Raw genomic sequence first — 72,089 nt, forward strand, 5'->3', positions numbered from 1 at the left:
TTCCATCATTTCCACATTCTTTAGTTCACACATTCACGCAGAATCTCTGATGATTTTTTTGTATACTTGATTCCGAATTTTTTCCCCAGTAAAACTCTCTTTCCTAACCAGTTCTTAATTTTTTAAACCTTTGCAAAGTAAAGGGTGATTAGTACATTTCAGGTGCAAGTCCTGATAGCAATCAACAATTGCATCGGCCGCAAATGTTAATTTATTTCTTATCAGGTGTATATCATTCCCATATTTGTCAAAAGCTTTACATATTTCACCTTGACACCTTTCAGATAGATCGATTGCAAGTTTGTTTTGAATCTGAGTCCTTAACAATATTCCGTTTCAAGATCTCACATAACCTGATATTTTTCTTTATGAAAAGCCGGTGATTTTTTGAAATGTACCGTGTATCAAGCTGGTGCGTTGGTTTAGTTTTTGTAACGTCTTCATCATGTAAAGCAGTTGCTGCCTGATATGCGCCACTGTCTGGATCGGTTGTGTGATACTCGACTTCCATGTCATTCGACTCCTTCAGCTCTTGAAGTAACTCTTTGGCCCATGTTTTTTCATCCCCAATACTTTTTTCAAATGGGATTGTGGCAGAACAGTCCTTACCTAAACATTGGTGCTCATCTGGTGATTTGAGATGTTTACCTTTTGAGCTATGTTTATTGAGCACAACTAATTCAATAATGTCATGCTGCTGTGTGACATTTTCTGCCAAGCTGTATATAACTTGAGTGGCAGGTTGAAAATGTGTTTTTCCCACTCCGGAGTTCAAATTGTTGTTGTACATCCCATCGGATTGTGCATTTATGACGTTTGGATTTGACTTCCCATTCTGTTGTTGCATATCTTTAATTCTTTAGCGCCTCATTTTCATATCATTCTAATTTATTTCTTCTATTTCAGGGAGTATTTTATTACACGCATCCTGGATACCTCGAGCTGATGGTGGTGGCAGATTTGTACTTAAGCAGAGTCGGATGTAACCTGCTGCAGCCATTGGTGTTGTACTCAGCCAAACAGCAAGTCCAATGTTAACTTCGGCTGGTCTCCTGTCTGGTCTGTTTGTAGCAATTTCTTCGTATAATGAAAAATGTTTTGAATGATATGTGCAATGTGTACATTTCATTTGTTCTCTACAGCCTAATCCTCTTATTTTTTTCTTTTTTCATATCCAAGTGGAGAAATCCATTACACACTGGGGATATACTGGTGTAACGTGTAACCGGGCGGGGACGTTTAGATATTTTTATCCTCGGGTTCGTACCAGTTTCCTGGGATTTGAAAAGCAATTCAAAAGTTCAAAAGTGAATGAAAAGTTTACACTATCACTATCAAATATGAAACAAATACTATACTACATAAAACGAATTTCAACACCTATCAACCTAACCCGAACCTGTTGAATTAAAACTGTTTAAAACCCTTTCAGTCCAAAACTGTTTAAAACCAACTGTTTGAAACTATAGTCTGGAACCTAAATGTATAGAACTGGTTTGAAACCTAAATGTATAAAACTGGTCTGGAACCTAAATGTTTGGAACCTGTCTGGAACCTAAATGATTGAAACTGGTCAGACGGTTTGGAACTATTGTCTGAAACCTAAATGTTTGGAACCTGTCTGGAACCTAAATGTTTGAAACGGGTCAGACGGTTTGGAACTATTGTCTGAAACCTAATGTTTGGAACCTGTCTGGAACCTAAATATTTGGAACCTGTCTGGAACCTAAATGTTTAAAAACGGGACTAAACCTTAATAAAACGAATGTATGGAAACTATTCAAACTGTTGTAAACTTTGTACGTATGAAACTTTATTGAAATATGTTTATAAAACTGTTGGAACAGGGTAGCACTAAGGTATGGTTTAACAGCAAACACTCACTGCAATAGTGAGAGATGTGGAACGCAAAACCTTAGCACTAACCCTGTTTATACAACTTCTACCGATTCGAAACTATTTATATCTTCTCAACAGGTTTCAAACACTCCACTTTGTTTGAATACTCCTGCTACTCGTCTTTAAATATTAACGGTCCTACCTTTTTAATCTTGTTCTTCCGACGTCTCCGATAAGAATGACAATTTACACTGGATAGCTAACCACTATTTATACTTCTAACGCGGACCTCGAAGAGAGCACCCTAGTAACAACTGTACAGGTAAGCGTCTGATAGCAAGCAAGGATAAAGGGATGATTTTAGATACAGTTTTCAACGATGAACGGATGATATGGGAAACTAATAGAGATATCGGAAAATATATAACTGTAGAACTATTATAACCTTCTTAAACTGCAAATTCGTAACACTACCCACGCCTCCGATTTCATGCGTCCTCGCATGAGTTTTACAATTTTATACTGACTTAATACAAAACACAATCAAAACTGTTCTCGTTAAAACTAGCTGACACCATACCAAGGTTCTACTTTAAACCTCAATGTATCCACTCATTCCGCAGAATATCTCTCCCAGCAACTGTTTGTACACCGAGGGTTATACCATGATAACCAACTAATGGCTTTCCTACAACAATCTGTTGACAAACGTCAGACCTAGGGGTACCTTAGCCTACTCACAGTTCCGGGGTTCCTGTCAGCCTCTTTCGACTTGCATGTTCTTTCTGTTTTGTTTGTTAACTTTCTATTTTGAAAATATCCTACTTCAATTCACATTTGTACAAGCAACTGAATACTGAACTTAGATTAAACTTTGACCACATAAAACCATTTCAAATATTCTAGTTTGAATACCACTTCAAAAGTTGTGTTGCCAAAAACCGGTTTTTTGCCTCACAACAGGCCACTTATGGACCACTCAATAAGAGTTGTTGTAAAGGGTTCTTTAACGTGCACAAGACGTGATACTTCCTGAACACGGGACCTCGGATTTAACGTCCCCATCCGACGGACGGACATATACATTTATAAACAACAGCAATAAAAAAAACATGTTTTATGATACAGTTTTAATATATATGATGCTTCCTGCATCAATAAACAGATATCAATTTCTCAAACCATCCAAACTGTCTCATGCTCCTCAACCTTTTCTATCTGGTGACCGTTCTCAACATATTTTGTTACAATCTTCACCATTTTCCTTTCTTTGGCTACATTTGTTTGTGTGGCCTGTTCTTTTGTAACACACTTCTGTGTTTTCTGATGTGTCATTTCTCCACTCGCTTCTTTATCAACATTGTCTACACGTATGCAGAACTGAGACTTTCTTTTTGCTGGTGCCGAGACTGGTAATGGGGCACACCTTTTCCTTACTGTAGGGTCACTCTGTTGATCCTCTTGTGTATGAACCTTCTTTTCTTCTTTCTTTTGTGATGTGTCTTCTTCATAAATATCTTTAACTGATCTGTCTGTAACTTCACCAATATAGCCTGCTTTTCGTTCAGAATCCTGCTCATCGCTATCTGAATCATCTGAAGTATCTAATACTGCACTGCTACTGTTATCTGAAATATCATCTATCAGGTTCCCTGGATAATACTGATCCAGATCATCTTGTGAAACATTAGCTTTCTTTTCTATAACTTTGTAACTCCTTTTCCCAGTCTCTACACCGTGAATGTTTTTCATGTGCCTTTTCATATATTCATGCCTTTTAAAGATGGTTCCACAATCTTCACATCTTATTTCCGATTTTTCTTTTACACAGAGAAGTAAATGGGTTTTCAAATCCTCCTCGCTGCCAAACTCCTTTTGACAGAGGATACAAGGCGACACCAAACTAACTTCTTTTGTCTTCCTTGCTGTAACTTTAGTAAGCGGCATTTTGTACTGAAACAAGAATGAAACTTAATTGTTAATCTAACAGTACATAAACATATTTAGTTGCATATGGTTACTATTTATATATTTTTTTTTAATTTTTTTCTTTTATACATATAAACATATCAATAAAAACTTTTATCTAACACTATGTACAACAAAATCATTAAATCTAGCTGGAGGTCTTGTATTTCGTTTTGGTCGACACGACTCCTGTACCAACTCCTCAACCTCCTCAACATTTTCAACTTCAATTATGTCTGGTTCATGTGCCTCACTTGCATCGCATGAATCCTCTCCTCTCATTGATTGTGCAACCTTTTTCCTAAGTCTATCACAATGAACTATTTGTGATTGATTATTCCTACCACAGTCCACTTGGTATAAAACTTCAGACACTTTTCGTAAGATCTGAAAGGGCCCTCTCCAGAAAGAAGTAAATTTAGGTGTACAACCTTTCTTCTTTTGTGGAAAGTAGACATATATCTTATCATCTTTTTCAAACCGTTCCCATGACGTCCGGCGGTCGTGATAGGTCTTTTGTCTGACTGCCGCACCGTCGGAGTGTTTGCGCACTAAGGCATGTGCGTCCTCTAGTCTTTCGCGAAGTTCCCATACCCATATGTTTGAAGGGGTTGGTTTTATAGCTGGTGGCATGCAATATATCAAGTCTAATGGAGTTACAGTTTCCCTACCTAACATGAGCATGTTTGGGCTCATCCCAGTTGTCTCATGCTCTGTTGATCGGTAGGCCATCATTACGTACGGGAGCTGTTTGTCCCAGTCCCTATGATTGTCTGATACATAAGCGCTGAGCATGTTTTCTAATGTTTGGTTGAACCGTTCTACCATACCATCCGACTGGGGATGATATGGAGTGGTTCGAGTCTTTGTAATTCCTAAATGTCTGCACATTTCTTGAAACAATTTACTTTCATACTGCCTCCCTTGATCAGAGTGTATGTAATGGGGAACTCCAAATCTAGTAACAACCTCTTCAACAATGATTTTTGCAACAGTTTGTGCTTCCATGTTGGGCATTGGAAAAGCTTCCGTCCATTTTGTAAAATAGTCTGAGACAACTAGTATATACTTATTGCCATTTTCTGTTTCGGGAAGCTCGCCCAAAATGTCTGTTGCAATTCTTTGCATTGGAACACCCGTTTTGACTAACTGCATTGGAGCCTGCTTCTTTTTAATTGGATGTTTTCGCTTCCAACATATTTCACATCCAGCAATGTATCGTCTTACGTCATTTTGCATGTCTGGCCAATAAAAATATTGTCTAATTTTACTAAGAGTCTTTCTAACTCCCAAGTGACCAGATGTTTTAGTGTCATGACAAAAATGTAACACCTTCCGTCTTTGTTTTAGGGGTACAATAGCTTGTAAATAGGAAATGTAACATTCATACATTGTCCATTTCCTACATAGTAAACCATCATTGAGTGTTAATTTACTCAGTTGACTGTACAGATACTGAACAGCGTAGCTCTTGCCTGATACTTCTTCAAAACTTGGTTTTCTGTCAGTTTCAAGCCAAGTCTTAATTTCTTGTATATCAGAATCAGCACGTTGTGCATCTTTCATGCTTAAATTGTCTTCAACATCACCGTGTGATATTTGATTTCCTGATATAAGGCATATGACATTAGCATCGTCGTCTTGATTTTCACAATGTGTACATTGTTTGCATGGCAAACGACTCAAAGGGTCTGCATTGTTATGTTTACGACCAGCTCTGTGTTGTATCTCCATATCAAAGGAAAATAACACCTCAAGCCATCTTGCCATCTGCCCTTCAGGATTCTTAAAGTTAATGAGCCATTTCAAAGAGCTATGGTCCGTTCGTATTGTGAATTTCCTGCCAAGCAGATAATGTTTGAAGTACTGTGTAAAGCAAACAGCTGCCAACAGTTCTTTTCTTGTAACGCAGTATCTCCTCTCACTTTTTGTGAGACTTCTGCTTGCAAAAGCAATAACTCTTTCGTGTCCATTTTGTATTTGCGAAAGAACTGCTCCAATACTGTATGCGCTTGCATCAGTATCTAGAATGAAAGGTTGCTTGAAATCTGGATGTGCCAACACTGGTGCACTAGTCAAGAACCGTTTCAATTTGTCAAACGAACATTGACATTCATCTGTCCAAGCAAATGTCTTACCCTTTTGTATAAGGCTGTGTAAAGGTTTTGCTATGCTACCAAAGTTTTCTATAAACCGGCGGTAGTAGCTGCAAAAACCTATGAATGATCTCAACTCTGTAACAGTTGTTGGTTCTGGCCAGTTTTTGACAACCTCAATTTTCTTTGGGTCAGTTGAGATACCGTTTTCTGCAACAATGTGACCTAAGTATTCTACCTGTTTTGCAAACAGTTTACATTTTCTTGGTTTGAGTATTAGATTTGCAGTTGTGAGTCTTTCAAAAACTGAACTAAGGTTTGTTAACATTTCATCAAAGGTTTTTCCGAAAATAATTACATCGTCTAAATATATTAAACAAACCTCCCATTGCAAACCTGCTAGTACGGTTTCCATCAATCGTTCAAAAGTGGCTGGGGCGTTGCAAAGTCCAAACGGCATCACTTGGAACTGAAATAGTCCTTTCCGTGTCGCAAAAGCGGTTTTAGGACGGTCATTACCCTCGACTTCTACTTGCCAGTATCCAGAACACATATCAATAGTACTGAACCACTTTGCTCCGGACAACTGATTCAATGAATCATCAATCCTGGGAAGAGGATATGCATCTTTGGTGGGAACTTTATTTAATCTACGATAGTCAACACAGAAGGGTGTCGATCCATCCTTTTTCTGAACAAGTACCACCCCTGATGCCCAAGGACTTGTTGACGGTTCTATCACATTTTTATCTAGCATATCATTTATAGCCTGATCATACTCCCCCTGAAGATGATATGGAACTCTTCTGGGAGGTTCTCTTGTGGACTTAGCATTTTGAACCTCAATACTATGTTTCACAATATTTGTCCTTCCGAAGTCTGCGTCATGTTTGGCAAATATGTGTGAAAACTTTTGTAAAAGTTTTCTAACTTTTGCAGCCTCGAACTTAGTTAAATCCTGTGCCGTTTCATTGTATAAATCTGTTAAATGTGAAGGGACAGGGGTTTCTGATGTTTGATTTAAATCAAAATTAGGTTCTGAAAATTTGTCAACCGGACTTACTTTAGCAATGATCGTTCCGCCGTACAAAGTTTGAATCTGTGAAGACAAATTCATAAGTCGAAGCGGAATGTTTTTACTTTTTGCAACAAGAGCCCTACCTACTATTGCTTTATCAGTTCTTTTATAGTCATCGGCAGGTTCAACAATCCCTACTTCAAATGAGTCAGGAACGTCATCAGTTATAGCTCCATTCACAACAATCTCACTTCTAGGGGGAATATTCACAGTTTCTGATACTGCAACTCTATAACAGCCTATGTGACCTTGGACATAAAATCTTACTTCGTGTCCCTTGATAGTTAGAGTCCCCTTAGATATATTTATGTTAGCTTCTTGTGTCCTCAAGAAGTCTAACCCTAGTATACAGTCTACATTAATGTCAGCAACTATGGCCGTGTTTGTACATTTGAACTTGTCAGTTTCAATTTCAAGTTCAGTTTTGCCTGACACATGCAAGGAATCTCCATTAGCTGTAATTATATCCCTTTCAGTTGGAATTATACGTGGCATATTTGACATTTTCTGAAACATTTTAGTGGAGATAACTGTAACTGTGGCCCCGGTATCTATTAACAAGTCTGTGACAATTCCGTTTACTTTTGCTTTCAAGAACATACCTGCATCAGGAGATAGTTTATGGACCCCCACTTTTCCCGGTGTCAAATCTAAATTTTCATAGTTTTGGTTAGTATACCTTGTTTTAGGTTTGGTCTGATACCTAGGTTGCTGATAATTATATTGAAAGTTTGGATAAGTAGGACAGTCAAAAGCTCTGTGGCCTACCTCATCACAAGCATAGCACCTAAATGGAAAGGGCTGCGGGGCACCACCCTGCTTCCTACCTTTATTGTTTTGTTTCAAGTCTCTCATTTCTTTTTGCAACTCTATTAATGTCTCTGACATTGTTTTCAAAAGCTGACTTGTCATGTTGTCAGCACTGTGTCTATTTTCAGACGCAGTTCTTAAATATCCCTGACCTTCAATCCTTTTGCTTTCAGCTTTGTTAAAAGCCTCAAGCTCAACTGCATGTCTGATAGCGTCATTTAAATCAGTAGGTCTTGCCTGCTTTATTCGGAGCCTCATATCCGAATCTATTAACGAGTCTATGAACTGTTCTTTTGCCAAAGTTTCCCGCACTTCGTTTGGTGCAGTTGCATATGCAAGGTTAGTTAACCTTCTTATGTCTTGGCCCAACTCAGGCAACGTCTCTACAGCTCTCTGGTGTCTCTCTCTGAGCTGAGTTCTGTACAGCTCCGTTTGGTTAGACGGAGAAAAACGCTCTTCTAATGCCTTAACCAATTCTTTGAAATCTTGTCTAGACTCCTGGGTTAAGTTTCCCAAAACACCTTGAGCCTGACCCCTGAGAGAAACGGCCAAATACAGACCTTTCTCTTTGTCTGTCCAGTTATTAATTTGGGAACAGGCATCAAAATGTGACCTAAAGTCAAGCCAAGGACCTTTCCCATCATAGGTAGCAGTTTTAACTATGTTTTTATTTTTGTATCCATCAGAAGCATAGGATTGTTTATCTTCACAAAACTCGGTATCACGAGTTAAACCAGTTTTACTTGCTCTTTTTGTGACAAATTTGTCATTAATTGGGAATTGTAATTGTTCAGTAAAATGTTTCGAAGACTGTTTTTCTGCAGCAGGTGTTGATGTTTCAAACCTGACTGAAGATCTAGGTCGGGCTCCTAAACCGCCTCCATTTACACTACTACTTACATTTTTTTCATAAATCGGAGAGTTTGTTTGTTTTGACAATTGTTCGGAACGCCTGACTGAACCTATCCCCGAATCACTATGTCTAAACACTGTTCGGGGTGTATTAACATGGGAAATTGATCTGTCTTTAACATGCCGATATTTTTCTAATTCGGCAGTTAAAATATCTATTTCCTGACTTAACTGTTCCTCAGTTAAACTTATGTCAGGATCATATAAAACACTATCTTTCCTATTTGAATTCATGATAACATACAATTTATATATATATATACAAAATACGCTTGAGAAATGCTAGACAAATCCCACCGCTAAGCCACCATTTGTAACGTGTAACCGGGCGGGGACATTTAGATATTTTTATCCTCGGGTTCGTACCAGTTTCCTGGGATTTGAAAAGCAATTCAAAAGTTCAAAAGTGAATGAAAAGTTTACACTATCACTATCAAATATGAAACAAATACTATACTACATAAAACGAATTTCAACACCTATCAACCTAACCCGAACCTGTTGAATTAAAACTGTTTAAAACCCTTTCAGTCCAAAACTGTTTAAAACCAACTGTTTGAAACTATAGTCTGGAACCTAAATGTATAGAACTGGTTTGAAACCTAAATGTATAAAACTGGTCTGGAACCTAAATGTTTGGAACCTGTCTGGAACCTAAATGATTGAAACTGGTCAGACGGTTTGGAACTATTGTCTGAAACCTAAATGTTTGGAACCTGTCTGGAACCTAAATGTTTGAAACGGGTCAGACGGTTTGGAACTATTGTCTGAAACCTAAATGTTTGGAACCTGTCTGGAACCTAAATATTTGGAACCTGTCTGGAACCTAAATGTTTAAAAACGGGACTAAACCTTAATAAAACGAATGTATGGAAACTATTCAAACTGTTGTAAACTTTGTACGTATGAAACTTTATTGAAATATGTTTATAAAACTGTTGGAACAGGGTAGCACTAAGGTATGGTTTAACAGCAAACACTCACTGCAATAGTGAGAGATGTGGAACGCAAAACCTTAGCACTAACCCTGTTTATACAACTTCTACCGAACCGAAACTATTTATATCTTCTCAACAGGTTTCAAACACTCCACTTTGTTTGAATACTCCTGCTACTCGTCTTTGAATATTAACGGTCCTACCTTTTTAATCTTCTTCTTCCGACGTCTCCGATAAGAATGACAATTTACACTGGATAGCTAACCACTATTTATACTTCTAACGCGGACCTCGAAGAGAGCACCCTAGTAACAACTGTACAGGTAAGCGTCTGATAGCAACCAAGGATAAAGGGATGATTTTAGATACAGTTTTCAACGATGAACGGATGATATGGGAAACTAATAGAGATATCGGAAAATATATAACTGTAGAACTATTATAACCTTCTTAAACTGCAAATTCGTAACACTGGCATGTTCCTAAAAGCTGTATTCCACATAACTGCATTTTGGTTAATATGGACATACCGGTTTGATCTGCTTTCTCTTTCCCAGGTGGCACTTGTTCTTTTTTCTCTTGTGTCCCTGAAAGTGAGAATAGGTCGCCGTTGTACTTAACAGCATTTCCAAAATGTATTGTGAGAACATTTTCCATATAGATGTGAATTACCTCCCTTATATCATCTTTTTAATTGTGCTCTTGTATTACTTTTACTATCTTGATAAATGAATTTTGCCTACTTTTGTGTAAATCTAATGATGGTTTTATATTTTTAATGTATTTGTCACCTGATATATATTTTCTTTCAAATGATATCTTGTATTCAAACAGAATTGAATGTTTTAATAGACAGTTAGAAGTTTATATCTCTTTACTTACATAAAGAAAGGATATTTAATTGACATTTATTCATAACTTGTTAATTTATAATTTCAAGAGATATTTTGAATAATAATTTATTCTTACTTTGTTGTTTAAATAGGAGTCTGGACAGATTTTTCCTGATTTTGTTTTGGTTCCCTTTTGCGGAGAGAATAGTCCGAAGAAGACCTATCATCTTTGCCAACAGTTTTCAGGCGGCCAACTCCAGATTTCTTTGAGTTTGCATTTTTATAGTGAGTATTGGTTCCATTTCGTAAAACTTTTCCAGTCAATGTTTCCTCAGAACTTTTCTGGTCTTAATTATATGGATTGTGTCCTATATTGAAGGAATATGTATTTCCTTTTTTGAATTTTGTCACAGGCATAGCAAAAAAATATACACTTGCAGAATAATTTAACTTGACTTTCTAAATAAATTGAAATAGTGATTTTATTGTGAAACAGCAAAAAATATCTAAATATAAATATTGTCATCACTGGGAGGCTGACTCAGAGATATAGGCACCCAATCTATTATTAGTTTGATTAAATTTTCATCCAGCACCAAGCATCACCTTCAAGGACAGTATGTGTAATGTAATGTCAGGACTGATGTAAACAAACACTGTCATGGAATGCAGGTTATCTCAGTACACACTTTTTTAATGAAGTTGTCTTTTGAAAACTTGTAACCTTTTGTGACATGAAAACTGTCAAAAATAGATGAAACAATGCTATTTTCAGTATGAAGCATAACTTTTTAAATTTTTTGCTGTGTGCTTTATGCAATTATTTCTTTATACATGTATGTATTTTATATAAGCACTGACATGTTTGTATCTTATGATATATTGAAATATGGATTGAATGTCAGAGTGAAGTTGTCAGAATGGTTCTTAAAGTTGATGAGTGGAAAAATCTCAGTAAATTTTGTATATTCCGTCAAATTGGGGTTACTCCCCTTTTCATGTAATTTCTCAGGAAATATGACAAACACTAAATTCAGATTGGCTTTATTTTGTTACATTCATGTATTCGTACTAAAAAAACACGACTTATATTATTCGAACAGAATTGGAATCGGTATAGGTTACAAGGAAGTAAATACAGTTCTGTGCGCCACCTGGTTTTTACATCCAACATAAAGCCAAGAAGTAAATATATATATTTTTTTATGAATATTTATGATATTTAAAGAAATGACTTTGGTGGAAGAAAGGTATGTATTTATGCAACATAGTATATGCATTTGAATAATTTTATTGAACCAGCAATAATTTTATTGAACCAGCAATAATTTTATTGAACCAGCAATAATTTTCTTAACCTATCTGTTGTAGAGGTGATCGTCCAAATTTTGACACAAAAATTAAGTTCTAGCCAGACGGTAGTTGTTAAGAACCAAAATTTAAAGTAAAAAAAGCTGCGGCACCATATGTTGTTTTTTGGTACTGAACAACACCCAAAGGTATGATCATCTGTGATTCAAAAGACAATGCTAGGGTAAGTGAATGAGAGGTGGAAATGTTAACGTTGTCGGTAATGCACAAAAATTACATTTTAATCTAAAGGTTGATTTCCAAATTTTTAAGTTAAGTTCCTTTTTTCTAAAAATCCGTTTTTATATTTACCTTTTTGTTGATGAATCTGAAAGAGAAACATAAAGGACAAATTTTGGCAAAAGCAGAAATTGAAATTGTTTTATAAATCTGATAAATCACACAATAAAAAGGGTTGTATAGTAAGAACTGGTGCAACTTATGCATCTGGCTATGGTTATACTAATGTTAAATGGCCATCTGGCGAGGACAGTAGAGAGAAAATCCATAGATTTGCATACATGGTTCAATTTAAGAAAACAAGAGATGAAATTCTAAAATCTAAAGGTCCTGAGGAGTTGGAATGCAGTCATTTATGCAGCAATAAATGTTGTATTAATGTACATCATCTCGTATTTGAAAAACGTGATGTCAATCAAGAGCGCACACACTGTCAGAATCAGGCCATTTGTTGTAAATCACATCAACCCTTTTGCACTGTATAAAGGTTATTATAGTTGTATTTGAATTGTTTTTGCTGACTTGCTATAGGGGTGGTTCTCATATTTGGCCTTCTCTTTTGGGGGCGGCAAAAGCATAAGTTTTTGGTACTCTATTTCCTCATGGTGTCTTTCATATAGGTCGAATAATATTGCCCGCCTTTCTGAACGTGAAACACAGGCATCGATTGTTTTCTTATAATTTTTTAACATATTTGTTGTTTTCTAAACTTGTTCTACAGCTTGGTGAACTTTACTGTTATGGAACAGCCAAGTTTGTCACATAGGGCAAACATTGAGTTAGCCGTCCCTACATTGACAGAGTGTGCTGCAGAATGTCCCCTTCCAGAGGTGTTCCTTGAAAAGGTGACATTTTTAGGTGTAGATGTTCGTAAAGCGCGATTAAAGGCTTCAACTTTCTGTGTGTTGGAATTTAGTTTAGTTTTTTTCCATCATTGCTGGGCACATTCTGTAGTTCACACATTCACGCAGAATCTCTGATGATTTTTTTGTATGCTTGGTTCCGAATGTTTGCCCAGTAAAGCTATCTTTCCTAACCAGTTGTTATTTCTTAAACCTTTGCAAAGTAAAGAGTGCTTAGCACATTTCAGGTGCCAGTCCTGATAGCAATCAACAATTGCATCGGCCGCAAATGTTAATTTATTTCTTATCAGGTGTATATCATTCCCATATTTGTCAAAAGCTTTACATATTTCACCGTGTCACCTTTCAGATAGATCGATTGCAAGTTTGTTTTGAATCTGAGTCCTTAATTCAACAGTATTCCCTTTCAAGATCTCACATAACCTGCTATTTTTCTTTATGAAAAGCCGGTGAATTTTTGAAATGTGCCGTGTATCAAGCTGGTGCGTTGGTTTAGTTTTTGTTACACCTTCATCATGTAAAGCAGTTGCTGCCTGATATGCATCACTGTCTGGATCGGTTGTGAGATACTCGACTTCCATGTCATTCGATTCCTTCAGCTCTTGAAGTAACTCTTTGGCCCATGTTTTTTCATCCCCAATACTTTTTTTCAAATGGGATTGTGGCAGAACAGTCCTTACCCAAACATTGGTGCTCAACTGATGGTTTGAGATGTTTACCTTTTGAGCAAAATTTATTGTGCACACCTAATCCAATACTGTCATGCTGCTGTGTGACATTTTCTGCCAAGCTGTATATAACTTGAGTGGCAGGTTGAAAAGGTGTTTTTTCCCGCTCTGGAATACAAATTGTTGGGTCTTCAAAATGTTCGACTAAATATCTTTCTAAAGTACTGACTACTATTCTTTCTACAGTTAAAGATGGGCTTCCAAAATATTGTGCATCCCATCGGATCGTGAATGTATGACATTTGGATTTGACTTCCCATTCTGTTGTTGCATATCTTTAAATCTTTCACGCCTCAATTTCATATCATTCTTATTTATTTCTTCTATTTCAGGGAGTATTTTATTACACGCATCCTGGATACCTCTAGCTAATGGTGGCAGATTTGTACTTAAGCAGAGTCGGATGTAACCTGCTGCAGCCATTTGTGTTTTACGCAGTCCAACAGCAAGTCCAACGTTAACTTTGGCTGGTCTCCTGTCTGGTTTGTTGGTAGCAATTTCTTCGTACAATGAACAACTATTTTGACTGAGATGTGCAATGTGTACATTTCATTTGTTCTCTACAGCCTAATCCTCTTATTTTTTTTATTTTTTCATATCCCAGTGGAGAAATCCATTACACACTGGGGATATACTGGCATGTTCCTTGAAAGCTGTATTCCACATTACTGCATTTTGTTTAATATGGACATACCGGTTTGATCTGCTTTCTCTTTCCAAGGTGGCACTTGTTCTTTTTTCTCTTGTATCCCTGAAAGTGAGAATAGGTCGTCGTTGTAGTTAACAGCATTGCCAAAATGTATTGTGAGTATATTTTCCATATAAATGTGAATTACCTCCCTTATATCATCTTTTTAATTGTGCTCTTGTATTACTTTTACTATCTTGAAAAATGAATTTTGCCTACTTTTGTGTAAATCTAATGATGATTTTATCTTTTTAATGTATTTGTCACCTGATATATATTTTCTTTCAATTGATATCTTGTTTTCAAACAGAATTGAATGTTTTAATAGACAGTCAGAAGTTTATATCTCTTTACTTACATAAAGCAAGAATATTTAATTGACATTTATTCATTACTTGTTAATTTATAATTTAAAGAGATATTTTGAATAATAATTTATTCTTACTTTGTTGTTTTAATAGGAGTCTGGACAGATTTTTCCTGATTTTGTTTTGGTTCCCTTTTGCGGAGAGAATAGACCGAGGAAGACCTATCATCTTTGCCAACAGTTTTCAGGCGGCCAACTCAAGATTTCTTTGAGTTTGCATTTTTATAGTGAGTATTGGTTCCATTTCTTAAAATTTTTCTAATCAATGTTTCCTCAGAACTTTTCTGGTCTTTATTATATGGATTGTGTCCTATATTGAAGGAATATTTATTTCCTTTTTTTTGAATTTTGTCGCAGGCATAGCAAAAAAATTTACACTTGCAGAACAATTTAACTTGACTTTCTAAATAAATTGAAATAGTGATTTTATTGTGAAACACCAAAAAATATCTAAATATAAATTTTGTCATCACTGGGAGGCTGACTCAGAGATATAGGCACCCAATCTATCATTAGCCTAAATTTTCTTCTAGCACCAGCATCACCTTGAAGTACAATATGTGTAATGTAATGTCAGGACTGATGTAAACAAACACTGTCATGGAATGCAGGTTATCTCAGTTCACATTTTATTTTTAGTGAAGTTGTCTTTTTTAACTTTAATATACCTTTTATGACATAAAAACTGTCAAAAATAGATGAAACAATGCTATTTTCAGTATGAAGCATAACTTTTTAAATTTTTTGCTGTGTGCTTTATGCAATTATTTCTTTATATGTATTTTATTTAAGCACTGACATAAATGTATCTTATGATATATTGAAATATGGTTTGAAAGTCAGAATGAAGTTGTCAGAATGGTTTTTATAGTTGATGAGTGGAAAAATCTCAGCAAATTGTGCATATTCCGTCAAATTGGGGTACTTCCCTTTTCATGTTATTTCTGAAAAAATATGACAAACACTAAATTCAGATTGGCTTGATTTTGTTACATTCATGTATCCGTACAAAAAAAACACGACTTATATTATTCGAACAGAATTGGAATCGGTATAGGTTACAAGGAAGTAAATACAGTTCTGTGCGCCACCTGGTTTTTACATCCAACATAAAGCCAAGAAGTAAATATAATTTTTTTTTATGAATATGTATGATATTTAAAGAAATGACTTTGTTGGAAGAAAGGTATGTATTTATGCAACATTATGTATGCATTTAAATAATTTTATTGAATCAGCAATAATTTTCTTAACTTATCTGTTGTAGAGGTGAACGTCCCAATTTTTGACATAAAAATTAGGTTCAAGCCAGACGGTAGTTGTTAAGAACCAAAATGTAAAGTAAAAAAAGCTGCGGCACCATATGGTTTTTTGGTATTGAACAACACTCAAAGGTATGATACTATGTGATTCAAAAGACAAATTCCCCCTTAATGCTAGGGTAAGTGAGTGAGAGGCGGAAATGTTAACATTGTCGGCAATGCAATTAATTACTTCATTTTAACCATCAGAGACCTAAAGAATTTAAAGTCGTTACAAAGAAAGAATTTATGAAGCTAGTTTAAATAACAATTTTGACAATACTTCCTTGAAGTTATCTGTTTTACAGTACATGAAAATCTACTGTTACAGTTATATTTGCTGTTTGTATTTTCACTAGGTACGATTCCATATGCACGTATTTGACATTATGCACTGAAAAGTGTGATAACTATATATTAGGTATTTTAGCATATTTCATATCAACAAAATTGTCCAAGTATTATTTTGACCGAAGCGCACAGTTTTTGAACGGGAATAACAATTGCTACTACATGATATAATTGAGAATGTCTATATGCAAAAGCGTTTACTAAATGAATTTCTACACAGGTTTTCCTAATGTTTTAGTTTTCAATGCAATATGCATAATATTTTAAACTAAAGTGAAATGATATTCTATCGGAAAGGATATAAATAAGCAGTATCATACAAACTACAATATAGAAAACACTTATCTAAGGATTGTGAAAAAAATCATTTGATAAAGAAGAAACGGTTCCTACTTAAATATAGAAAAGAGAATATATTGCAGAAAGATCTCAGTTTGTTTATTTCAAAGATGTTTACAAAATGATTAATAGTGCTTGCCTTTTCTTTAACATGTTTAAGAAAAATGCTGTTGTCTGCTCTATGGTCGGGTTGTTGTCTCTTTGGCACATTCCCCATTTCCATTCTCAATTTTATTAAGAGCTTGCATTGGTTTTAAAACTTTTTTTTTGCAGACAGGTTTTTTGTCAGCATTGTTCTTTTTGTCAACCTTTAGGCCCTATGATTATTTGCTGATGCATTTCATAACCACATACCGTAATTTACGAACAGATATACGATTCGACTGTTAGCAAAACCTATTTAGTTATTTTCCTTTGACCGAAATCACAATTGTTATGGCCGACATATTATTGATTTTTTCATTTATGTTTGAACAAGTTTGAAGTAACCAAAGCATAAATATGGTTCCTAATTTAATCGAATTAAGGATACATAAAATTGAGAATGGAAATGGGGAATGTGCCAAAGAGACAACAACCCGACCATAGAAAAAAAAAACAACAGCAGAAGGTCACCAACAGGTCTTCAATGTAGCGAGAAATTCCCGCACCCGGAGGCGTCCTTCAGCTGGCCCCTTAACAAATATATACTAGTTCAGTGATAATGAACGCCATACTAATTTCCAAATTGTACACAAGAAACTAAAATTAAAATAATACAAGACTAACAAAGGCCAGAGGCTCCTGACTTGGGACAGGCGCAAAAATGCGGCGGGGTTAAACTTGTTTGTGAGATCTCAACCCTCCCCCTATACCTCTAGCCAATGTAGAAAAGTAAACGCATAACAATACGCACATTAAAATTCAGTTCAAGAGAAGTCCGAGTCTGATGTCAGAAGATGTAACCAAAGAAAATAAACAAAATGACAATAATACATAAATAACAACAGACTACTAGCAGTTAACTGACATGCTAGCTCCAGACTTCAATTAAACTGACTAAAAGATTATGATTTCATCATATGAACATCAGGCACAATCCTTCCCGTTAGGGGTTTAGTATCATACCATCATAACATATATGAGAAGAACATAACCCGTGTCATGCCAACAACTGGTTTTTAAAAAAATGTGTTTAGTTCCGATGCAAAGACCCTATAAGTTAATCAATATTAACGCCAAAATATGTAATCTTTAATGACCTGACAACAGTATCGTAACTATATCCCTTCTTAATAAGTCTATTCAAAGGTTTTGTTAGTTTTTGAGATGAATACTGATACTTTTGTGCTTTATAAAGAATATTTCCATAAAAAATTGAATGTGAAATACCTGGACGTATAAGAAGTCTGCATGTTGAGCTATATTTACGAATGATGTCCTTATACCGATGATAAAATTTAGTAAATGTTTTGACTAGTTTGTGATATCGAAAACACTGGTGTAATAATTTTTCAGTAATACATAAATTTCTCTCGTTAAAATCTAAAACATTGTTACATACACGAGCGAATCGTACAAGTTGAGATATATAAACACCGTAAGATGGTGACAAGGGAACCTCACCATCTAAAAATGGATAATTAACGATAGGAAATGAAAAATCATCTCTTTTATCATAAATTTTAGTATTCAGCTTTCCGTTAGTAATATAGATATCAAGATCGAGGAAAGGGCAGTGGTCATTGTTAGTATTGGCTTTATTTAAAGTAAGTTCAACAGGATAAAATTCTTTAATATACATACTGAAGTCGTCATTATTGAGAGCCAAAATATCATCCAAATATCTTAAAGTATTATTAAATTTGTTTATCAGATGTTGTTTCGATGGGTCTTTGCTTATTTTTGTCACAAATTGTAACTCATAGCAATACAAAAATAGGTCCGCAATAAGTGGTGCACAGTTAGTCCCCATTGGACTTTGTTCCTCTACGAATCTTCAAATGTAGACAATTAAAAATGAAACCAAGATATCCTTTATTTATAATTTTACGATGAAACGAACATAACGTAAATAGCTGTTTGTGAATATTTTCATCTAGGGTTCTTCGGTTGTTTGAGACTTGAGATTGGGTATGATACTTCGACAGCTTTCTTACTGTTGTTTCTTTTAAATGAATATTTAAAATAAAAAGAATAGCTGATACAGGATCATACAGATTGGAATACAACTACAACGAACTGTCACCTCTCAGATAAGTAATAACTGAACAATTGATTAGTAAAAAGTAAAAAAAAAGAGTAAGGTGATTCGTCAATTTCATCGCTGAAGTTCAAGAACTGATCCCTTTTTTCAATTAAAAAGAAACAAATAAAATTGAAAAAGATGATGTTAGACTATTTAGTAGCTTGTTTTTACCTGTGAACATCAGCCACATATACTGAATAAATAAAGGCAACATTAGTATACCGATGTTCAAAACTCATTAATCCATGGACAAAAAACCATATCGGGTAACAAACTAGAACTGAGGGAAACGCATTAAATATAAGAGGAGAACAACGACACAACATTAAAATGTAACACACTCAGAAACGGACTAAGCATTAGACAAAATCCTATTTCCTCAAATAACAAATATAACATCAAAACCAAATACATGAATTTGGGATAGATAAGTACCGTGACACGTCTTATAGTAATGTGAATTAACACTAAAAAATAAGAGAAAACAAACGACAGAACGTAAACACCACGTTAACATGTAACACACATAGAAACGAACTATAATATAACAATGGCCATATTCCTAACTTGGTTCAAGACATTTTTAAAGGAAAAAATGGTGGGTTGAACTTGGCTTTGTGGCATGCCAAACCTCCCTCTTTTATGGCCATGTGGAATATAACATTAAAATGACAACACAACATTACAGGACTACAATATAAATAAATAGGAGAACACAATTGACAAAGAAACACACGAATAATAGCTAACAAAAGGCAACAAGTTTAAAATTTTAATACGTCAGAAGTGCATTTTGTTCACACAAGACTTACTAGTGACTCCCAGATACAAAAGTTTGAAAGCCGAAACAAGTACAAAATAGAACAGCATGGAGGACCGAAAGTTCAAAAAACTTTTGCCAAAATCGGCCAGGGTTTTCTGTTAGGTACCAGAACATCACTATTATTTAGAATAATTTATACTTTTGCAAACAGTAAATTTTATAAAATGACTATACAAAAGATGAACATGATAAAACTGAAGTATTAACTAATTACAGGAAACAACCAAAATACATTACATAACCCGACAAAATGCAACACAAAAACTAGGCACATCCGAATAAGTTAAAACCTAAACGCCAAGTGTCGTCATATTTGAAATTGTAAAAAATGACAAAAGAATGACGTCACATTTTAATTTGTAAAACAGATCATCAAAAAATGAAAAATGACGTCTCATTTGAATGAATAAGATAGAAATAGGATTGATTTAAGACTATATTTGAACTAAATACTGATATTACATTTAATAACAATGCACATTTCAATACTTATTACTAGCAAACTAAGGTAGCAATTAACTATATTATATAGCAATGTCCGGTTTGTTTTGAATCTAACTTTAAGTGTAAAACACCGTACAGATTACGTTGAACAAAATCAAATCAAATAAATGAAGGCGGGGATTTTCTTTACCATAACACATGAATATAATAGAAAAGACGTCAACACATTTGACAAAATCCGATGAGAATTACAAATATAACATTAAACATTTAAACTAAATACATGAATTTGGTATAGATAAGTACCGTAACACGTCTTATAGTAATGCGAATTCACACTCAGCAAAACAGTCACAATCGGGAATAAGTCACGTTTGATAATTAAAAGATGATCAAAGATAAGGCGACGTAATGACAAACCACAATCTACCATGTGGTAAAAATGTCCTTAGCTAGTTTGGTCAAAGACACATCGTATGGATCCACCAATCCGTGATGGTGTCCATAAAATTTACGGAGTGTCAATTTTAATCTGTCCTCCTCATAACTTTGTTGGAGCAGTTTCTGCATAAAGAGCACACTCCGGTATATGAAGTCCTTATAGTGTGAACAAGCACGAGAAAACGTATCAATTGTGATATGTAAACACCATACGAAGGGGCAGAGGGTATGTTACTGCTGGGAAATGGGAAATTGATAATTGAGAAGGTGAAATCGTCCCGTTTATCATAGATTTTCGTGTGAAGTCGTCCATCTGCGTCAATATTGGGGAAAAGATCAAGGTATGAAGCAGTCCTTCTAGTATCAGTGGTATCCCGAATTTCAAGTTCACTGGGATATATGAGATAAAAGTATTGGCTGAAATATAGGTTATTCAATGATAGAACATCATCAATATATCGGAAGGTAAAATTAAAGAATTTCGCAAGCTGCTTTTTCTTTTTGTCTTCTGCTTCATACGAGTACAAAAACAAATCGGCCAGCAGGAGTGCACAGTTAGTACCCATTGGAATACCGACTGTCTGTTGAAATATAAGTCCTCCAAACTCAACAAATATATTGTCGATCAAAAAGTGTAGCATTTTGATAATATCATCTTCAGGATATTTTCTGGTAGATTCAGTGTAATTCTTCACAAAATATGATTTACTGTAACCCAAAACAAGAAATTTGTATCTACGATTCCCATTTTTATAGAAAAAGCTCTGTTTTATGAGATGGTGAAGTCGATCTTTCAACTGAGCATGGGGAATAGTAGTATATAGCGTAGAAAAATCAAAAGTTTTTATGTTGCTGCAAAATTGCAAAGATTGTGATCGAAGATTAAGCAGTAGATCTTTCGAATTTTTGAGAATCCACATCTGGTTAACACCACTGGTAGAATATATCTCATCACAATATTTTGGAAGCCCATCTTTAACTGTAGAAAGAATAGTAGTCAGTACTTTAGAAAGATATTTAGTCGAACATTTTGAAGACCCAGCTATGTATCGTTCTTTATATGGAGTTTTGTGTAATTTAGGTATCCAGTATAATGGAGGTAAGTTTTCTTCGTTGTCTTTGATGTTGATACCAAAAGAAAGAAGGACATATTTATGATTTTGTAAAATTTCGTCCTTGGTAAATGATGTTAAAGAATATGTAGGGTTACCAGTAGTTTTTTTTATTCCAAGCTCTGTTGTGAGACATTGCAAATAATGATTTTTACATATGAAGACAATATTATTGGAGGCTTTATCTGCTGGAACAACGACATATTTGTCATGCAAAGAGGATAAAGCATCCACAACATCCGGATTCTTGAAAGGGTTAGTAACTCCCGTACTCATATTACATCGTAGTTTTTGTATGCGCCTCTGAATGCATGATCGAATAGCTTTGATCCATTCAGACAAAGTGTCCAGTTCTGATTCGCCTGGTTCGCGCATTACCCATTTTTTGCATTTAACTGCATCCACAAGTAACTTGAAATTTTTTTTCCAGCTGATGTGCTGGGGGATTCTATATTTTGGTCTCTTGGCTAACAACTCTCTTAGTTGTTCATTAGTAACGATGCCAAGGTCACCAGTAATAACATGACCAGCTGGACTATAATTGTATTGTGACGATGCATATGAGCAATCCGGAGGCTTGGATTTCGTATCTTTGAGGTTAAAAGCCCCTAAAACTCTCTTGTGGTTGAAAATCTTGGATACAATAGACTTGGTGTAAGTATAAGAAATAATAGATGTAGCTTTATTTTTGAAGTAATCAGGTATAGTTTTTTGTACAGATTTTTGATGGAAAAGGTTTGTCGGAAAGCAAATTATCTGAACAATACTGAAAGAACCTCTGTCTAAATTTTGAATAAAAGACTGAACATGAAATTTCTATCTTAAATATTTTTCAGACTTATCCGTCAAAGATCAAACTGACCATTTTAGACTTAGTCATTTTCTAATGTTGATCTTGTATTAATTTGACCATCATTCTACATACTGGTTTATCATATAGCTCGATATTCATTTTTTTTCATTTTTTTTACACATCTTAGGCTTTCAAATATGCATCGGTTAGCATTCCTGTAAAAAATAAATAAGGAAAAGTGTTGTTTCAACAGTTAGTCCCATATGATAGCGCCAATGCAGTAGCTAATAATGCACGTGCGGTATTGAAATGATTTACAACACATATTTAAATGTTTTGAATTAATTGTTTATCGATTTATTAATTATCAATAAAGAGAGTTCTGAACGCCCAGAATCAAAGTTGAAAACGGACCAAATTGGCCAATATATTATTGTCTGATTTGGACATATTGTCTTTCAACTATTTTGGTTCTTATAAATCCAACGCTTTTAAATATTCGGATTTGTTCGTTCATAATAAATCATATAAGCGCTTCCGATGTGTTTTGGTAAAGTGTTATTTTCTTCCGTGTTACTCATATAAAAATGCATTTAAAACTTGATCATTAAATCCATGTCTTCTAAAATTCTAAAGATATGCAAAAGGTAAAATTACCATGTTACGAATAAAAAAACAACTGTAACATTCCTACGGAACTCATTTAGGATATCCCAAAAAACATAATTTGAATGTGAAATCACGAATTGCGTTATTCATTACAACTGATTAAATATGTGATAACAAATTGTTGTAAATCGTTATATAATTTGTTATTACGAATTAAATTCGTTATCACATTTTTGTGTAATATGTAATAATGAATAAAAATCGTTATAAAGTATTGCATTATTGGTTGTATCGGATTAAATATTTGTGACAACGAATTTGAGAAATAGTTGTCTCAGTTTCTTTATTATCTGTGATTTTGGATTGAAAGTCATTACTAGTATAATATCACTGATTTTTAGCTTACCTTACCCACAGGGTTAAGTGAACTTTTCTTCTTAATTTGCACCCGTTGGTGTTCATTAACTTTTACGAAAATCTTCTAAAAACTAAAACCGTTTGGCTAAAGTCAAACAAACTTGACCAACATCAATTTAGTTTTAAATCATTTTATTTGAAAAATTAGCAAAACAGAGTCCATTAATTATGGATAATGTTTTTTTTTTTGTAAATGAACGCTTAATAGGCATATTCTAGGAAGGGTAAAAGTTGTGCAACCCTATTCTAATTTAGACCCGTGTTTGAGGCAACTTAATGTTTAAATCGGAAACGACAGATTATGCACTTACTTTTTGTCTATTTGTAAAGAAGCATGGCTCCTGAATGGTAAAAGTGACGCTATTTTGAATTTTAACTGATTTTGATTTGTATGAATTCAAAATATGTAATGCTTAACACAAGTAATACTTAAGGATATATTTGTATATGTGACAGTGAATTTGTAAAATAAGGGATTTTGTAAAATATCTGAAATTTGAGGGGCTTATGTATAATCTCTGAACTGATAAGGGAATTGATCATATCCCTGAAATAATTAATAACTGTTTTACAGATTCATTGATTAAACTCAATTTAATAGTGATATAGGAAGATGTGGTGTAAGTGCCGACGAGACGACTCTCCATCCAAATAACAATTAATAAAAGTAAACCATAATAGTTCAATGTACGGCCTTTAATTTTTTGCATTTTTAAATTGGTCGTATTTCAAATACTTCTTATATATGTATTCGAACACAAAAGGATAAAGCTTTAACAAAGTTATTTATTTTTCTCTATTTTTTTTTAGATCAAAATCAAATCAAAAGTTATTTTACTTTACTGTTGATGTCCTTGAAAGAATCGACGTGAACAACATAAGTGTGTCTGTTGAAATACAGGGCATTTGTGTAACAGTCGATGCATGTCACCCTTACTTATCATGCAAAACGAAGTAACTTGTAGTCTCAATATCAGTTCATATTCCGATCATTTATACTCTAAATTTTTATAAATTGTAAAGTTTTAACTATTATCTATTAAAAAAAATATTGTAAATATCGCCATTAAATTTTTTTTAAATTCAAAAACATTCGAATTTTTTTCAGGCTCATCGATATCAAACACGTTGTCCACCGTATTTACCCCATACGAAATTTTCATACATGACTTATAATATTTTAAACAAGTAGAGCAGGATCTACTTATTCTTTCGGGGCACCTATGATAAACCCTATTTTTGGTGGGGTTCGTGTTGCGCAGTCTCAAGTTTTCTATGTTATATTTTGTGAACAATTGCTTGCTTGTTTTCTTTGCTTTTTAAGTCATGGCGTTTATTTTTTTGTTTGAATTTCCCTCTGGTATATTTATAAATTATTAAATACTAGATAATAATTCATAACATTTTATAAATTAAGAAAAATAAATAAACACATAAACCTATTCTAAAGTATGTTTTGGACAGAGAAAAAATTGAGGATATTCATGTAAAACTAAACATGATAAATGTGCTGTGTACAAACAACTGGGGAAGTCTTCATGCTTGTATTCACATTTTACCCAGGGACCTTTAATGTCATTATCATCTGTGGTTTCACAAATATTACAACGAATTTCATCAACCTCTATATTTGTTTCAATTTCACTTTCCATTTGAATATGCATTCTATCCCCTTTAGTTTCCTTATCAGTTTTTTGTATCTTTACGGGAGACAATCCTTTATCTTCAGTATCTGCATCATCACCCAATTCGAGTTTTCGTTTATGTTGCGAGCGTTTCGACTCATTGGAAGGAACATCATCCTATAAAAATGAAATTGAATATTTATAAAAAATAAATAAAATTCAGGTTAATAATACTTTACATATTAACAGTGACCACATATATCTAAGAGTTAAACTTTCCTTACATATCTTTTTGTCGGCCTTTTGGTTTAATAATTTGTTGACTCAACATATTTACTAAATGTGTTTTCTGTGCTGGCTTCATGACACAAACCACCCAATGAATTATATTTTGGAGCCACAGTTGTAATCATGATTTGATGGTATGATATTTTTATTGACAACAAAATACAATAAAAAATACTGAAGTCCGTTGAATCTTTTAAACGGAAAGACCCAGATCAAATGGCAAAGCTCAAACTCATCCAATGCATGGAAAACAACTGTCATATTGACGACTTGGTACATTCATTTTCTTATGTAGAAAATGGTAAATTAAACCTGGTTTTATAACTAGCTAAACATTTCAAACATACATAGTTAGATTTGGTCCTATTCTTACACAGGTACATCTACGTAATTTGTAGTAGTCAAAACGAGCCCCAGTGATTATTTTTATATTGCTGATGGGACCTAGTTTGCTTTGTTATAATACATGTTCTTGGTATAATGTTTAAGCTGTTCTGTGGCATTTAAAATGTATGAATAATGATACATCGGTAAGTGTGCTTGCATATACTACGCATACGAACATTGTGCAGATTGATGATTCTTGTAATTGAGTAAACGCATTCTGTCTTTCCCGTTTAATTGTTTTGTCTTATTTCGAAGGCATAGCCTTTTCCGTTGAGTAGAGAACTAGGATAATTATTTTTCTTAAAAAAAACTCTTTCTTCTCATCTCCCCGGTCGAGCGAGACGGAATGGAATGTTTTCTTAAATATGGGACAACAATCTTTCAGCGTTCTTATATTTCCTTAGCATTCACACGTATTGGTTTGAGCGTTCTTGATGATTGTAAAAAAGAAAAGCACTTCTAACATTCATAAATTGTTAATTGCATTTACTTTCATGATTTGTTTTTAAAATATGTCAACCATTTTATGAGCATTTTGAATCTAAATTGCATTCGAGTTATACCTTTTGTTCACCACGAGTTTATCAACCATGATTGAATGTCTATGCCACACATGTCCACGCTGTATTAAATATGTCGTCACCGTAATCCCGTCAACTTCGCCCGAGAATAACCATCCTAATTTGAACTCACCGTGAGCGACTGGACAAATACCCTTCGAGAGCATATTAAGTTAGCCCCGTTAGTGTATGGAATTGATGTAAATCGTGTATGTCATGTTGGTAAGTCTTGGATGAGGTCTTTTATTGATGTATTGCACCTTGGTAATGTCAATTTCTCTCCAAGCAACAAATTATCTATGTTCCTTTGGTATTTCCCGGCGTTTGTCATAAGATTTCAACCACATTTTTGTTGGAATGTCATATTACATACCAAGCTTAGATACTATGAACTTTAATAATATATGAAACACATCTAGACAAATAAGAATCATAATAAAATTGATTTATCTAAATTCTACATCAAAACTGAACTTTCCAATGTTTGTTGAAAAATTTAGTTTTGAATGTCTTTCGCAAGTTTTTTTCTGCTCCTTGGTCGAGTTTTTGTCTCTTTGACACATTATCCATTTCCATTCTCGACTTTATTTAGTGTGAGTGTATACCTATAGTATCTACAAACATTTTCAACATATGGAATTACCTGCAAAGTCTCTGATTTATATAGATGTATCTTATTTTCGTATCTCATCTCCATGTATATGTCGCATCCAGTTGCTGTTTTGATTTCATCGGCCTGTTTAAGGAAACTTAAATCATAAGTATATTTTGTCATCGCGAATTATTATATTGATCCAAAACGAGAATTACAATTATCAACTGGCAGGTGCCCTCATTTAGTTTCTTGATGTTAATGCTTTAAAACTTAACAAATGTAGATATATAATAGTTTTAAGCTGCCCAATTTATTAGGTATTTTCACAATTATCCACTAGGATTTTTAAGCATAATTTCGTACAAAAATCGAAAGATAATTTTATTAATTATTTCTTTTTATCACGTACATATTCACTTTGTCTAATTTTAAGATATTTCTATTATCAGACGTACATCTGACACTGAAAGCAATGTGTATACATTGAGTTACCTTTCAATACCATTGATCGTGTATTTGTTTCCATCAATAAGAAAAAAATAATATTGATGATGTTGTAGGTACTGTTTTCATTCGTTTCGATTGTTTTTTTCTTGAATATCTTTTCCTAACAGATACATGTTTTTATCATTTGCATTATCAAATTATAATCTAAACACGTAGGATGATTTGTTCAAACCTATTATATAACAATGTGACTCTATAAAGAGGATAACTGGATTTCAAACAATAGAATAAGATGCAACAAAAGTCAGCCATATTGTTTTCTCTTTGGTAATCGCATTTAATGATAAAATACATGCTAGTTACGTTTGTTAATTACTCTTAATGTAAAGCTCTTAAACGTCACCATGACTCACGTTAAGGTTATTCTAAAGTTTAAATTCAATGTTAATTTATGTTCACTAATCTATGAGTTGTGAGACAAATGAATCGAACGGGTTTTTTTTTAAATTAACGCTATACAACATTTTGCTCAAAGTCTTTATTTGTATCTTACCTTTTTCAAAATGGTATCTTTCCTAGAAACAAAAGATCGTTGTCGCTCAGTATCATTTGTTACAAACTTCGTCGTCCGTTGTTGACTGGTATTTACTGTATCGTTCTTTATTTCGGCTCCTTTGGGTAAACGTAAGTGTAAGTTGTTGTTGACAACACGGCGTCGTAAATTATTGGGTGGATGAACATATGTTTCTCTGTTCATTTGGTGGAAGTATCTGTTGTTATTTTTTCTGGTTTGTTGAAGTATTAATTCGGAAGCTGGCCGTCTGAAGTTTTCTGAACCTTTGTCCTCCTATGAAAAGGTTAATAATAGTTATATCCATGTTACGTATCGATTAATTTTAAGGAAAATTAATAACAGAGAGGTTGTAAAGTCATGATAAATTATTATGAGGATCTTACAATAATAAATATGACTTTATATGCAAACGTTGGAAGCATTTATATGTGAAATGGTACAAATTTCAAGGAAAAACTAATAATACGTTCAAGAATGCCGAATCCAACGTCTACCTTTCTTAACAGTTTATCTTATAGCGCCATTCATAGTACCAACCAAATATATAAGGACCAGTTCCAATTCTCCCCATCATAAACTATCCGTTTCCTATGTAGTCATTCATTACTTTGTAACAAAATTGTGTACACATCAACTCCATTATCGTAGAATGAAACATAACCCAGGCATTGCCTAGTCGATTTTCAGGTTATGCAGTACTGATGATGTCATCACATATGAGAAGCAATTCGTATGTTGCACAACCCAATTGTACTAATTGAAGGCATGCAAATTGGAGTTCTTTTACAGCGATTGTGAAAGGTTTGCCGTTTAACGAATGAAAATGTGATGTTGATAAAAAAAAGGGCAATTAAGAAGACTTGTAAACCCAAGATTACAAAGATGATGAACAACAACTTACTATATATGTATGTTACACTTCTATACTAGAATGAATGAGAACTATTTGGTATATGTTGAACACATTTATCCCTTGGCTGTTGATATAATGGATACAATGTACAATTCAGAAATTGACAATGATAGTCGGTTTGAAATGATAAATGAAATCATTCTTAAGTATCAACATCAGCGCAGCGCCTGCATACAGAACAAATGTCCGTCCTTAAATGATGAGCAAAGTGAATATCGCAACAACAGACAACTATAAAACTTGATTACAGTCGATAGATTAGAAAGGGAAAACACGAGTATGAAGGACATTAAACAAAACAACAATTTCAAGATCCCAACTCGAATCGGTCAGATAAAGTGAACGTGTGTGGTGAGGTAAATAATGGTTTTATTCATTCGACGCGCTTTAATATTAGGAACACATATAAAAATTCATGTTGCTCGGTCATTAGTTTGAACATCTTTTAGGTATTTCCAACCGTAATTTTTTCATACATTTCCAACATATTCAGTATGTTAAGTTTGACATTTTCCTGCACTTATAACTAAGGCAACCATAGAATACCGCTGTAAGATAGTCATAAATCGTTTGAGAAAAAAAAACTGGGTTATAATCTAAAACAGAGGGAAACACATCAATGTTAAGTGGAAAACAACGAAACAACAGAAACACTGAAGAGAACAAAATCAAATGACAATGCAACAAACAGAAAAAACGAACGATAAGATAACAACTGCCATTACTTATTACTTGTATTTGGCATGCTGGGTTATATATAGACACCAAAAGATGACTACGCTGTGTATATCTATAACTTTGGTGCCAAACAATTAAACGGTTAGTTTAACTTGCATGCCTTAAATTTACGCTGTGTGTTTTTGTGCTACGAGAGGCGGAAGATACAAAAGGGATACATTTTTCTAGTTATAATACGTTATTGCCTGTAAGTTTCCATATTTGCCAAATACTGGTTACTTTACCTCGCTGGTTAAAAGCAATCTGAACATTTTTTTAAGTAGAATATATTTTATTGATAGTTTTGACATTTGTAAGTGGATACATAGACAATAACTGTTTATTGTCCTTAAATATCGGTTGTATTTGTAGGAGGCTAGGAAATAAGGTGTTTGCGAGCTCTTAGCTTTTACTCGACATTCACTAAACATGCATGCTGGAATTGACATGATTGTTTTTGAAACACATTTAAGTTTTGAAATCGATAGTTGTCATCGTAGAAAAGACTGTTATTCATGTGTGTATGTTATCAGAAAATTTGTGTGATTCTTATTGGTCTAAAGAAACGTTTGAAAACAAACAGAACGTATAAAAGTAATCGTTAATTCGCAATTAATACGTCAATGGAATGCAACTGCAATACATATTCTGAGGTCACGCAGGTTCATACAATACTCAGTCCGGCAGTGGGCGGAGCTTTAAAGCGATATCTGTATAGTATACAGTTACAGCAAAGCAAAGGGTTGTATCTGTATAGTAGAACACTCAATTGCAAGATAAATCAAATACCGGTACCTTATTACCTTAGTAGTATATAATACATTTTGTTAGTACTTGTTGAAATCTGATCTTGATATGTCCCGGGGTTGTCTTCATCGAATTTAAGCAATGTTACCTTTGTTAACAGTTTGAGTGTCAATAAACTTAGTTAGTTTTGGCTAATTTGCTAAGGATGTTTGCTCTTCTTGTTTTTGAATATTTATTCAGGTATTCGGGTATTCGGAATCCTTTAGTTTTATCCATGCGGTGCCAATAAACATGATTGTATTACATGTCATTATAAAGCCATATTTGAAATTGAATTTTGTTATTTTAGGTTTTAAAAGAACAAGTATATGAAAAGGGAATTATTTCTCGCCAAATTTTCAATTGCTTGTATCTCGAAAACAAACATACAGTCCCCTTAATGTTGTTCTTCCTTTTTGTTTGATCCGTTTTTATGTCAATTTGTAATGGTTTTATAAAAAGTTTGTTATTTGAACATAGTAGCGAAAATTCTTACAAGTGATATAATTCATGATTTGTTGATATGACCTCAACAGTTCTATTAGTCAACTAATAAGTGAAGCATGGTTTGTTTTTTTAACACTTTAGCTAAAACCGGTTGTTGTTGTCATCTCGAATCTGCATTGAGAATGGTTAAGAAGACAAAATATGGTATAAGGTCAATGAAGGGATGACACAAAACATTTCCATTTCTTATATATGTAAGCGTACCATTATTGTGTCAAAAAGTCAAAATTTTACACAGACTGTCAATAGTTATCTTTGATAATATTTTACTTTGGGTCGTTGACAGAATGATATAATCATTGAAATGTGAACCTTATTCTAGCATGTCTTGTATATGAAACCTAATTTACAGATTGTGTGTAATAGTTTGGTTGTATATATATATAGATGATTCGAATTGGAATTATTAGTTTGAGATATGTATTATATATCTACGATGTTAAAAATTGCAATCAATCTGACGAGGCCAAAATTATTAAAACTTACCTCTTTTGCAAACGAACTGTCATCGTTGTTGTTCCAAGACCACCATAGAACTAAAATTATGATGATGACTATGGTTTGTGGTATAAAAAGAATTAGTATTAGAATAATGATAATGCCAAATGCAATGCATATATTTTTTAAATTCATTATTACATGTATTATCACTATAACAAACAGCATGAATATGATCTCTTCAATCATGATTAACTTCCTATGTTTAGTTGGTTTGTCGCTTTGTGTCAGAAGCTATGAGAAAATATCTAATCAAGTGCATATGTACACAATCTTAGATCAAACTATACCTTGTCAGGTGTATGACCTTGACATATAATCCATTGAATGTCGTTCAATATTATAAACTAAAACAATGTCACTTATATCAAATGATTAAAATTGTTGATAAAGTACTTGTTTTTACAGTTATGTTAATGTACAGTTTGAGATGTTTGAAGTTATTTGTTAATCTGTAGATGAACCTAAATGGTTTTTATTCCCGTTTTTATACTCACTAAGTACATACCAGTATGAATTTATTACATTTTTTTTTATTAATACAAGGACAACTATGATAAAGATATCAGCAGATTTGTATATATATAAAAAAATTCTGTCCTGTCCAAAAAATCAGTGTTTTTCAAATGCGCGTCTGTTTTTGCCTTAATTGTATTTTTATATATATTTCTGATAGTTGTTAACTTTTTGCGTCTGAAGATGAACTATTCTTTCTACTCTTTGGTTCAATGATTTAATGCTTGTTTCGATAAACTATATTTGTTCTCTAAAGTTGTATAGGTTAAGTACCCTGTTACCTGTTTTGACAGTTTTCATGTTTAAAATACTGAAAAAAATAGTTATTTTCTTTTTTACAATGTTTGGCTATGAGAGTTCCTGATAAAGGTAAATCCAGAAAAGCGGTTCGGACGCAAAAAAAAAATATCAAACGTGTTGTTTTCACTTTTTTTAGACATTTCATAATATAAACAGTAATATGAAACAGATATAATGAAACTAAGGATCGAACTTCCTGATTCAAAGGGAATATTAGATTTATTGAGCTTATAATTTGATGTTAATTTTGGTAATATTGCTCATAATTATGTTGATGCGTACTTATACATCCTTTGATTTTAAATATTCCGATTTGAGTGTTTCTGGTGAAAGTTTGTCTAGAAAGGCGCTTCGTACGCAATAAAAGTTTATTTTGGTTTGACATGCGTTCTTAATTAATTCTTTTCTTTGGACATTATATTAGTTGTAACTTTTCTAGAACCACTAAATTATATACGCTTTCTTTTACTACTATTATAGGCCAAAGTTGGGTTTAGGTCAAAGACAAAAAAGATAATGTTTCTACTGACGTATCATTACTTATTGTTTACTTTATATATATAAGCCCCATAAATGATTTTTGTTTGCATGTTTAAGTGTAACCTTTTTTCGTGTGCGCAGCAAAAGACTTTTTAATATTTGTTTAATTATTTTACCTGGTAAACAGTGTGCTTTATTTTTTTACACACTCTTTCTCAGGTTACGCAGATCCAACCACATAAATAACTTTGGACTGTAGTATTATGTAAGCAAGTCTTATTTAGCCAAGTCTTACGTTTTTCAAAAGCCATTCTGTGCAGAATTTAGACACTCGAAAGTGTTTCTAAATTAAACAGAGTGATTCTTAGAAGATTTGCATATCAAGGGATACGTTTATATTGTTGGTCAATAGGAATTCTGGTAGTTGCTATGGAATATTGCTTTTTGATAAGCGATGATGACGAAACAACTTTCTGCAACCTATCAGCTCAATGGTAAATATGTATATTTTCACTGCTTGTTCGTCGTTTATTTACGCCATAAACACAACATATTCATTACAATAATTATAAGATATGTTTGTAGTTTATTGTTTACCAGAAAGCAAAAATCCTGGAATACATTTGTTGCGTTACCTCAAAAATTGTTCATGCACAACGCAAATGAAACAAAATTAACAATTTACGCATGATAGAGGTTAAGAGTGGGGAAATTGAATTAAATTATTACCAATTAAAAAGAATTACAAGGACTGAATGCCCTTTAAAGGAATTTATGTGTGTATTGTCTGGACCAAGTATAAGTTAAGAGTGATTTTGCCATGTGATTTTTGCCTTTTGCCATGTTATATATCTCAACTTGTACGATTCGCTCGTGTATGTAACAATGTTTTAGATTTTAACGAGAGAAATTTATGTATTACTGAAAAATTATAACACCAGGGTTTTCGATATCACAAACTAGTCAAAACATTTACTAAAGTTTATCATCGGTATAAGGACATCATTCGTAAATAAAGCTCAACATGCAGACTTCTTATACGTTCAGGTATTTCACATCCATTTTTTTATGGAAATATTCTTTATAAAGCACAAAGGTGTCAGTTTTCACCTCAAAAACTAACAAAACCTTTGAATAGACTTATTAAGAAGGGATATAGTTACGATACTGTTGTCAGGTCATTAAAGATTGCCTATTTTGGCGTTAATATTGATTCACTTATAGGGTCTTTGCATCGGAACTAAACACATTTATTCAAAAACCAGTTGTTGGCATGACACTGGTTATGTTCTTCTCATATATGTTATGATGGTATGATACTAAACCCCTAACGGGAAGGATTGTTCCTGATGTTCATATGATGAAATCATAATCTTTCAGTCAGTTTAATTGAAGTCTGGAGCTGGCATGTCAGTTAACTTCTAGTAGTCTGTTGTTATTTATGTATTATTGTCATTTTGTTTATTTTCTTTGGTTACATCTTCTGACATCAGACTCGGACTTCTCTTGGACTGAATTTTAATGTGCGTATTTTTATGAGTTTACTTTTCTACATAGGCTAGAGGTATAGGGGGAGGGTTGAGATCTCACAAACATGTTTAACCCCGCCGCATTTTTGCGCCTGTCCCACGTCAGGAGCCTCTTGCCTTTGTTAGTCTTGTATTATTTTTATTTTAGTTTCTTGTGTACAATTTGGAAATTAGTATGGCGTTCATTATCACTGATCTAGTATATATTTGTTTAGGGGTCAGCTGAAGGACGCCTCCGGGTGCGGGAATTTCTCGCTACATTGAAGACCTGTTGGTGACCTTCTGCTGTTGTGTTGTTTTTTTGTTTGTTTTTTTTTTGTTTGTTTTTTGTTTTTTTTTTCTATGGTCGAGTTGTTGTCTCTTTGGCACATTCCCCATTTCCATTCTCAATTTTAATGATTATGGATTTTTCGATAGGATTCTCCTCTGAGTTCAGTATTTTTGTGATTTTACTTTTTAAAGGAATCTGTTTGTGTATTATCTGCACTAAGCAACTCCAAAAAAGTAGTCATGCACAAGGCAAATTCAATGACAGAAATTAACAATTTACGCATAATAGAGGTTAAGAGTGGTAGTCCGGCCGATTGGTGCAGATATAGAGTAGAATTGCTCACTTTATGAGGAAAGCATGAAACTTTGCACAGTAGTTCTTGGGTATATACCCTTTGATTTTAGCTATGAACCCACTCTGAAAAATTCAATATGGCTACCATATTTAAGATGGCGTAAAAACGTTATCAAGATTGTCCGCAAGGTATTTCATATAATTTCGGAAATTAAAGGAATGATTCTTTAAAAATGGTCTTCATGTTCTTGAATTTGTTATCAATTAATTTTAAATTATAAAAAAATAATTGAGTTATTTCTATAACACATACATTTGCAAATATGGCTGCATATACAAAAACAAATAGTGAAATTCAAAATGTTAATCAATATGTTACATGTTATTGTAATTGTTCTTTTAACGCTTAAGTGGAATGAAATAAGTTAAAGCTAGTAGATTGAAAGTTAATATAGGTCGGTTAAATGTGATGGAATGTTTGAGGCAGTGCCGAGGGCACCTTGTCTCGTGTCTCTTCAATGCCACGTCTTACGTCACTTATCGGGTTTTCTTCTGACGTACCTACTACATCGTCAAATTATTATATGCAACCAATAGGTGTACCTTTCTTAAGGCGGATAATAAAATTGAGAATGGAAATGGGGAATGTGTCAAAGAGACAACAACCCGACCAAATGAAAAACAACAGCAGAGGGTCACCAACAGGTCTTCAATGTAGCGAGAAATTCCCGCACCCGGAGGCGTCCTTCAGCTGGCCCCTAAACAAATATATACTAGTCCAGTGATAATGAACGCCATACTAATTTCCAAATGGTACACAAGAAACTAAAATTAAAATAAAACAAGACTAACAAAGGCAAGAGGCTCCTGACGTGGGACAGGCGCAAAAATGCGGCGGGGTTAAACATGTTTGTGAGATCTCAACCCTCCCCCTATACCTCTAACCAATGTAGAAAAGTAAACGCATAACAATACGCACATTAAAATTCCGTTCAAGAGAAGTCCGAGTCTGATGTCAGAAGATGTAACCAAAGAAAATAAACAAAATGACAATAATACATAAATAACAACAGACTACTAGCAGTTAACTGACATGCCAGCTCCAGACTTCAATTAAACTGACTGAAAGATTATGATTTCATCATATGAACATCAGGCACAATCCTTCCCGTTAGGGGTTTAGTATCATACCATCATAACATATATGAGAAGAACATAACCCGTGTCATGCCAACAACTGGTTTTAGAATAAATGTGTTTAATTTAGATGCAAAGACCTTATCAGTGACTCAATATTAACGCCAAAATATGCAATCTTTAATGACTTGACAACAGTATCGTAATTATATCCCTTCTTAATAAGTCTATTCAAAGGTTTTGTAAGTTTCTGAGGTGAATACTGACACCATATTGAACTGGTGATATCTTCCATATTGAACTGGTGATCTTCCATAATTATTTTATCAGAAGGACCAAGGTTATATTGATCGGCCAATCCACGATTACGCTGATTAGTTTAAAGCATAACATCAGCTAGTTTTGTGACAATTTGTGTGAGGTTATGCTCCTCATTTTCCAAAGGACTGCTCATATTTCCTTTATCGGTCGGTGATACTGCGCCATCAGCAAAGTAGACTTGGCGATGGACATATTTGGCACTATTTTATCATATATCGCCACCTGGTTGGCGATTGATGTTTTCAATTTTTTTGAACGCCTTGTTGAAATTTTCTGGGTTCTTCTCTATTACATGCCTTGCAGAATGTTTTTTATTACATCCTAGGAGGAATGCTTTGGTTCCAATCTGGTTGAATCGTCTTTCTTGCTAACGCGCTATTCTAATGCTTTTCTTAAGGCCTTGGAATCATCATTTTTGTTTACCTTGCGAGCGTTCTCAAAGCCAACATCGGCAATCTGGGAGCCAACTCCTGTTTTACTATTGTCATCTACCGGCAATTCGTTCAAATTGATAAATGAACGCATCCCAATTCAGGGATCCTCTTCAATTGAGTATTTGCATTTTTCGGAGCTGTGGGCGTCTAGTAGCTCCGGTCCCTTGCACTAAGATTTACTTGCCATCGGGTATATTCTCTCTCCAATGAGGAGTTTGAAGAAGAGCTGTTACCACACTCTTTTGGTTTCCTCTGCTCTTTCTGGATCGGTCAATGGACTCAGCTTGCTGTTATTGGAAGCCTGTTAGAGTTCCAGGAGCTGACGAGGTTGTCATAATTGGTGTGATAAATGTGGGAGGAGGATATGCCACAATCTTATTAGATTGGATTTGACATTGACTCGAGACGGGGATCATACCGTAAGTAGGCACTGCAGTTATCATTGGAGAAACTTAATAGGCTCCACTTGCAGCCAATTGTTTCTGTAATGGTTTGCTGCTCTGAACCAAATATTATTGACTCATAGTAGGTGGTAAGTGTGCGTAAGAAGACACATACGCCTTTTGCTGGTATCCTTGATAAGTACTAGAGGTTTCTAGTATGTTCTTAAATGGAGGTTGCTGTTGAATAATTTGAACTGTCTCATGCAGGGCCAAGGGTGAAGAACCTTCAACAGAGTTGGCGCAGCTGATGGTTCATGCGAACTATAATTGGGAAAAGACCCAAGGCATTGATTTTGTTGTGTACTTTTGGTAAACGTTGTACTGGCTAAAGTCAAATGTTTGCTTAGATGATGTGTCCATTGCATGAATTTAAATACTTTATTTCGATTGTCCACTAATTCACTTACATCAGATGCCAGTTGTTGGAAGGTACCCTGTTGTTTAAATGCACTTATATATTGAACTGTGTCTCCTTCGTCAGTTGTTGTCAGCTTGTCCATCTGTCTCACCACAACATCGAATATCTTACTGGTCTGACCATCAATTCTGCCAAGCAATTACCACTAGCCTTGTGGTCTATTCTGTCTCCAGACTGCTGAAGTTGCAGAAGATATTGCTCTCATCTGTTCGTTTTTAATAGTCATTACCTCTTTCTGTTCAGCTTGAGACCAACACATATTTTATCAATTCGCGCTTCGCTCTGTTTTATATTGCGGTAAATCTCAGCTGTTCTTTGAGCATTATATTTCCTATCTGCTAAAAGTTCTTGGTACAATTGTTTACTAGTCATTTCTGAGTTGTCCTCTGTTAAAGCGTATTCAGCTGTGGGTTTCTCCATATCCCCAAGTAATTCAGTTTCTGCCATTTCAATGTTCTTGTCCTTGTTGTCCTCAATTTCTGCAATTTCACTGATATGTGTTTAAATGATTCTCAACTCACAGTATAATATCTCAAATTGCAAAATATTGCGATCTAAGAAATAAGATACAAATGTAGGCACTGAATAATATTTAAGGGCAGATAAATTCCAAATCACAGCTTTTATGTGTGACCCAATACAACAAATATTGCAGTTTTTAATGAAAGCTACTACTTTGTCTATGAAATGACAAACCAGACAAAATCAAAAAGGACAGAACTGGGACAGAAACTAAATGACACTATACATCAATACAATGCTTAAATTCAGATCAAATCTCAATAATGAATACTTGCTTATTTTTCAAGGCGGCCATTTTGAATTTCCAAGATAGATCAAAACAAAATCTTGCTAAGTACACCAAGTCATTCAAATATGTTGATTTCTGTGCTTCCATCATCAAATTCACTGTGGTTTGTTCAATACTGGAAAATATTTTTGAATGTATTGCAGCCATCTTGAAATAAGCCGCCATATTGAATGTTGAGGATGGGTCTATAGCTAATATTGCTCAGTACACAAAATTGTACCATCATGAAAAATTTGGTGCTTTCCTCATTATTTGAGCAATTTTTTCACCGTTCGGCCGGACTATGGGGAAATTGAATTTAAATATAACACTATAATTTAACGTCTTTTAAAGGAATTTGTGTGTGTATTATCGGCACCAATCCACTCATAAACATGACTTTTATTTGTGTGCGAGTTTTAATCCTTTATTGAATAACCTGACATTCAGAGATTTACTTATCAAGTTTATGCACGTATTATCTAACGCATATTTTTTGTCAGGATGGGTTAATTACCAGTAAAATTAAATACAAATATATTACATAACACCAAAAAAATAATTGTACGGATTAGAAAGATTTTCATGTCAATACTTATTAGCAAACACAATATAAGAGACATTGTACACAATTGAGACAAACCAAACATATAGAAACAAATCCAAATAGGTAAACAACGACAGGTCATTATATAGCCTTCAATAATTGTATGATTGAACCTTTCCAATGCCTTCAACTATTCATGTGTCACATTTATAGCACACTATATTTTATAGAAATTCTCTCTCCTTTGAATTATTTTACATTTATCATTTCGACACCAGTTATAGCTCACTATGTGGTATTGGCTTTGCTCATTGTTGAAGACGATAAAGGGACCTTAAGTCATTGTTATTGTGGAGAGTTGCCTTATTGGCTATCATACCACTGCCTTCGTTATATTCATTGCAGATGTTGCGGTGTTCGTGTTACTCATTTTTCATTTTTTCTGCATACTGCTTTTTAAATTGTTATTGTTGGCCATGTAATTGTCTAATTTTTTTCTGGATTTTGATTAAAACATTGGTACCTATTCCCCCTTTTTTACCTATTGAAATGAGATTGCCACTGAACAATAAATATCATCTCATTTTAAATGTCGATTGATAAAAGAATTAAACAACTTTAAGTGCGCATGCTTACTTGGATTATAACACTTTGCATGAAGTATTGATTTTTACTGAAGGCGAAAAAAGTTCGTTACTCGAAAAGCCTATATAATTTATTCCCCTAATTGACAGCAAGGTTAATCTGTCCCACTGATCAAGCAACTTGCTACAATTCTGTGTTTGGCAGTCAACAAGACCAACTGATTCACTAAATAACATCAACAGTAGTATACCGCTGTTCAAAGTTCCTAAATCGATTGAGAGAAAACAAATTCGGGTTACACACTTAAACGATGGAAACACATCAACTATAAAAGGGCAACAAAGGAACAACAGAAGTACTGACGTGCAACACAAACAAACGCTAACATACATAGAAAATAACTGTTTGATAAGAACTGCAATATTCCTGACTTGGTATTTGACTGTTAAGAAAAATGGTGGATTGAACCTGGTTTTACTCCTATCAAAATCTTTCTTCTATAAGACAGCATGACCCACCATTCAAAAACCATAAAACAATTCCTGAATTGATAGGTTTACATGTATCACCATACAAGTAACCTGTCACTATTCCTCTGAATGTAAAACATTTCAACTGTTCACTAAAATTCGACACATTATTTTCTTCTGTAAGGCTGCAAGACCGACAACAAATCAAACCATCATACTTTGTATATGATCAAACAAGTCAAATTATCCAATTACTTATGCAAATTCCCCTTTTGATAGGCCGGAATATTCACTCACGTAAAGTAATTCTACTTATAATTTTATCACAATAATGCCATTTGTTTCTTAAAACAAATGTATAAAAATAACGTCTCCTAATATAGCTCCATCAACAGTCTTCCAGTGATGTCTCTGAACTGCTTTTGTTAATTGTGTCTGTTGGTGCGAATGTTTTTCTCAATCGAAATGATAAATAGATCTACATAAAATTGAGAATGGAAATGAAGAATGTGTCAAAGAGACAACAACCCGACCATGTCTGTTTTATAATTATTCCCCTTGTAATTTATTTTGCTACTAGTTGAAGCAGAAACTAAATTATAAATGTACAAAACTACCCTGACATATAGGGTCGTTGTGACTAAATTTTTAAAAACGAATAATAGAGTAAGGTGTAAACATGGTAAATATAATATATAAAAATCTTTTAAATAATTTTGAACTCCAGATTCATATTCGTCTACACAAAACTCATTAGAAACGTTGATTAAAATCAGTTGGAAGGCCATATGAAATACATAGTTAGATAGCATTTAAATCCTATACTATAGTTAAGAAGGAATGGAATCGAGACAGTTCCTTTGGAAAACGGGTACGCATTTTAACTCAGTCTCCATTATTGCCATACTTCTTTTAATTCTGAAACTAACATAAGCGCAGATAATAGTGTTTCATGGTGTGATAATCCTCGAAAAGAAATCTGGAACTGTGGCAATTATGGTTAAGCCTTGTTTAATAGCAGGACTTTTTTTTCCTTTTTTTAATTAGAAATATTGAAACTCGGCATTTCAACCTAGTTATCACGTTCATACAGTTACATAACTGCACAACGTTGTTGAACAATTCATGTCTAAACTCTTATTTATCTTCTTTTGAATACGACATGATTTTCTATTGAAACTCGTCAGTTCGTTTATGAGAAAGAATATTTCATTTTACAACATTAGACGTTAATTTTGATTAAGAAAAAGAACAATATTGCAATGCACTTTTATGATTGTTTTTAACATGTTTAATACAATGATTGACAAAATAATGTTCTCTTTTCAAATTTAGTCCTTTTAAAACTGGATTGTGTTTATATGCATTTATAATCATGATTTCATCAACTTACTTAATCATTAAATTATCAAGAACGCTGCCATCCGACATCATGATGTACAAATGTCTCTTATTATCAATTTAAAAAAACATATCAGCAATTATACAACAATAAATTAAAATTAAAAAAGTAAATCGAATTTACTTCAAACTACATTTCACATTTGTTTCGGAATATGAATGTGACCAAAGTCCCGTTTTCTTTTCCTCAAATGTGACCTACTGAACTAGACTTATAACCGGGTCTATACTTGAAACATGACCGGTACCACATGATGAGCAGGGTCTCATTGTTTCTTACTGTTGATTGCCTTTCAATTGTTTTCCATTTTCCTGACCTTGTCTGTTTGTTATCGACTTATAGCTTCAAACATACCCAGGCTATCTTTCGCTGGTTTTTTATCTACATTCCGGTGCCAAATATATAAAACACAAACATTATCATAGTTTGCCGATAACACATCATGTTCGATGGACATTCGATGATCGCTAGATTGCATTAAATAAATTATTAGCATTTATATTATATACCATTCATACATAAAAAATGTAAGTTGAATGTTGACTCGTTGCATGACAGCTTATCAGTGACCCTTTGTTTAATTACAAAAAAAAAAAACACCAAATGGTCGCTATAATTGACCTTCTTATAAATTTATATTACAAGTACCCATTGATACAACACTTCCGCTAATCAAAAACGCAACGCTGGCAAACGAAATTATTTACATGTTTTACCTAAATTCTTGAATGAAACAGGCATATTTGTCTGTATACTCAATGTATGATATACTGATGTGAACTCCGAAAAACCATGATTGATCTATTTAGTGTGATTGCCTTTTATATTGCTTTAACTTAGTGCGAGTTATCGTAGGTAAGTGCTTTGCGAATCTTTTTGTCAGTCGTTTTTGTTTTGTGTGCTGCGTGTCGAACTGATGAGTCAAGCTCTTTTATTTACGTCGTTTTCGTCTCTGCATAGTTTGCACGTTGGCAATCATACCACATCTGGTTTTTGCCATATGAAAGGTCATTGACATTGATTTAAGGATATTTTAACGAACAGCAACGCCTTGAACACTGACTGCTTGTACTCGATGTTAAATTTTCAACGTTTTTGTTATTAAGTTTATACATAAAAAGACAGACAGCTTTGGTCAGAGTTTTATATTTGTGTTTGTTATTGTATTTCACTAGTTGCTAGTTAATGTATAACTCAATGTGTAAATTAATAATCGTCAGCAATCGCAACCTTTCTAATATTAAAAGTACTTTTTTTGTGTTGAATATAAGAACATTCATAGTGACACACATTTTTTCCTGGCTTTCACTCAAAGTCAGAATTGTGTTTTAATGTTTTCGATTAAGAAAAATAATGACATTGAAATCATGAAAGTAAAATTGGCTGGTGACAGGATTTCAATTAAACCGTTGTAATTGACAGTCTTCCAATCTTTTCGATTCATATTGGAACATCGAATACCTTTGTGTCTCCGCGACAGTTTCAACGATAAAAATAGTACAGCATTTAATGAATGCCTTCCAAATCCAAAGTTTTATGATAGGTTGGAAACTTTAGAAATACAATCCATCCATTCCAAAAAAGCTGTATCATACATCGGACGTCGTTTCACATTTTTACTAGATAGTTAAAAATTGCACATTTATCTGTTTTTGAAGGAAATATAAAAATGCAATATTTGACAAGCTTGACCTTATTTCGGTTTATACGGTTAACTTGCTTTATACGGTTTTTAGTGGAGTTAGTGTTGTTTCTTAATTATTATTTATAACTCAAAAGTGTGTCAGAAATCATATCTGATATTCTTCCTCAGTCATAATAACCTTCCATCATTACCGAACTTAACAAAGAAATAACACGACGGGTGCCGTATACGGTGCAACAAATGCTTACCCTTCCGGAGCACCTGATTTCACTCCCGGTTTTTAGTGGAGTTCGTGTTATTTCTTATTAACTATTTATAACTCAAAAGTGTGTCAGAAATCATATCTGATATTCTTCTTCAGTCATAATAACCTTCCATCATTACCGAACTGAACAAAGAAATTACACGACGGGAGCAGTATACGGTGCCGGAAATGCTTACCCTTCCGTTGCACCTGATTTCACATCCTGGTTTTTAGTGGAGTTCGTGTTGTTTCTTATTTCTTATTTATAACTGTTGATGTAGATGTCCTTTGGTTTTGTGAGTTTTTGTTTACTCCAATTGGTTTCGATTGTTATTGTCTTTGTATCATCAGCAAAACATAGTGACGATCCAGTCACCAAGTAATAGCTTGGACAGTTAGGCGCTAACACATACAACTGTCCTTCACAAGAAGAGTGGTCATATATATATGTTGACTAGTACAAAATGATTTAAAATACGATATATATGTTAAAAGCAATGATTTAAATCCAAAATGAAGCCGATCAACTATAAATCTAAATATATCTGTTAAATAATAAGATATTCCTATGATAGATATAGGCAACAATAATTTATTGATGTTTAAAAAATCTCATAAATCGATAAAGCAAATCGTGGTAACAAACTAAAACTTAAAGAATATCATGACCTCCAATATGTTCAAGATGTGATGAGTAGGGTAAGTAGTTATCACCTACCCGCCATGCGAATCCTATATCAAAGTCAAAATGTCACAATCAAGAATAGAACTAATCAGTAAATTGACAAGTCTGTTATCAAAAGTTTGTTAAGAGTGCGAAAACGTGTTGCAACTGATTTGTGATGGTAAATTTTAAACTTTAGAATTGTCGTTTTACCTTATATCTATTTTAAGGAAGTTCGCTGCTCAGTTTCAAAATAAATAACTTTCCATAACACTAGTATATATTGATAGGGGATAAATTGAGGAATAAAAAAAAAAAAAAAATATATAGGGGTTCAATGTGCTTGTTTTCGAGATATTAGCCATTGGAATTTTGGCGGGAAAATGATCTCTCTTGATTTTTCATAGCTTTATCATTGACCAGTGAAAGTTCTCAAAAACTATTAAAAAATAAATAAGATTTTATAAGACTTTTACAAATGGCTTATAATTATACATGTAAAAGATTTATAAAAAGAAAAAAGAGGGCTATGGGCATTTTTTTAAAGGCATTGAAATAGATAGAACCAGAGAATTTCGAAAATCTGACAAAAATTCCACACCATGACAAGCAAACATCCTTAAAACAGTTTGGTATGTACAGAGAATGGGAATTTAACAATAGGGCACCTATTTCATCAACATATCTCGTTTTTGAATATATAATACCAGATCAAAAATATCTTGGCTTTAATAAACTATTATGGTTATTTTATATACATTAATATATACTTTTTATTTGATCCGAAAGCGATTTTTTTATGTGTTTTGCGTATTCTTTAGAGAATTTACAAAACAAATGCGATATGCTAGAAAGTTGAAAGTAAAATTAATTGTTATTGGTTAGAAAAAAACGTTTATTTGATAAATGCTTTATCATTATAATTGAAAATGATATTCATATATACTTCACAGGGATCTCAAACTGAAGAAAGTATCAAGCAATAGATAGAATTAAGAAACTTTCTTGGCGCAAAGTTCTTTTTTAAATTGGTAAGTTAAAATCATTGCAGTTGTCATTGATTCTAGTTTGAAGTTGTCTGATAAAAGATTATTCTCCTAACCGACTTATTCCGATACAATGTTCTTCCGGATGCAGATAAATAAAAGTGACAAGACTGTTTCATTCATTCATGTCTTTATTTCCTCATAATTGAGATACAATGACTACATACAATTAACTAAATATCAGACAACAAAAAGAATAAACGAAATAGAAACAGCAGAAAAACAGGTTTTTTTTACATATACAGACAAATATCTTCACTTTAGTCTCTCAGCATTAAGGCCTTATATAATCTCGATTGATGACATATCATGTATTGCCTAACCTGACACAACGTCCATATGTTGCTATGCACTGAACCACGTGAACGTGACATAGCCTTTCAAACTCCTAATGTTCGGCACTTAAATTCAATGGAATTCTTCCTTGTAAAATTATCTATATATCCTCATCTTTACATTCACTTAGTTCACAATAAAGTTGTAGTGAAAAATTCTCGATAATCATATCCCACCACAAGTCGCGCAGCTCTGTAGTGCAAATGCAGGAACAACATACATGTACATAGACATCATTAAAGTCTTTTTCGCATGCGACGCATTAATCTCCTGATGAATTTGGTATATCAGCTAACAGTTTTGTAATAAAATATGAATTTCGTATCGTATTTCTTCAAACGATTGTGCTTTTTTCCAGAAGTTTGTCATAGAAACTTGTTTGTGAATATTTCTAAAACGTATAAAATTGACATCTTACGCAATACGGTTTAACCAGTTGAACGACTGTTGTTCGTTAACTGTTTTGTGAACAATCGATTTCCATTGACTTTTTGATGGGAAACTACCCGTATCGAAATATTCAGTAAAATATTGAATAAGTCCATATGTTCTTAGAATTTCAATAGCATCAGGAATGTATCCATAGTGACGGCGGTAAGGGTCTATGCGGAATGAAAATAGTCGAACCAAAAATATTCTTTTTGAAAGATAAATGTTATCTAACATACACAGTTTTTGAAAAAAGAACAGTTTTCTTTTGTGAATAAAACTCATAATCGGATGAATTCCAATAATGCTCTCGCACATATCAGATCTGGTAGAAGTTTTTAAAGCTAAAATGTGTTTGACAATGAAGTGCTGAAAACAATTAAGCGTCGTTATATCACATGATTTGAGGTTACTCCATGTTTCGCATCCATAAAGAACACTTGGTAAGACAACAGTTTTGTATAATTTAACTAATACAGACGGATTGGTTGCTCTTAAAATTACTCCTTTCAATGCGAAGTATGCGTTTTTACCTTTTCTACAAGCATTTATAGTTCTGTTCTTAGTTTTGAATCGAGAATTAAGTTCAATACCTAAATGTGTATAGTTTTCAGATAGTGGTATATTCTTATTTCAAATACACCAGTGGAAGTTAACATTGTTGTCTCTTGTATTTATGGAGAAATGCATAATACTTGATTTGTTTGCGTTAAAACAGAACCGCCAGTTTCTATCGTACTCGAAACACACATCAAGCATGCGTTGGAGAGACAGTGGGGACGTGGCAATACATGATATGTCATCAGCAAGAACAGGTGCACCACAATTAATACTGTATATACCTGTGTTTTGATTGCATTTCTGAATTTCACATATTAAATCATTAATAAAAATTAAATACAGTAAACCAGACAACATACTGCCTTGTCTTACACCTTCTAACACTGGGAAAAAAATTGACTGGTGCTGGTTAACAACTATAGCACTTTTTGTGTTTGTATGAAAGTCATTGACTATTACCCATAATTTATTGATCACACCTAGTTGAAACAATTTGTACATAAGACCAAGTCTCCAGACTGTGTCGAATGCCTTCGGACTATCAAGAAAAGCTACAAAAATTTTACTACATAATTCAAGATTATGGAAAATTGTCTCATGAAGATTAAAGGAAGCTGTTAGGCAACCGAGGTTCTTCTGAAATCCTTGTTGTTGACAGTTAGGGAATCTTATGTTATCCAATATGACTAGCAGACGGTTTTTTATAACATACTCAAAGACCTTTGAAACACACGGAAAAAGTGTAATCGGACGGTAGCTGTCAGGAGATGTTTTATGTTTATTGTTTCCTTTAAAAAGTGGTACTAGTAAACCAAACTTCCAGTCATAAGGAACACGACCTTTCTTCACTATGAGGTTAAAAAATGAAGTAAGGCAACAGATAAGAACTTCTCCGCCGTATATCAGATGTTCATTTTGAATTTTGTCGTGTCCGCTGGCTTTTTTACTCATCAAGGATTTGACAATATCACGCACTTCACTTTCTTTGATGACTCCACAAGGTAGGTTCTCATTGGAGTTACAGCAGGTGTTTAAAATCTCTGAATACGCACTGTCAATAAATTGTTTCTTTGACGTATCAAAAGTGTCAGTATTGTCTGTTGTACAAATGTTTGAAAAATAGTCCATAAAGGCATTAACAATGCTTTCTGGGTCGTTACATATATCACCATTATCGATAATTTCCGGATAAATTCTTGATGTTGATGGTTTACATCTTTTTACTAGTTTCCAGAAAAACCGGATATCGCACTCATATTTGTTTTTTTTGTAATGTTTATACGATTTATGATTCATTGCTCTGGGCCGTACATCTGCCAGCCATCGTGTACGCATTGACCGTTCCGTCTGATGAGCTTTCTTAACATCGGGTGTCCAGTATGGTTTTGTATATGGGTTAAATACGCCCTCAGGAATAACGGAATCTGCAGCTGCATATAAAATGCTTTCGATTTCCGTGTTAACAGTATCTACATCTACATTGTCTAAATTAATTCGGCCGGTTAACAATTCTATTGGTACGTCCATAGAATCTTGATAGTTTCTTATATCTTCGTTATTAATTTTATGCCAAGCCGGAAATTTGTTATACGAATTCATTATTCGGTGTGGATTATTATCTATCAAAAGTTCTACTATTATCGGTAAATGATCTGAAGTACTGCTAATCGAACCTTCGTCAAGAATTTCACAAGACCTCAGTTTCCTAAGTACACTCTTATTTACAAGAAAGTAATCAATCATAGTTTTCTTAGTTATGAACGTATAGTCAGGCCCTGTATGCTTAATTTTACCACCTGAAAATAACAAATCATGTCTTTTAACAAATGTTTGCAATTCATCAGATTTACAATAGTTTGAATGCAATCTGTCTTTAGTACGACAACTAACATTAAGGTCGCCTGCTACAATAACACTACCATAATTACAATAATAAGAAACTAAAGTATCTAACATGTTCAATTCATTTCTATAATTATCTACACTATCGTCAGAAGGTAAGTATGCTCCAAAAATAAAAATTAACCCATTTGATTTGGTTTTTATCTGTAAACCTACAACTCTTTCAAAGTTTATATCATGTATCTCACTAATAGAGAATTGTAGTGTATTTTTATACAATATAGCAACACCGCCTTTCCTGTGATAAGCGTGATATTCATTTGGTAAGTCTTCAGCTTTACCTATACAAGTGTAGCCCTGTTCAATATTTGAAAGGTAATGTAGAGAACTCTTTTTAAGTTTGTGTTCAGAAACTACACAAATATCACAATCTGTATTTTTCAAAAGACTACTTAAACAAACAGTGGAGGACATTATGCCTCTAACATTCCAAGCTAATAATTTGAGACTAGACATAATCAAAAACAAAAGAAATATACGCAAAATACAATAGTTCAGTTTTGTTTTACATATTTTGAGTAAGAGTTTATTCATGGTGCTGTTCGTTTTCAGTTTCATTTGAAAAACGATGGTTCCACTCATAATTACTAAACCACTTTCTACATTGTACTCCATCCGGCCAAAAATTATGAGATTCAACATAATCTGCGCAATTTTCAACAACATTGAGTTTGGCAGATACTCGCTGTGCACTATGTTTTGTGTTAAACAATCTTAAGTAAGTCACATGTACGTTTTCTTTCTCAAGATAAGCTAGAATCCCTGGTCTCGTTGATTTAGGATTAATACCCGAGAGATAATATCTCGCCGTTCTCTTTCTTTTAACACCAGTAAAAAAGTTTTCAACAGAATCTGCGGGGGAGGTATCTATATTCTCGGTTACTCCATCCAATCGTACAGGTATTTTATAAGTCGTGCTCAATTGTTTATCAATTTCGCGCAAACCGTTATCTTTATGTGAGTCCGAGTGTGTATTCGTGTAAGACTTTGGAGTTGACAGTGGTGAAATGTTACCGTTAGTCGATTTATTTACTTCGCTTTGTACGTCAGTTACGGGTGAGCACACTGGAATGCTTATTTTTGTCTGATGAATACTTCTATTCGGAATAGAGTTCACCTGTTTTAGAAACGGTTGATTTGAGGTACGAGCCGGGATTTCTGTTGAAACTTTTTCGGCGCATGATTTTTGGGTTGATAATTTTAATTTGTTAACTTGTTTTTGCAGAGAAGCTTGTAATTTGTTGAACCTTTCTATCTCAGCTTCTATTCTTTGAACGCTGGTCGTGTAAGAATTAAAATTGAATTCTTCAATTGCTTTGGTTTGTTGATTAAATAGTTTGTGGTTAGCATCGTATTGTATAAATTTTCGTTCGTTCGCAACACAGTGTCGACTTAATATGTCATTCACATTTTCGAGATCAGTTTTTAACTTATTGTTTTCGGTTTTCATGTTTTTGATTGTTTTTTTTTTTTTTTTTTTTTTTTTTTGGTTTTCCGTTTCTTTCTAATTCTAGCATTCTAGCATTATACATTATATTGAAAATGATGCTACCCTTGATAATTCGAGGTTTGTTAGAAAAAAAAATGAAAAAGACTTGTTTCTAACGAGATATATAAAGCATTAGGATAGAATACAAAGCAGTTCATAAAACACCCAAAGAAAAAGAAAATATGAGTTAAATATGATGATTGACTTTGGTAAAAGCAGACAATCTAATTAGTTTGTCGTTTAAACAATTACGTTCTTTTTCATGACATAATCGATTGTAGATTATCACTGATATATATTTTTGTTGTTTGTAATATGACCGGTTTTTTTTCTAATGAAAAAAAAAAAAACAATTGATTACATTTTCTCAACACCCGAGTTCGCCCGGCATTTTATTGATAATTAAGGTTTTATTTTGATATGGAGTGTTATGTGGACTATTTCAATCTGTTCCTCTCTGTTAGTACGTTTACCAGGATGTTATATATTTTATAATATGATCATGGTACTCGTTGCCTTTTTCAAGTCTATAAATTGTACGTAAATTTTCTCAACTACAGACAACCTCCTTATATGACCTGACTTTGACCATACATTACTTAATAATTACAGCGATTATTCGTATATATTGCCATTACCAGACTACTGAAAGCTATATAGATTGGCGATATTGCACTTAATATGTCATTCACATTTTCGAGATCAGTTTTTAACTTATTGTTTTCGGTTTTCATGTTTTTGATTGTTTTTTTTTTTTTTTTTGTTTTCCGTTTCTTTCTAATTCTAGCATTCTAGCATTATACATTATATTGAAAATGATGCTACCCTTGATAATTCGAGGTTTGTTAGAAGAAAAAAAAAGGAAAAAGACTTGTTTCTAACGAGATATATAAAGCATTAGGATAGAATACAAAGCAGTTCATAAAACACCCAAAAGAAAAAGAAAATATGAGTTAAATATGATGATTGACTTTGGTAAAAGCAGACAATCTAATTAGTTTGTCGTTTAAACAATTACGTTCTTTTTCATGACATAATCGATTGTAGATTATCACTGATATATATTTTTGTTGTTTGTAATATGACCGGTTTTTTTTCTAATGAAAAAAAAAACAATTGATTACATTTTCTCAACACCCGAGTTCGCCCGGCATTTTATTGATAATTAAGGTTTTATTTTGATATGTAGTGTTATGTGGACTATTTCAATCTGTTCCTCTCTGTTAGTACGTTTTACCAGGATGTTATATATTTTATAATATGATCATGGTACTCGTTGCCTTTTTCAAGTCTATAAATTGTACGTAAATTTTCTCAACTACAGACAACCTCCTTATATGACCTGACTTTGACCATACATTACTTAATAATTACAGCGATTATTCGTATATATTGCCATTACCAGACTACTGAAAGCTATATAGATTGGCGATATTGCATTTATAATTAGGGTATACACTCAAAGAAATTTCAATTTCTTTCCTAATTTACAATTTGTAAGATATAACTTTTATTAATCATTGAACAGGAATGGCCACTTAATACGACAGCTTTCAGTTAATTTACATACAATATTTACTTGAACTTAAAATAGTGATATTTGTCATTGACAAAGCACTAAAATGTTTACTATATGCTTATCAAAAACAATTACATCAAGTACGGGAAAAGATAATAGGAAATAAGTTAATTCCAAATGAAATTGAAAACTTGGATCCCATATGTAAAGTACGCTTTTCATACGTCTTCTGGGGAATTAAAATGTTTATATAGTTTTCAATATGACAGAGATTTATAATCACGAAGTAGGAATATTCATCCGTATGGATTATGTATCATTTAATCACCATGAAACGAACCATGACATTTCAAATTAAACTTCAATTTGAACTATGATTTGATCTTTCGAAGATTTGAATGTACTGATCATGAACCAGAATCTCAGAGTCAAGAACATTGGGAAGACGTTTGTACTTTAGAGTTAAAGTTGAAAAGACCTACAAGAAATTTGTAAAAAAAAAATATTGAAATAGTCATTGCAACATTGTCCCATTAATACAGCTTCTCTAAATAATTGAGCCACTTGTTTCAAAAATGACAAATGAATTTTTCGCAACTGTCTCCATTTCTATATTATTCATAACAGTTGTATACTGCGATATGATTCGATTACGCAAAATCATATCCCATTAACAAACAATAACCATGGGAAATACATCAACAATTAGAGGAAAACAAAAGAAACATTGTACTACAACATAGGCAAAAGCCAACATACATAGATACCGACTGTAGATAACAACTACCATATTCCTGGCTTGGTACAGGACATTTGCCGGTTTGCATATTAACGAGAATTTATCAAAAACTGGGGTAATCTCGGGTGATCCGGAAGGGCAAGTAGATCCTGCTACACCTGTGGCAGCCGTCGTGTTGCTCATGTTATTGCAAAGCCGGTAAATAGTCGAATGCGGTAGGTCACATTCATGGTTAAAAGGGAAGTGAATTGTAGTTACGACAAAAGAAACATATGCGATATCATCTGCGATATTAACATAAACAAAAGTGCGGTGTCAATTTGAACACATCTCTATAAACGTTTTTTTTTAATTAGACAATTAAAAACTAAGCAAGTTAAAGATATTCTGACACTAGCTAAGTTCGTAGTAAAAGGTCCCTCCGGTACATTTTGTTTAAATCATAAATACATTAAAGAGCCATACGGATATTTTTGGGAGTTGGCAAGCACGCTGCTCTCAGCGATATAGGCTGGACTCCTATGTACATGTACATGAAAACTCAATGAAACATGATAAAACTATGGTGTAAATTGTGTGAAATTCCTGAATATAGGCTGTGTCGCAAAACTTTTATGTGGGATTTGAACATTTCCAACAGATATAAAAGAACACGGAGTAATGATATGAAAACAATAATGACTAAATGTGGTCTACAAGATGTGTATCTCAATCAAAACTCAGAACGACGACCAATCGTATCGTATCTTGTGTTAAGAACCAACTCGTTGAACTACATCAACAGGAATGGCTAAATGTATTGGAAGATATGCCTAAATTACGAACATATAAAAACATTAAAACTGACTACAATGTAGAGCCATAATAAAAACATTAAAACTGACTACAATGTAGAGCCATACTTGAAAAAATGTTTATCAAGACAACAACGATCAGCGATATCCCGGATGCGAAGCGGAACTTTACATTTAGAGATCGAAAAGGGCAGATTTCGTAATGTGCCACTTTACCAACGCCTTTGTAAAATGTGAAAGTCTCAATCAATAGAGGACGAATCCCATCTCTTGCTGCTTTGTGAACGCTATGAACAATTACGAACAACATTATTTAATGATATCCGAGATAAGTACAACATAGACTTAACTACGCTACCAGCGAACTTCAAATTAAAACATTTATTTTGTAATTACAGCAAGCTTGTTTCTAACTTTATTTTGAACTGTTTTACCATCAGCCAATCAGTGATCAACTGATAACGTGCCTTGCTATAATTTGCGTGTAAATTTGAACTATATTTATTTATTTATTTTATTTTCAATAATGATACACAATGTACAGTGCATCATAAGCCAATTTGGCTGGCTGAAAATTACTTGTATATATGAATGCAATTTTTGTTATAATTCAGGTTGCACTTTAATATTAAAATATTCTATTCTATTCATAAGATATAGGCGTATATTTGTAGCAACCTAAGGGTGCCAATGTGCTCCCAAAAACTCAATGTTAATTCATACACCTATTATATCTTACATAGGCTCATGTTTTAAAATGATGTTTGCGTCATGACATAATAATATAATAATATCCGTTCGGATTGAGAACACACGTGCATTATTTTTCATCAATGGGTTTTTATGACCGTAATGTCGTTGACCAAAATTAATAGTATGTTTTGTAACTATAGTGGTCCCTAAGAATGGTACAAGCCCGAACTAGTCGATATGATCAATTTTGCATGTAAATGTTATATAAAAGACGCTTACGTAAAACAAATATTATTTTAAAAAGATATATATTACAACATTTAACAACAAAATCGACAACCACCAGCACCGAACGTTTTATGAGTGAAATAAAGCAATGCCATATAAACTAAATCCATAATATTTAACGTCGAATTTCTCAGATTCGTCTTTTTTTGTAATTTCCATATTCCATCAATTTTACAAAAATGACGACAGTAACGAATTAGTTACTTGACTTTACTACAGTTAAGTAAACTGATGTTGATATATTATGGCTGTTGGCATTTTTCGTTAATCTATCATAAAATATTTCCAATAAAATATGTCATATTTATAATTCTAATGCATCTGATTTATTGAAATAATCCTACTGTGTAATGATATAGAACTGTCGATCAAATAATTTTATTCTGCAAGTCTTTTATATAACTATAATTTATTACATGTTTGTATGAATGTTATCTTAATATCAATTCCAATTGCGATAAAAGTTTATAAAACATCTACTGCGTGTGTCACAAAACTTGAAGGTGTGTTTTCTCTGGAATAATGAAAGGAAACAGGCAAATGAACAGGATATAAATGCAATATATAGGAATTTTAACCCGAAAAATAGCTTTTTGGAAAGAAAATAAATGAGATAATTATGAACAAAGTCAGGCATTTACTGTCTCTTCAAACAAAACCTATATTAGAATATACATATATACTTCAACAATTTTGTATATAAAGAAATCTGTGGAAGTTACGTCTCATATATTTCCATAAACAAATGAGTAAGAATTTTTATATACCATAACGTTATATTTAAGAATAAAGTCAATGTAAAACATTAAATATGTTGCGTTACGAGCTGTCAATGTGACCTTAAACATAGATACGACATGGTCATTGTTATTTTTAAAATTATATTTTTTTCAATAAATCAAAAATCAACGTACTAAATTCAGCATTTCGTCCCCAGAAGTATTACCAGCTGAGTAGTCATCATTCATTAGTTGACGTAAAAAATTATTGATATGGCCACTTTCTTAGATTTACTGATTATTGATAGTTGAATTACTCCAATTACTCATGTTTTCTACCAAAAGGCACAGATAGTGTTTGCCTTATTAGATACAATATGTAATGTTTTGGGTGTAAATGCTTTAAAACCTCGTAATTGATTTGGATTTCCAGGTGGGTTATTTTTTTTTCGAGAACCACTGATGAGTTGTATGTCTGTAAAATGCCTTATGTACAAAATCATTAAAATGGTATCATTGACGAGTTTTCATAAGATCACTGTTATTCATTGAAAACTTAATTTCACAAAACTTCAATACAATATTCTTAATCAATCCATGACGGAAAAAAATAATTATAGTTAGGCTAGACCTATCCGCCGATCATATATATGTAGGACACATAGATCTAATCTTGAATACTTTATAAAATTTACATCTACATCTCATGAGAATGGTGACCACAATAATCATTAACAATATCAATTACAGCGCGTTGGCAATTTATTCAGTGTAAAAACCAATGACACATTATTTTCTTTGAAATGAATATTTTGTAAATTTCCTGATCTCATAAAGATTGAGAATCAAAGAAAAAGTAATATTGATCTCTATATAATATCTTGTATATAGCAAGGATGTATTCAAGACAGTTGCCAACGAAAACAATTCTTATTATCTACCTTCAAATAGTCAATCTACCATAACATGAAAATCCGTAAAGACACACATACACTTATGAAATTAGTCTTGTAAGGCATCCTACCCTAGAATTATAAGAAAAGGAATATACTAAACCAACTACAGTAGATGAGACCATAAGAACTTTTATTATAACTGTTGTGGTCGGAATTCTCATCAGTGTCTTGTCATCATTAAAACAAAATTTTACTGTAAAACTATTAGTTGTCGTGATGCTATTGTACACTATTCAATAATGACGAGAGAGAACGAAAGAACACCATCAATACAGCATTGTACCATAAATCGTATTTTACCCTAGTACCTATGAAGAGTTTATTAAACACGTCATTAGATAAAATAAACTGAAGGTATTTTTTTAATAGAGTGTATTGTGTGTATTGTGTAGTATCTGTTGGCTGCTTTTTTTTTAATTTTTACTATTCTTCTTGCGGTCATGGTGGTGTCTTTTCGTTGTCGACATTTAATTATGATTATCTTTAACTCTTGCTGTGTGTATTTTCCTTATCTTTAGCAAAATATAACACCTGGAATAAAATTTAGACAATTAACACATGATGAATAAATTTTAAAGACAAACAATTAACTAAAGAAACAGATATAAAAACCAAAAGATAGAGTTTTTTTTTGGTTGTTAAAACTGTTATCTAAATACAAAAACGACGTCCATGTCCATGTTAGTCGGTTTGCATAAAAATTTGGAATAATTTTGATAGTAAAAACATCTGAAGGAGATATGTTGATAATATTATTATAATCAGCCTAGTTGTTATAGTAAATAAAAATTGAAGAGCTTTCCGGAAAGGCAACGGTCGACCTTGACGGACAAAATGTCATTAATATACCAATAAAGGCTTTTTAATAGGTAACAGCTAAACAAATTGCAACCTGTAGTGTCAACTATTCTTGTCAATGTACTTGCATCAACCATTCATAAATCCATACTGTTTCGTCACTTGCCATTTCCTTCACGCTCTGGACAACGCAAATATGTATTTACTATATTTAAATTAAGTTAACATTGCGTTAAAAAAATCTGAGTGATCATTTGAATCCAAAAGGGACAAGATGAATCTCGCTATTGCAAACCACAAGGGCACTTGTAGAACATTGTGACATCTAATTGAATAGAACGTAATGAGAAATTTATCACTATACCGATCGACAATCATTGTCATTGATATTGCTTTAAGTTAGTCATGATATCAATCATTTCAGCCATATTCGAATTCCTAAAAGTAACGATCGTGTAATGAATGGAAAGGTATACAACTTCATGTAAATGTCTCTGTAGGATAAAAATTTCAGCCATTGCTAGATGGAATTATCTTCACCTAAATCAAACTTTAATTCTATTTTACTCAACGAAATACATCAACAAAGTCGTTATTTATTTGAAAAATCAAGATACTGAAATATTACCGCATCATTGCTTATTAATAGACGGTAATAATTGTATTTCAGAGGAACAACTGTAATGAGGAACAAACATACGTGACGGAGGAACCTTAGGATATTTGACATAACTTGAACAAAATCATCATCAAAACAAAACATAATAAAAGTAATGAAAATTATAGAAAAGGGACGAAAGGTACCAGTTGGACAGTCAAACTCACAAATCGAAAATAAACTGACACTGCGCCATGGCTTAAAATGAAAAAGACAAACAGACAAACAGACAAACAATAGTACACATGACATACCATAGAAAACTAAAGAATAAACAACACGAACCCCACTAGAAATGGGCTGATAACAACTATATTAACTTATTCCAGGAGGGTTGTTGATAGCAATAATTATTATTACTTCTAAAAGAACTATAACATGATTTAAGTGAAGTTCAAACGTAGCACCTAGAGTAAATTGAATTGAATAGTATTATAGATATTTTTGTCCATCTGATGAGTTAAGCCTTTTTCAACTGATTTTTATAGTTCGTTCTTATGTTGTACTGTTATACCACTGTCCCATGTTAGGGGGAGGGCTGGGATCCCGCTAACATGTTTAACCCCGCCACATTATTTATGCATGTGCCTGTCCCAAGTCAGGAGCCTGTAATTCAGTGGTTGTCGTTTGTTTATGTGTTACATATTTGTTTTTCGTTCATTTTGTTTTTTTACATAAATAAGGCCGTTAGTTTTCTCGTTTGAATTGTTTTACATTGTCTTCTCGGGGCCTTTTATAGCTCACTATGCGGTATGGGCTTTGCTCATTGTTGAAGGCCGTACGGTGACCTACAGTTGTTAATTTCTGTGTCATTTTGGTCTTTTGTGGATAGTTGTCTCATTGGCAATCATACCACATCTTCTTTTTTATATATTTACATTACTAATTTTTGGGGTCCTTTATAGCTTTCTGTTCGGTTTGAGTCAAGGCTCCGTGTTGAAGGCCGTACCTTGACCTTTAATGGTTTACTTTTATAACTTGTTATTTGGATGGAGAGGTGTCTCATTGGCACTCATACCACATCTTCCAATATCTATATAGAATGTCTAAGTCATAATTGAGGTACAATAATTGAATAATCAAAATCTTCATAAATGTACTACATGTTTTGCGTTACTGTACTATAATGCGCTATTATTTTGCCGTATGCAGTGCCTTTAAATACATTAACTTTCACTTAAAACGTCGGCCATCGCACAGCACAAGTGCGAATAGGAAACCGAGATAAAAAGTATGCACTGGAAGGTAAATAGTAATAACTGATTCTTCAAGAATCACTTAGATAGGACAGATCATTAAACAATTGTTCAGGAAAAGTTTAATTAACAAATAGGAACGCACAAAAAATATAAAAAAAAATATCGTGGCTCTATCGATGCATTTACTTGTTTGGTGTTTATATGTTTATCAATATCTCATTCCGGTAAACTTCGGCAACAAACCCGAAAGATAAAAAACTTGCGATCAACAATCGTATGAAAAATTATCTGTCGATAATACGTGTCAGTTATAGATTCGGGATACTTATATATAACATGAATGCATGACTCAGCTCAGTAGTTGTGTGATCTTGTATTCTACTTTCTCATCATGTGTTTTAATGCTGTACTGTTATTCAAATGTCAAGGTTAACGGAGATTTTGGCTCCAGCAAACATGTTTAAAAATGCCACATTCTACGTGTGTCTGTCCAAATCAGGAGCCTTAAGTGGTTGTCTTTTGTTGCTATTTATCATATTTATTTTAGTTCATTGTATTGTAAATAATTCCGGCCAAAAGATTCATCGTTTGACATGTAACTTCCAAGCCTTTAATAGCCGACTATGTAGTTAGGGTTTGGCTCGTTGTTGAAGACCGTATACAACTGGAAAGCAAATGGCCTTATGTAAACAAGTGATTTCACTTTCTCTCTTTTATTTGTAGGAATTTCAAAAACGACTTATCTAACAACGGTTGTGATTTAATCAAACCAACATCTGTGCAATCGATATTATTCATTTCCATTATTATTAATTTTATCTCATCGTCATCATATATGTATCGATATTCATAAGTAGTGTATTTCATCTGATTTCATTATTAAAAGTCTGATGAAACATATAATTAGTTTCTGAAAGTTAGTTATTTAAAATATGCCAAATAGAATAAAAAAATATCCCAAACAAAGAGAAGGAATCTAGGCATCAGAGAGATACAGTCCTTATTTGAAATATTTTGGAAATTGTATGATAGCAATTTTAAATAAACGTTAAATCATATGCGCATACACAAATCCCTCTCACACGTGACTGTTCCCACACCCTTTATTTTCAGAGCACCTCTGATGATGTTTTTACATTGGATACAAACATTATTCAACATGAACGCTTCCGAATGGAGATGTCTTATTGTCCTAAGTTCAGAGAATCTAAACACATCAATTTGAATCCTGACTTCAAAATAATTATGGATTCGATTGAGGAGCATGGATTGAATGAAAAGAAGGTAAATTGGACATTTTGTCAGAATAAGTTGTAGCAATGGGGTCTCTGAGAAAATTATGACAATTCAACCTATTGCCAGACATAATTTCAGGCAATAAGTGAACTTTGGATTTTTGTTTTTTCTTCCAAATAGATGGACAATCGATAAAATATTCTTGATTTATTTATATTTTAAATACATGAAAAAAAGAAAGGCACGGTACAAAAATGTTAATATAAATGTTTCTTTTTTCTGATTCAATGGCTATGCAAATATTTCTATCGAAAAAGTATCTAGGGTATCGAAACCAACTATCAAAAGAGTTCAACAGAAGAGGACAGTTTGACTTAGTGGATTTCAAATTATACAAAACAGAAAACTACAAATGTATTAAAATTTACAAAAATCAACTAACATTTATTTTAACGTTTTTAACATTATATTTTGTACGTCAAAATAGAAATCACTTTAGGTTTTATTAAGGGTTTTATGTTTTAATATTAAATGGGCCCCATAAACTACATTATCACAATGGTCGTGAATTTACAGCTTTGGCTATACACGAGTCTTACAATAAAGTGGACAGAACTGGTGACTATTCCAAGGAGTTGACATTTCAAACTTCAGTTGACCTTTAATTTCTTATTGACTGGATTAGCATTAGGCCAAGTAATTATACATAACACTATTTAGACTTCCTCTGCCTAGGCGTTAGCTAATTGCCTAGGATTTCTGAATCAGTTGTATTCAAAATTTCACTTATTGCCACAAATATATACAAACGCGGTGATTAGTCGGGGAAAGGGATAACGTATGTGTGGCTACAAAAGTTGAAACATACATGTATATGTCGTCATCTTTGAATCAAATATTACATAAAAGTCAACCAACTAAGGTTGGCGTCCTTCCAATTATAGAAGTTATTGCTTCATATTCATCAATTGGAACCCTTAGGTCACTAAATAATTATCTTGTGATCATCAATCCTTTATCAAGGAAATCTTTATAGAAAAACAAGCACTTTGGTATCGTATTAATTACAGAAATAGCTAACGACTTTTTTTTTGTTTGTTTTGTTCATAACTGAAGACATGTTTATTTAAGTTTGTATCTTTATCAAAGGTCATACGAAGAATGATGATAGCTAACATCTACGGCACTATGTCTCTGTAAGATATTTGTCTCATTAGCAATCTCACCGCATATCCTTATTATAATGTTGGTTATTGTGGTGTTTACCCTTCAATTCATGCTTTTTGATTGCTCTTAAATATCATCAAACTTTTCATTCATGCAAATATGTACTTTCCTTGAGATTTTTAGACAGTATCAAGTACAAAAATTATTGATTAAGTGTCTGTGAATAAAAGTTCTTTTTAAAAGTTATTATAATTGTATACGTGCATTGTCTGATCGAATACAATTGTTATATACTATCTGTCTTGACTGATAAGACGCATAGAAACATAATGGAAAATTTAATATATTATTTTGACAACCTTTGACATAATCAATAACATTGCTTCCGTTCCGTAAATTTGATTTATAACGTGTTACTTAGGATTAATTTGTGATATTACCCTATCATAAAAGAAATCGTTTGGTTCTTTACCTAAATGATAAACCTAGACAGCATATAAATTCAATAGAAAAGAGAATGATTCTACGACTATCCGAATTCCTTCGATCTACGATTATCAGAAGATTAATCGCAGAATGTAAAAATCATATTACCATGTCAGAAATCAGTTAACTTACTTTTTATACGGGTTATCACTTTACTGCGATCGAAATGTATACATTACTGTTTTGTTTTGTCTTGTTACTTGCCTTCATAGTTCATTTGATTGTGGTTTTTGTCTTCCTGTTAGTTATTCATTGGGTTGTATTTATCTATCTTTGTATGAAACCGCAAGTTGGAAAAAAAATTGAGTCTGGAATCTTCAATTCTCTTTTTCTTCTAATTCTGAACATAAATTATTAATTAATCATTGTATGAGATAAAACACATATTCAGAACATGTAAATAACTATAACTTACATAACAGTACTCTAATGAAAGTCAAATCATATCATTGATAGTACCAAGCATTTTCAAAAAGAGTTAATTTTAAGGTAATACGAAATTATAAATTATAATTGTATAAACCATTCAAATACCCACACCCTGATAATTTACATCAAACTAACTATAATGTTGTTATTTTTCTTTACCTTGGAATATTTCTGAAAGTGGCATTTAATTCAAGAAAAACAGGTACTTTAATCATGAAACTCATTACATTATGTATCTCATTCGGTATAAATCACCACAGTATGGACGGAAGTCAACTGCGCGAGTATACAACCAAAGAACTACACAATTAAATGTCTCTACCTAGTCAATTTCGTGTGGTGGAGTTGTAGCGTTAGTTTAAAATACAAAAAAGAAGATGTGGTATGATTGCCAATGAGACAACTGTCCACATGATATTTACATTTTACTTTAATTTATCAATGAAATTAATTTTAGAAAAAAATATGCTATATCATAATTTAAGAAAGCATGGTTGCATACAACTGTGTACATTCCCTTTATTTTGTTGGGTAGTTGTCCTATTGGCAAGCATACAACAACTCAGCCTTATTTCTGTATAAATTATGTCCAAAAGATTGACATCTAAGTTGAGAATACTCTCTAGAACTCCACTTGCAGTGGTATTGACACACTGCTCTTAGATAAAAACAAAATTTTATCATGTTTGATCGTCCATAGATGAGTCATAGCCTCATCATAGTGTTATTCAATTAATTTTACATAATTTATTAGAGCTTATACTAACTTATTATACAATAGAACAAGCATCAGGCGCGGATCAAAAAAAGGGGGGGGGGTTCCTGGAGTTGGAACCACCCTTTTTTTTTACTATCAATGCATTGGAATGGGAACATGTAGTTGGAAACCCCCTTTGTTCGTGGTTTGGACCCCCCCCCCCCTCTTTTTTAAAATGACTGGATCCGTCCCCTGAGCATCGTCATTACTGTATTTGGTTACCAACAAGGAAAAGGTGAAAAACAACAGAAAAGGGGCCACAATTGTCATCTTTTACATGAATATTATATTGACAACGTTTAGGTAGATTGCCCGTATTTGAATTAAATCAAGCTCACCACGATCTTTGCCATCAACGGAATGGAAAGGGTAAAAGTAAAGTTGGCTTCTATTGCTGTCGATCCATCTTTGTTAAAAGTATTTGATTGATTAATTTTTTCTCATAAAATCTGTTATGGAAATGGTTTCTAAATTGTTGAAATAAATATGACATAAATTAAATCAATTTTGCCTTAGATTTACCCAAAATAAACAATAATTTGACATAAAGACGAAGAAGAAACATGACAAGCATTATTAGTGGTCAATCACATGTAATATCTAAACGCTCTTACATCTTACTCAAACTAAAACGTCAATTATTGGGTTCAATATACAGTAATTGCTCGGACATTGACTTCATACTGATGCTTCATATTACTAAATGAATATTGTTACAAAAATAAAGGGTCGTCAGTTGTCTTTGAAAAGTGTTTCTCTGGATTATCTGGTGCAGTAAAATTTGTTCCTTTAATAATTGTGATTACTATCATGAGCTCGATACTACTGCTGTTGGAATTTTAGTCTCCGAGATTTTCACCAGCGCAGTATCGGATATTTGGCGTTCGTTCGTCTGTGCGTCCGTTTGTCCGTCCCGTTTCTGGTTAAAGTTTTTGTTCGAGGTAGTTTTTGATGAAGTTGAAGTCCAATCAACTTGAAACTTAGTATACATGTTCATTATGATATCATGATCTTTCTCATTTTAATGAGAGTTTGTACCCCACTGAAAATGGAAAATGATAATGCGGATGGTGCATCCGTGTACTTGGGACATATTCTTGTTTTATTTTAGTTTGCTGTTATGAAATTTTGTAGATCATTTAAATTTAGAATTATATAACACTCATGCAAAACCCTGATATGTGTTTGATTAGATAATACTTTGTTTTTTTTGTTTTTTTTTTTTTCGACAGGTCTTTATCGTTTTTATTAGTATTGGTTTTGCAAATATGTTGGCCTCGTTAATGTAATTAAATATATAATTCAGAATCAAAATAGAGAATGTGTTAAAGATCGAAACAATAACTACCAATGGGTCTTCAACACTGCGAAAAAATCTCGCACCCGAAGGCAAACTTCAGCTGACCCCTGAACAAAAATGTGTTCTAATTGTTGTCTCGTTGGCATATTTCCAATTTACATTCTCAATTGTATAGGTTAGTAAAAAACATATAAATGAACTAAAATTAAAGATAATTCAAGTCTCACAAAGGTCAGAGGCTGCTCCTGACTATGGACAGTCTCAAAATCCGGCGTAATAAAACATGTTTTGTGAGATCTCAACCTTTAGCTCTATAACACATCTATCTTATTATTAAGCCCTGTTTCAATAATTATATGTTCCCTTAAAGTAGGCACACTTTGCTTTATATATGCCTTCCGTAGTGTATGATGACACTATTATGTCTGAGTGTTTCTTCAGTTATCTTGAGGAGATCTTTTTAAACTTATACTTACTTCTGTACTTTATCTTACCACAACCATGCGTTCCCATAACTCTTTCGTAGCCAGTGTTGTCCAAACCAACTTTTGCATTCATGTCTCCCATGATGATCTTCATGTCATGGTTTGGTGTTTTATCAATTTCATATTGTAACTGTTCGTAAAATACAGTTATGGTAAGATAAATGAGAATGGAGAACGACTTGTCGATTTCTGCTCAACAAACAATTTAGTAGTAGGAGGTTCCATTTTTCCACACAAAGACATCCACAAACTAACATGGTATTCCCAAAACCTCAGGGATAAAAACAAGATTGATCATCTAATGATAAATAGCACATGGAGAAGATCATTATTAGATGTGAAAGTTAAGAGAGGAGCCGATGTAGGATCTGACCACCAACTGATAACAGCTCTCATCCAACTGAAACTCAGGGCAACTGGAAAGAAAGTTCCATCAAGGAAGCGTTTTGATATTGATAAACTAGAAGATATCAAAGTTAAAAGAGATTTTACCATAAAGTTACAGAACAGATACCAGATATTGGAAAACTCAGTAAGAGATGAAAATGAAACATTAGATGAGAAGTGGAATGAGATATCAGATATATACACTAAATGTAGCGAGGAATGTATAGGCTATAAGCAAAAGACAAAGAAAAAAGATTGGATCACACCGGAAACATGGAACAAAATTAATATCAGAAGGCAGGCAAAAAAGAAAGTCAATGATACCAAATCACCAAGATTGAAAGACAAATACCAACAAGAATATAGTGACATACATCGCAATGTCAAAACCCTGGTTAGAGCTGATAAGAGGAAATATATGGATAATTTAGCAGATCAAGCAGAAGAAGCGGCTAATAAAAGAGAGCAAGGCAATCTCTACAAAATTACCAAAATTATCTGTGTAAAAGGCAAGTCTTCACCTAACATCCCAGTGAAAGACAAACAGGGAAATTTAATAACATCAGAAAAGGAACAAGAAAAAAGATGGGCAGAACACTTCAGTGAAATTTTGAACAGACCATCTCCAAAAGAACTACCTTCTATCCCAGAGCCTAGCTTTGAACTGGAAATAAGTATTGAACCACCCACCATATCTGAAATTGTAGCAGTAATCAAAACTCTAAAAAACGGAAAAGCTCCTGGTTCAAATAATCTGAATGCAGAACTGTTTAAAACTGATCCCATCTTAGCAGCCAATACCCTCCAACCAATTTTCCATAAGATCTGGAAAGAACTTATAGTACCAACAGAATGGGATAAAGGTATTATCATCCGAATACCTAAAAAGGGTGCATTAAATGATTGCAATAACTGGCGTGGAATCACCCTTATATCTATTCCTAGCAAGATCATGGCCAAAATTATTACAAAAAGAATATCTGAAGCAATCGACAGTTTACTCAGAAAGGAGCAGGCAGGATTTCGCAAGGGAAAAGGCTGCGTTGACCAGATTTTCATCCTGAGAAATATCATTGAACAATGCACAGAATGGCAAAGGCAACTCTACATCAATTTCATCGACTTCGAAAAAGCATTTGATAGCATTCATAGGGAAACCCTTTGGAAAATCATACAACTTTATGGCATCCCACAACACCTGATCAATCTAATCAAGGCTTTTTATGAAAACTTCAAATGTTCAGTCGGAAGTGAACAACTTTATTTCCCAATTAAAACTGGAGTAAGACAAGGATGTGTAATGTCATCTACACTATTTATAATAGCCATTGACTGGGTGATGCGACAAACAACTAAAGATATCCCAAGAGGCATAAGATGGGGAACTTTCACCATTCTTGAAGATTTGGACTTTGCCGACGACATTGCCATGCTATCGCACACTCCCCAACATATCCAGGAAAAGTCCAGTCGAATAGAAAAGTATGCAGGACAGATAGGTCTCAAAATAAACACTAAGAAAACTGAAGTAATGAGTTTAAACACTAATAACCCAGCACCAATTATAATAAACGGGAAACCATTACCACAGACCGATACCTTCACGTACCTGTAAGATCAGATGGTGGAGCCAACACTGACATCAAACAAAGACTGTCAAAAGCTAGAGCTGCATTCAATAACCTGCAGCCCGTATGGAAATCCGGTCAATACACCATCCGGACAAAGCTAAAACTATACAACAGTTGTATACTACCTATCCTGTTGTATGGTTCTGAATGTTGGCGAATGACAGAGGCAGACCAACAAAAGCTCTCTACATTCCATACCAAGAGTCTGAGGAGAATCCTAAGGATATTTTGGCCACAAAAAATCACCAACCAGGACCTCCTCATTAAATGCAAACAGGAAGAGATCAGCATACTCATTAGCAGGAGAAGATGGAGATGGATTGGCCATGTTTTACGCAAGAGCCCTGAAGAACTTACAAACACAGCAATGTTCTGGACCCCAGAGGGAAAGAGACGCAGAGGACGACCTAAAATAACATGGCGGCGCACAGTTGAGTCTGAGATGGCAAATTTCCAACATACTTGGGGGAGCTTGAAGAAGATGGCACAAAACAGACAGATGTGGAGAAACTTCGTTGCTGCCCCACACGCCAATGGGCGTAATGGGCAGTAAGTAAGTAAGTAAGTTACTTCTGTACTACCTTCCCTTCACTTTTGGTGTTCCTCAAAATTCAATTTGGCTATGTGTATTTATACTTGTCACACTACCAAGTAATGTCTCTTTGTAACGTAAATCATAGAACGTAAATAAAACATTTTCTTTAACCATAATAAATTGAAAGAATATGACAAAGGTAACGTTTTTCAAAATATCAAAATCTACCCACTAATAATTTACGTAAATTTCCATTCAGTATTTTAAAAGATACTGCCGTACTAAGTAATAAGATTATAACAAGTTCTGTTAACTTCTCATATAATTTTTTAAAAACTGTTTTAGATACAATAAAACTAAGAATTGCAAAAATGATACAAATAACTTTGGGAAACAACTTCTTAACACTGTTATTGACGATTGTAACACACGATAAGTGAGACAAGATCTTTAAATAAGGTAAATAACCACTATCATTCTCAAAGATTAATGACAATGTTTACTTGTTTGTGTTTAAAACAGAAGCTATAGACGAAAAAGAGAACTTTTGAGCAGTAACAAGTTTAAGACGGACAAGGTCTATAAACAAATTAAGTTGCAAAGATCATATCAGTAGACTCATATCAATTTAGAACTTTGGCCTTCTAATAACGACTTTTAACCTTTCCAGTTTTTAGCCAGTAAGACATGAACTAATTATACGTTTACATGCCAGTAATTTCATATGAGTCATTGCCCTTTTAATGATTTTTTTTCTCTTGTTGACACTATAATTGATAGAGAAAAAAGTGATCAGCTAGAAACACGAACCTCAAATAAGTCCTCATCGACTTATCATAGAAGTATATATCCTTCAACTACGATATTTACCAATTTTTCATCGGAATAAGCGTGGGAAGATAGAAACTTAAAACATAAAATATGATTAACAAAGTGAATTTTACAAATGAGTAAATATGACAAAAATCATCTGTCCAATTCATATAGCCGTTATGGCCAAATAATTACCATGTTTATCCTTGTTTTTTGCTTCTCTGTCTATATTATTGAAACTTCAATAGAAAGAGAAAAAGTATTACAACAATAAACAGCAAAAAGCATCAGAGAATAGACATTATTCTGGAAATCAGTCAAGATGACCTAAATTTTATGATATTTGATAGCAATTATTACCTACATATTGACGACATTTCACCAGTTTAGGCGTTCCTAGCTATAACTGAATTTGATGTGACTGTTATACAAGTGTGAGGTTAAGCGCTATAAAACCAGGTTCAATCAACCATTTTCTTCGTTTGATGTGTTTTAGTGTCACTAATAAGTCTTATGTAGACGAAACGCGAGTCTGGCATATTAAATTATAATTCTGGTACCTTTGATAACTCATTTGATTTTGCCGTTTGATTAGGAACTTTCCGTTTTTGATATTCCTCGAAGTTCAGTATTTTTGTGATTTTACTTTTTAAAATAATGAACAGATTTGAAAATACCGAAAAGTTAAATAAAATGCGATCAACATTTGAAGTGTGATGACTGAAATCGTTATACGGGTTATAACACATGGAGCTCGATTTTCAATCACTTTTTTTTTTTTGGTTTTTTGGTGAAAACTTTTTTAGTTCAGAGATCGAAAATATATTCCAAATTTAGAAGTATAAGTTCTCGAAGTCGAAATAGCAAAATATGCATAAAACACGGAAAAAAAATAACAAAAATTATCAGTAAGAATCTCAGTTTCAAGTTAGGTTAAAATGGACATTGAATCCTAAAAGGATTTATTGTCCGTTCAATAATATTTTGGACAGTAAGTGCTCTTAGGTGCTCATAGTAGACTACTTTATTATTTTGAAAACTATAATAGAAACCGTAATTTTAAACTTTGTAAATCTATGAAATGATAAGCAACTGAATATCATCAGAAATCACTCGTACTCTCCTTTGTAAGATTTTGTCGTAATATGTAACTTATAAGTAAGACTGACAAACAATTATAATGCATCAAAATGTTAGTCCCTTTATCTATAAATTCGGGCTTATTTTCGACCTATTTCATGATTTCATTGACATTTTTACTGAAAAGTGAAGAAAATGGTGTATTTAAAATCATTTCGGCAAATACATTTGTGGCTTAGTGGTGGATCCCCAATTTTTTTCAAAAAACTTTTATGAAATCAGGCATTCGTAAATTCCTTGATACATTTATGACGTCACAAAATGCATCACTTATGACGTTACTGATAAAAAATCATTTTAAAGATGAAACAGTTGGACATGTAAATGTATACTTTCTTGATCAACAAGGCAAGATGGTGCCGACATATTTTTGCTTCAAAATACATATTTCTACATTATATATTTTTATGCAAAAATGTCAGGTGACCGAGAGAGACAGGCATCTCGCGAAGCCTTTTAGTTGTGACCAATTTCAATTTTGTGTAATCTATCTGTACAAATTCAAATTTGCATGATAAGTGCACCAGACAATATTTAAAGTTAGCTTATAAAACTAATTCTCACGCAGAACATTATCTTTCGTGATATGGAGAGCAAGTGGAGTAATCCAATATTCATGATTTTCCAATTTTAAATTAGTTTGTTCATATAGGCTTATCCATGTCGGTTAACATTTTCTTTAAATGAAAACAAATCGCCATAAGAGTGTTATTTGCTAATCTTTTTAAAGTTCTTCCTTAATGCGGTCTACTGGAGTTTCATGTTTTAGATCAGTTTTTCGAATAACGCAAACACTCCGTCACACTAATATGTCGAGTTATAGGTTGATGGATAGCGAACAGCATATAGATGAACCAAACAAAATACGGTCACCTCTATAATGAAAACTCGATATAGCGAGTTTTACTACAAGATATATTAAAAAAAATGGAGAAGCGTACTTAACAGACACATAAGCAACATGTCTTATATAAAATATATGACAACATATTGCAACATTGTCTGCAATTTGAATCTTTTCCATTTGATCTTACTTTTGTAGATTAAAAGCGTGTTTTTGATTGAGTTAAGCCTTCTAATTGATATTTTATCGTGTGTTTTTTTATGTTGTGATGTTACATGTGATGAAAAGGGAGAAGGTTTGGTACCATTAAAACGTTTAATCCCGCTGCAAATGTTTGCACCTGTTCTAAGTCCGGAATCTGATGTACAGTAGTTTGTCGTTTGTTTAAGTAATTTATAAGTGTTTATCGTTTTTTAATATAAACTATACCGTTGGTTTTCCCGTTTGAATGTTTTACACTACTAATTTTGGGGCCTTTATAGTTTGTTGCTCGGTGTGAGCCTAGGCTTCGTGTTGAAGGCCGTACATTGACCTATAATGGTTTACTTTTATAAATTGTTATTTGAATTGAGAGTTGTCTCATTGGCACTCACACCACATCTTCCTATATCTATTTGCTTCCAAAACCCCCATCTTGATATATACATGTATATGATGAGATCATTTACATAATAGTAAAGCTTTGTAAACATGGTAAAAGTACGGAAAAATCTACATGAAAATGTAAGTCAATTGTAAAAATTCATTAGAAATTATATAATACAGTTCTCTGAAAATACAAGAAAATCAAGACAAATACAAAATATGAATAATAATTAAGTTGACCAATTTAGCATATAAAGTAAATCACAAATACAAAATAAGCTTCACGTTAACACAAGCTTAATAAAAATAGCTACCCTCCGAGGTCTGACTTAATGGTTAAGAATCATGTTTCACGACACAACGGAATTGGTGGTTACATGTCTTTTCCTTCATTTAAATCCCAATTATTTATATTGGATTGTTTGCCATTAATAGTATTGGCTTTCTTTAGAAAGTGGACGAGTATAACATAACATGGAAAGTACATGTGTTAAAAAACATAAGATTTCGTAAGATGTTGATTAAGTTCTACAGAACAATTACAAATTAATACATTTGTCAAATATAAAGAAACGGATTAATAGTATTTAGTAAAATCCAGATTTTACACATTCTACAATCATGTCATTTTACATTGATTTCAATGGAAGTCTTGCAAGACTTTTTACCAGGTGTAAATAAAGAAACTTTTGAACGTTTATGGGTATATATCAAAATATGTCTGGTTTCTTAATGATTTGGTTTAGTCTTGTAGCTAGGCCTGATGACGCTAAATACAGATAAACGATTAAGACGCACGGTGGTATTTGTGTAAAGAAATAACGAAAAGCTTGTATTTAAAGTGCTAACCTTTCCACATGAATTGTATTAACGTTAAGCGGATTCTTAATTTGCAAGCGTACGTACAAATTCAAAGAGACATCATTTAATCTCGCGTGAATTTCACTTCCCACCATAGAACCTCATTAATCTACCAGGAAAGACATCAACAGATCAAGATAGCATATACAGTTATTAATATATTATATCAACCTTAAGATTGTTCCCACTCAAAACCGGATGTACAAATATTGCTGTCTTTGAAATAAGCAGAGATTTTAATCCGATACCGCCAGAAATTGTTGCTTATTTGGTTTTGCTTTTGGTTTTAAATAATTGACTGAATATATCATAAAAAATATTATGATGTTCAAACATTTGTATTAAAAACTATATAATGTTCTGTATATTCTTGCACACACAAGTCAAATAAAAAGACTGTTGGGATTAAGTTGTAAATTGAAACGTGTCTACATCTTAAGGGCATACGATACAGTATTGAACCTGTATTTACAAGTTGATGAAAATTTGCATATAGGCTATGTTTTACCTTATTAAATCAAATATGTAATAAAAAATATACCTTCATGTGCTACTTTTTGAGTAAAATGAGTTCGAAATTTTGTATATTTGCTCAAAATTCAGATTTGTGTCCGTATTTTCTTTTTCGAAAGAAAGACATAACTTTTTTGTTTGAAAAGATAAACACAAAATGGTTTTTGTTAAATAATCGGTAATTTCTGTATTTTATAAGTATCATTAAAAATTATGCAATTTTTATTCCGAAATAACTCTATATTTATCAAATGTTCATGAATAGAGGAAAAAACGTCATTTTTGCTGCATGTTTATCAAAATTAAAAAAATTGCGCTATTTACAGTTTTATAAATTTGGGTCACATAATCTCCTTGCAAAATGAAACAAATTACTGTTTTAAAAAATAGGGGTCCATGCACTCGTTTTCAAATTAAATCAGTTTGAATGATAAAAATCAGTTGAAAAATGCATCTTTTCACGATATGTCAGAGTTTGACGTCGCGAAAATAACATTTTACGTTAGCAACGTCATTACATTCCCTGTAACTGTATCGTATGCCCTTAAATTTCAAGTTACCTTTTAGGCTTGATTTTTTTATGTAATATTTCAAAATGAATATCAATTTTCTACGTACTTAATAGAAAAGTCATATGTCAATTCCTAGTTTATTATGTATATTATAGCAAAGTGCATAGACCAATTACAATAAATGTTTCACACCCAGTTTGCTTATCATTCTGGATGCAATTATTTTATGTATCTCATCTTTATATTTTTGTCATCTGGGTGCATTTAGAGACTCATGTTCAGTATTAAAATTACCAGTACTCTTGGTAGGTATGCAGAGACACTGAGT

At 33.1% G+C, this 72,089-nt stretch overlaps 1 long non-coding RNA gene across 1 annotated transcript; it reads right to left on the bottom strand.

Annotated features, from left to right (window-relative positions):
- Nucleotides 1-24,955: 24,955 nt before the first annotated feature.
- LOC143070540 (uncharacterized) lies at nucleotides 24,956-31,687 on the bottom strand. The gene is made up of 4 exons (XR_012976572.1): nucleotides 31,453-31,687; nucleotides 28,023-28,316; nucleotides 27,071-27,163; nucleotides 24,956-25,369 (listed from the first exon to the last, which is right to left on the bottom strand). It is a non-coding gene; the product is annotated as an uncharacterized LOC143070540 (long non-coding RNA).
- Nucleotides 31,688-72,089: the final 40,402 nt, after the last annotated feature.

This window comes from Mytilus galloprovincialis, chromosome 4 (assembly GCF_965363235.1).
Source record: "Mytilus galloprovincialis chromosome 4, xbMytGall1.hap1.1, whole genome shotgun sequence".
Lineage (NCBI taxonomy): Eukaryota > Metazoa > Mollusca > Bivalvia > Mytilida > Mytilidae > Mytilus > Mytilus galloprovincialis.